This window comes from Salmo trutta, chromosome 10 (genome assembly GCF_901001165.1).
Source record: "Salmo trutta chromosome 10, fSalTru1.1, whole genome shotgun sequence".
Lineage (NCBI taxonomy): Eukaryota > Metazoa > Chordata > Actinopteri > Salmoniformes > Salmonidae > Salmo > Salmo trutta.
The window spans coordinates 13316933-13377197 of record NC_042966.1 but is presented as its reverse complement, the minus strand read 5'-3'; the positions used below and the strand labels follow the sequence as shown (position 1 = coordinate 13377197).

The 60265-nt window shown below is 41.3% G+C and overlaps 3 protein-coding genes across 4 annotated transcripts; 2 read left to right on the top strand and 1 right to left on the bottom strand.

The window, feature by feature from the left end:
* The first annotated feature begins 6134 nt into the window (after nucleotides 1-6134).
* On the top strand, nucleotides 6135-21135 carry fra10ac1 (FRA10A associated CGG repeat 1). The gene is made up of 14 exons (XM_029764473.1): nucleotides 6135-6245; nucleotides 7144-7223; nucleotides 7324-7416; nucleotides 7511-7556; nucleotides 7825-7901; nucleotides 8020-8103; nucleotides 8183-8267; nucleotides 9274-9319; nucleotides 17312-17425; nucleotides 17704-17746; nucleotides 17862-17989; nucleotides 19550-19600; nucleotides 20101-20188; nucleotides 20296-21135. The coding sequence occupies exons 1-14, from the start codon at nucleotides 6216-6218 to the stop codon at nucleotides 20336-20338; spliced, it is 1008 nt and encodes a 335-aa protein (XP_029620333.1). The 5' UTR covers nucleotides 6135-6215; the 3' UTR covers nucleotides 20339-21135.
* Nucleotides 21136-21439: 304 nt separating this feature from the next.
* pde6c (phosphodiesterase 6C, cGMP-specific, cone, alpha prime) lies at nucleotides 21440-40773 on the bottom strand. Of its 2 annotated transcripts, none has more exons than XM_029764471.1 (22): nucleotides 40043-40773; nucleotides 38565-38717; nucleotides 33140-33229; nucleotides 32764-32904; nucleotides 32547-32621; nucleotides 32367-32434; nucleotides 32184-32250; nucleotides 32011-32058; nucleotides 31659-31808; nucleotides 31411-31554; nucleotides 31088-31153; nucleotides 30406-30552; nucleotides 29856-29963; nucleotides 28325-28434; nucleotides 28105-28192; nucleotides 27461-27561; nucleotides 27241-27348; nucleotides 27025-27088; nucleotides 26798-26872; nucleotides 26595-26678; nucleotides 26193-26337; nucleotides 21440-23258 (listed from the first exon to the last, which is right to left on the bottom strand). In XM_029764471.1, the coding sequence occupies exons 1-22, from the start codon at nucleotides 40508-40510 to the stop codon at nucleotides 23209-23211; spliced, it is 2550 nt and encodes an 849-aa protein (XP_029620331.1). In that variant the 5' UTR covers nucleotides 40511-40773; the 3' UTR covers nucleotides 21440-23208. The 2 variants fall into 2 exon arrangements, with proteins under 2 accessions (XP_029620331.1, XP_029620332.1); XM_029764472.1 differs by having other exon boundaries at nucleotides 21440-23255.
* Nucleotides 40774-49813: 9040 nt separating this feature from the next.
* rbp4 (retinol binding protein 4, plasma) lies at nucleotides 49814-51689 on the top strand. The gene is made up of 6 exons (XM_029764470.1): nucleotides 49814-49917; nucleotides 50150-50269; nucleotides 50433-50569; nucleotides 50677-50783; nucleotides 50990-51202; nucleotides 51399-51689. Exons 2-6 carry the CDS (start codon nucleotides 50168-50170, stop codon nucleotides 51416-51418), a joined length of 579 nt encoding a protein of 192 aa, XP_029620330.1. The 5' UTR covers nucleotides 49814-49917; nucleotides 50150-50167; the 3' UTR covers nucleotides 51419-51689.
* Nucleotides 51690-60265: the final 8576 nt, after the last annotated feature.

Below are 60265 nucleotides of genomic sequence, written 5' to 3'. Positions count from 1 at the left end.
ATGTACCTACAGTATGGGCCCTCTGTTGTTACTTGCCTTTCTTTGTTTGCTGAAATCCAACCTTTTTAAAGGGATAATCCACCCCAAACCACAAATTCCTATGTTTAACAGTGTTGAACAGTGTTAAATAACACTATTATGTGAAAACAATATTTTTTGTGTAGGGAGATGGGGTGGAGAAGTAACCATTAATCATATCTGCTACCTGACTGTACTTCTGTGTGCTCATAGATTCCAGTAAAGATTCCGTTATAGATCAGTTATGCCAAATGGTAACAATAGATCTCTTATTCTTCTGAATGCTGTAATTGAAGTCCTCGGAAAATGGTGGGATAGTAGGAGTGAACTTTTCCAGTCTTGAACAGAACTCCACTGTTATTGGGGTTGATCCCCTATTAAAGTCAACAAAAAGACACAGCATGTGATTCAGTATGTTCGCTGAGAGAGCTACAAAGAAAAAAACATTTGGTTGAGCACAGAAATGTAACTGGTAAGTAAGCCCCCTGGGAACAAAACTGATTAAAATAAGATCTGTGGGGAGGATAATATATTTAACTGCATCATATTACATAGGCTATTACAATTGTATTATTATTATGATTTTGAGTTGGTTTTTGATTATATTGTTATTGACCTACTGTAAAACTTCAATTAAATCGCTGAGTCTCAAATAACCTCATGTCCCTTTTTATAGCTGCGCAATGGCACACATTTCAGCAAATAAACGCATGTATCAAATAAATGTTGGGTCTAAATTAATTGTTTACCAGGTTACCATAAATGATCATTAGTTATTTACAAGGATTAATGTTTGATTTAGTAATTAATTCAGTAATGACTCGAAAAAGGATGGCAATCATCAGTTTTTAATGCCAGTCAGAAACTGCTAGCCATTGGCTGCAAACAGCGGAGAACTGCTAGCTAACTGGCAAGCACAAAAACAGTCAACCACTTCAGGAGTACAGAACCCATTGAAATCGGTCAATAACCCTCTAGTGGCGAAAGTATAAACACAGAAAATGCACAGTCAAAGAGGAGAATAATTATTCTGTCAAGGAAAAGTTTTTGCTGTTGTTGAAATAGAGGGATACTAAGACAAAATAAATGTGACAGTGTGTAAATGATAACACAGTGCAGAAAATGAAGAAACGGAATAAAATGCTGGAAGTGAATGCTGGATTTAAACAATGAACTATGCAAATGAGCAAAAGAGGTGACATCCTTAGGATGTCCCTACCCCATTCAAGTTTAAATTTGAAATGGTTAAGATTAAGTAAGGATTATGGTTAGGGTAAGGGTAGGGGTTAAAGTTAATGTTCAGGTAAGGCATGACCCCCATGAAATGGACAAAAATGAATGGCATCTTATTGGCATTGGGCAAACCATATACACGATCGCAATACCACGGCAGATCATCAAAAACATATTGCAATCGGAACATTGCAAATGCCAAGCGTCATAAACCAAAAATCCCATTGAGGGGCGAGCGCGCACCACCGTAGGATTTCATATGGGAAATGGTCACAAAGTCAGGTCTCAAGGGTGAAATGTTGTCAATTATACATATGTAGTAACCGTATGGACATACATTTGTCTTATTTTATTGAGTTTGTCCATAAGGCCTATGTTTTGTCCATTTGCCATATATGATCATAGGAAGTCGGCTCCCGAACCCAAAAGTCAGTGAACCATGTCCAAATGGCATAAGAAATGTCCAAACGGCATATATAAGTATTGAAAGTACCAAATCAGGATTTTATGTCCATTTGCCGTATATGATCATAGGAAGTCAGCTTCCGACACCCAAAAGTCAATGAACCATGTCCTAATGGCATAAGAAATGTCAAAATGGCATATATACTGACCAAATTATATACAGTTGAAGTCGGAAGTTTACATACACTTAGGTTGGAGTCATTAAAACTCGTTTTTCAACCACTCCACAAATTTCTTGTAAACAAACTATAGTTTTTGCAAGTCGGTTAGGTCATTTTTTAAAATGTATTTTATTTCACATTTATTTAACCAGGTAGGCTAGTTGAGAACAAGTTCTCATTTGCAACTGCGACCTGGCCAAGATAAAGCAAAGCAGTTCGACACATACAACAACACAGAGTTACACATGGAATAAACAAACATACAATCAATAATACAGTAGAAAAATCTATATACAGCATGTGCAAATGAGGTAGGATAAGAGAGGTAAGGCAATAAAATATTGTTGACCACCACAAGTCTGGTTCATCCTTGGGAGCAATTTCCAAATGCCTGAAGGTACCACATTCATCTGTACAAACAATAGTACGTAAGTATTTTACTAGGTAAGGTGACTGAGAACACATTCTCATTTACAGCAACAACCTGGGGAATAGTTTCAGGGGAGAGGAGGGTGATGAATGAGCCAATTGTAAACTGGGGATGATTAGGTAGATTGGGAATTTAGCCAGGACAACAGGGTTAACACCCCTACTCCTACAATAAGTGCAATGGGATCTTTAATGACCTCAGAGAGTCAGGACACCCGTTTAACATCCCATCTGAAAGACTGCACCCAACACAGGGCAGTGTCCTGACTCACTGCCCTGGGGAATTGGGATATTTTTTAGACCAGAGGAAAGAGTGCCTCCTACTGGCCCTCCAACACCACTTCCAGCAGCATCTGGTCTCCCATCCAGGGACTGACCAGTACCCACCCTGCTTAGCTCCAGAAGCAAACCAGCAGTGGGATGCAGGGTGGTATGCTGCTGGCACAGTTCTATTTTTGTTTAATCAGACCAGAGGACATTTCTTCAAAAAGTACGATCTTTGTCCCTATGTGCAGTTGGAAACCGTAGTCTGGCTTTTTTTATGGCGGTTTTGGAGCAGTGACTTCTTCCTTGCTGAGCGGCCTTTCAGGTTATGTCGATATATAAACACCATGGGGCCACGCGGCCGTCATACCGCTCAGGAAGGAGATGCGTTCTGTCTCCTAGAGATGGTGCGAAAAGTGCAAATCAATCCCAGAACAACAGCAAAGGACCTTGTGAATATGCTGGAGGAAACAGGTACAAAATTATCTATATCCACAGTAAAATGAGTCCTATATCGACATAACCTGAAAGGCCGCTCAGCAAGGAAGAAGCCACTGCTCCAAAACCGGCATTAAAAAAAGCCAGACTACGGTTTGCAACTGCACATGGGGACAAAGATCGTACTTTTTGGAGAAATGTCCTCTGGTCTGATGAAACAAAAATAAAACTGTTTGGCCATAATGACCATCGTTATGTTTGGAATAAAAAGGGGGAGGCTTGCAAGCCGAAGAACACCATCCCAACCGTGAAGCACGGGGGTGGCAGCATCATGTTGTGGGGGTGCTTTGTTGCAGGAGGGACTGGTGCACTTCACAAAATAGATGGCACATGAGGAAGGAAAATTATGTGGATATATTGAAGCAACATCTCAAGACATCAATCAGGAAGTTAAAGCTTGGTCACAAATGGGTCTTCCAAATGGACAATCACCCCTAGCATTTCAACTGTATATACAGTTTGATACCATTCAAATCAATTCAAATGTTATTTGTCACATGCGCCGAATACAACAGGTGAAATGCTTACTTACAAGCCCTTAACCAACAATGCAGTTTTAAGGTGGGGGGCAATGCAGTCCGGGTTGCCATTTGATTAGTCATTCAGGAGTCGTATGGCTTGGGGGTAGAAGCTGTTTAGAAGCCTCTTGGACCTAGACTTGGCGCTCCGGTACCGCTTGCCGTGCGGTAGCAGAGAGAACAGTCTATGACTAGGGTGGCTGGAGTCTTTGACAATTTTTAGGGCCTTCCTCTGACACCGCCTGCTATAGAGGTCCTGGATGGCAGGAAGCTTGGCCCCGGTGATGTACTGGGCCGTACGCACTACCCTCTGTAGTGCCTTGCAGTCGGAGGCCGAGAAGTTGCCATACCAGGCAGTGATGCAACCCGTCAGGATGCTCTCGATGGTACAGCTGTAAAAGATTTGAAGATCTGAGGACCCATGCCAAATCTTTTCAGTCACCTGAGGGGGAATAGGTTTGTTGTGTCCTCTTCACGACTATCTTGGTGTGCTTGGACCATGCCAGTTTGTTGGTGATGTGGACGCCAAGGAACTTGAAGCTTTCAACCTGCTCCACCACGGCCCCGTCGATGAGAATGGGGGCGTGCTCGGTCCTCCTTTTCCTGTAGTCCACGATCACCTTCTTTGTCTTTGAGGGCACTATGGTGTTGAACGCTGAGCTGTAGTCAATGATTAGCATTCTCACATTCCATTTCATTCCAGCCATTACAATGAGCTCGTCCTTCTATAGTTTCTCCCACCAGCCTACTCTGGTACACGACAAGGGTTTAAGAATTTTAATTTATTAAGTATCGACTGCATATCGAATCAAACGAGTCAGAAGTTCATAAAAAAAGCTACTCTGTCCTCAACTCTGTGGATTTCTCTGTGTGTGCATGTTCAAAATAGACTAGGGGCCTACTGTATTTAGATTTGTCTTCATATTTGCTGATCCTTTTTTTCTTCTCAAAAACAACTGTTTTTTATTATTAAAATCAGCACCTGAATATCTGATGTATCTTATGTATTCGGTATTAGGCTATGGTTTGATTCCAGCATCACATTTGTTGGAAACACTTTGGTTGTGGCCAATGGGGTTTATATATATCATTGGTTGTGACAGTTCACTGTTAGAAATACATTTAATCCACCTTTCTTTTTGTGTGACACACGTTCTCCAGGCCATGTAATTAGGAATTAGAGCTAGAATTGAATAAGATCTCTATGCTCCAGCCCCTCCAATCATAAACGTTCTCTTATACATAATCAATACGCGACTTTGCCAATACGACACCTGTTGAGGCATTGCAGCTGGATAGTGGGGAACTGCCACTAAGGATAAGGCGGGACAAACTTGCATTATCGTACTAGGCGAGGTTGAAAGAGTTCAAAAGGACATCCTGCGGCCACGGAAACTGGGGACTGCTGGGAGCGAGGAGTGGGTAAGCAGAGGGTGTACGGGTGGACAATTGGGCAGAAAGTGGTAGAATATGGACTGGGGGAGAGAGAGATAGGGCCGGCAATTGCATTGGGGAATGTTCCTCTGTGGCTGTTTACAAAACCAAGTGTAGATGTGGATATGATTGAGGGTAGGAGAGAATGGGATGAGGACGTGAGAAGGTGTGTGGAGAGATATATATACTGTAGAGAATCGTTTTTATTTGTTTTTAAGGATATATACAGATGGTTCAAATGATCCAGTTAGTGGTAGGGTAGGAGCAGGGGTGTATATCCCAGATTTCAACGATAGAGTATGTAAGTGGTTAACTGATTATGTGTCGGTATATGCAGCCGAGTTGATGGACATGATTATAGGTTTGAGATGGGTGGAGGAGGTGAAACCACTGAGTGGTGATTTGCTGTGATTCGGCTGCAGTATTGAGTAGTGTGAAGGCGGGCAGGTCGGATAGGGGAGACTTGTATGTGGAGATGATAGTGCTGTTAATGGGATTGGATGGGATGGGAGTGGCGGTAAGCTTTTGCTGGGTTCCCGCCCATTTGGTTGTGGAGGGTAATGAGAAGGCTTGATGTTGTGGCTAAGAGTGTGGTGAGGAGAGAGGGGGTAGATATTCAGGTCCCGCTGGGCCGCAGGGAAGTTAAGTCCTTGGTCGGGGCAAAAGGGCTTGATCTTTGGCAAAGGGAGTGGGATGCTAATAGTAAGGGGAGGCTATTTTATCACGTGCACTGGTCAGTAAAGGAAGAGGTGGGGAGCATGGGACGAAGAAGAGAGGAAGTTGTGTGGAGTAGACTACAGTTTGGGCACACAGGTTTGAATGCCACGTTGTGGATGATAGGGAGACATGAAACCAGGCTGTGTGATGAGGGTTTAGTGGAGGGTACGGTGAGCATGTGTTGATATTTTGTGAACTGTATGACATAGAGAGGGAGATATTGTGTAAAAAGTTAGAGAGGTTGGACAGGGTTGGAGTTTGGGTGGTGTAGTGGGGGGAGGGAAGTGGTGTCTAGGGCTCTATTTCAGTTTCTTAGAGGAACAGGACTAATGAAGATCATTTCATGTAGGTAGGCTGTGCCTGGCCTCCCACTCCAGTACAGTAGGTGGCGGCGTATGCACCTTAAACGGCGAATGCGATCTGTCAACCCAAAGAAGAAGACTTTCCAATGTAAACAAACCGTAGGCTAATCGTGAGCATGGCGAGAAATATGGACAGTCTCGTAAAGGTAGTTGTATCTCGACTTTATATTAGGTCACACAAAATGGACTACTTTATAGTGTATTTATACTTGATCCATTTGTTTCATCCGTATCACATTTCTAGCTGTATCTGGACCTAGTCAACACGCTAGCTTCAATGCTAGCTAGCTTCAATACTTTATGGCTATCTGCACATGTTACACATTGTGTGCAACTTAGGAGACAACGCTAGCTACTTATATACTGTACCTTGCCCTAACAAAATGCGTATTGTCGACAGCAATGGCTATGGTCAACAGCAGCAAGTAGCTAAAGCTAGCAAGCAAGTTCCCTGGCTATTACATTTGGGCGAACGTTCACTCTCTAGCCAGAGTCAAAGTAAAGTGAGTGCCAATTTCTCTCCAAATGATCAATTCCTTGCTATATGTCAAATGTAGTTACCTAACCAATTCAGCCCCACATCCTGACCTTCACGTTGCAGATGTCACTGCAATACACCCCTGGTGTGATGTTTCATCCAGTCTGCTGAGATGGCCATTTGATAAAAATGGACCTTATAATTGTTTATCTAGGCAAGTCAGTGAAGAACCAATTCTTATTTTCGATGATGGCCTAGGAACCACTGTTAACTGCCTTGTTCAGGGGCAGAACAACAGATTTTTACCTCGTCAGCGCAGGGATTCGATCCTGCAACCTTTCGGTTACTAGTCCAACGCTCTAACCACTAGGCTACCTGCCGCCCACATTGAGTCACAAGTGCTTCCAAAACAATCAATATTTCATAAGCTACCTTTCCTATTTCTGTAGATTTATCCTACCTGAGCTTGATGGCTAAACAATAGATTATAGGCCTACTATCGTGAGGGCCTAACAAGCTCTCACAAGCTATATGGCATGATGACAGAAAGATTACTTTTCTTGCAGGTCCATGGAGGCGGAGGGTATGACTCTGACTTCAGTGATGACGAGGGCCAGGGGGAGACGTCTCAACGTGGAGTGAAAAGGTAAGGGCCATATAGCAATCTAAACTCAAATCCAAACAATTAGCCTACTTCAAGATACTACGTGCCATTTTTTTTTTCATTCATTAATGTTGACCTGCAGGAAACGTGAGGATGATCTACTGCGGAAGCCCTTTCAGAAAGGAAGACACACAAAGGTGGCACATAGGGATGTTGCCACCCATGAATACGACAGGTACAGTATCGGTCTCTTTCATAATGAAGCATCGTTGCCTGACGTCAATTATGTTTTCTGTTAGTGACTGCAAGTGTTTTGTGTTGCCACACAGGGAGGAAGCTAGAAACCGACGTCATCACCTGATATCAATGAATGCTGTATCCTTCTAAATTGACGATGAAGAGTTTTCACAAGTAAGAAAACGATAAAAGGTCCCCCGTCGCAAGTTGGAGTGCATTGTGATTGAAGATTCATGTTTGGGAGTGTGTAGCTGCCAGAATAGCAGCAAAGTTCCCCCTGAATGTGCTTCACCCAGCAACAATGTTCAATATCTGTTATTTTTTTCCCCAGGATGCAATATTAATTCAGTTCCTTATTTTTATGCATGATTTTATTATCATTGATTCCCTAACCATTTACCTTCAGTTTGAGAGACATAAAAAGTTTGTCAGTGACTACATATTGTATTATGGTGGGAAAATGGAGGATCTCCGACGCTCCACGTAAGTTTTGCTTTTGTTTTTAATGTTGCCTAATATATGGAGTAGAGATCTTCGTAATGATACATCTCTGTGTGATATGAAGAAATGCTGACACGTCATGTGTCATTGTAAACCTAAGGGCCAATGATAAATCGGACCTGGATGTGGTGCGTGAAAACCATCGCTTCCTGTGGCGGGATGAGGATGAAGAAGAAATGACATGGTAAGTACTGTTAAACAAAATACTTTTCTTTGCCACTCTTGGAAATATTGGTCACCAATAGCTGCTCTTTTATTATCAGGGAGAAAGAACTAGCAAAGAAGTACTATGACAAGCTCTTCAAAGAATACTGTATCGCTGACCTAAGCAGATATAAAGAAAACAAGGTATGTGGTATTTTTATATATACAGTACCATTCAAAAGTTTGGGATCACTTAGAATTGTCCTTGTTTTTGAAAGAATAGCACATTGTTTTGTCCATTAAAATAACATCAAATTGATCAGAAATACAGTGTAGACATTGTTAATGTGGTAAATGACTATTGTAGCTGGAAACGGCTGATTTTAAATGGAATATCTACTCAGTCATACAGAGGCCCATTATCAGCAACCATCACTCCTGTGTTCCAATGGCACGTTGTGTTAGCTAATCCAAGTTTATAATTTTAAAAGGCTAATTGATCATTAGAAAACCCTTTTGCAATTATGTTAGCACAGCTGAAAACTGTTGTACTGATTAAAGAAGCAGTAAACCTGGCCTTCTTTAGACTAGTTGAGTATCTGGAGCATCAGCAATTGTGGGTTTGATTACAGGCTCAAAATGGATAGAAACAAAGCACTTTCTTCTGAAACTTGTGAGTCTATTCTTGTTCTGAGAAATGAAGGCTATTCCATGTGAGAAATTGCCAAGAAACTGAAGATCTCGTACAACGCTGTGCACTACTCCCTTCACAGAACAGCGCAAACTGGCTCTAACCAGAATAGAAAGAAGAGTTGGAGGCCCCGGTGCACAACTGAGCAAGAGGACATTAGTATATTAGAGTGTCTAGTTTGAGAAACAGACGCCTCACAAGTCCTCAACTGGCAGCTTCATTAAATAGTACCCGCAAAACATCAGTCTCAACGTCAACAGTGAAGAGGCGACTCTGGGATGCTGGCCATTAAAAATCAGCGGTTTCCAGCTACAATAGTCATTTACAACATTAATGTCTACACTGTATTTCTGGTCAATTTGATGTTATTTTAATGGACAAAGAAATTGCTTTTCTTTCAAAACAAGGACATTTCTAAGTGACCCCAAACTTTTGAACGGTAGTGTTTATGTAAGTGTGCATACATAGTATTCTATTGGTATTATGTGATTAATGAGGATGACTGCACTTTTCCTCCAGTTTGGGTTCCGATGGCGCGTAGAAAAGGAAGTCGTCTCTGGCAAAGGTAGTCTTTATTACATTTTAAATTCAGAGACATTTATACATTATAAATGTATACATTTGTTGTTTATTCAGTTAATTGCTTATACAGTTCACCATTAAAATGCCAACACCTGGAGTCGAGGACATACGTTTGTACCTATCAACCAACAGCTTTAGTCAGAAATAATTCGGAACTCTACCACTAGATGCCGATAAAGGTCAAGACGTGCTTACTTTGACTCAGCTTTCAGGGGTTGACAAACCTGTTCTTGTAATACCACATGGCAGGCACGTAAGGTTTTTAGTTTACCTCTTTGGATTTCGACTGCGGGAGAGGAGGGGGGAAATGTATCCAACCACTAAGAATAGTCAGTAAGCTTAGTTGGTGAGCTGATTTCTAGAAGTAGGTGTGGTATCTGGTTGGAACAAAACTCTATGGTACCTGCGGCGCTCCAGGATCAGAGTTGACCACTTTTGGTTAACATTAATCTCGGAAACCCAGAAATAAAATCTACCGTAAATGTGTCAGACGCTCGACTAGCTTCTGGGGGAGATGTATGAGAAAAGATACTAGATACTAACTAAACTAGCGAAGTCTCAACTCCCCTAAATGGAAACTCTCAGCCAAAGCATGGATTGGTCATTGCATCCCATTATGTTGAAAATAATCCCCAGATAAATGTATTTCCCAAAAACAAATAGATGTGTGATGTCTGCCATTGATGCTTCCAAATAAATCTCCTTCTTCCCTGGTACTCAGGAAGTAACTACACAAATAGAGTAGCCATTCAATTATCCACTTGTAAATGATTTTAAAAAGCTTTGTGGGTGATAGCAAGTATAAATAGAATAGGTTATTGGGAAATGCTACAGGGTGAGTGCACTGAGACACTTTAAGTAATGCATTGAACAGAATGATCTATTCTTGCCACTCCGAGAAAGCTGAATAAGCCAATATGCTGTACCAGATTAAGTCACTCTAGCTAATCCCGCCCTTGCATTTTCGTTTACTGCTATTCTGTAGGCAGTGCCACGGGATTAAAAGGCTGACTCAGATCATCAAAGTTCACAGCCGATGCTCTGTACTATCATTACCTCTTCAATGGGATGCAATGACCAATCCATGACCTGGGATCCGATCAGAGGCCAGTCATGTTCTCTCTCTGGCCAATGCTAGTCATACTTTAGTTTCATGATATCTCTGTGTCACAGGTCATGTTGCTTTGGGTTAGGTCAAGTATTGATCTAATGATGTGTAATGAACATTAGTTACCCGTTTTGGCCACACCGGGAAAGATTCATCAACAGCACTTTCTTACTATATACAAGGTTTTATAGCAAGCTTTTTACAGCTGTTGTTTTGCCAAAGGGGTCATAACACCTTTTTTCACCCTTTATACAGCACGGCATTCATTTGATAAGAAAAGAACCAGATGCTTTTGTTAGAAGGACCGTCTCTCCTCAGCCTTATGTTTCTGTCTTCTCCTCTCTGGTGGCTGTGTCAGAGGAAGGCCCCAAAAATTGTCAAAGACTCCAGTCACCCAAGACCTAGACTGCTCTCTCTGCTACCGCACAGCAAGCGGTACCGGAGCACCAAGTCTAGGTCCAAAGGCTCCTTAACAGCTTCTACCCCCAAGCTATAAGACTTCTGAACAATTAATCAAATGGCCACCTGGATTATTTACATTATTCCCCTCCCCCCCGCCTTGTTTTTACACTGCTGCTACTCGCTGTTTATTATCTATGCAGTCACTTTACCCCTACCTACATGTACAAATTACCCCAACTAACCTGTACCCCCGCACATTGATTCGGTACTGGTACCCCCTGCATATATCCTCGTTATTGTTATTTTGTGTACTTTTTATTATTTTCTTAACAAAATTTTTTGAACTGCATTGTTGGTTAAAGGCTTGTAAGTAAGCATTTCACAGTAAGGTCTACACCTGTTGTATTGGGCGCATGTGACAAATAACATTTGATTTGTTCTCGTGTCTGCCGCTGGAGCGCTAGGGCCCCTAACCCTCTTACCGTCTGAGCCTTAGCATACTGTCTACATGCCATCTGTCTTAGCTAAGACCATGTCTGTCCATCCCCATATGGCAATGGTGTTTCCGCCTACTTTAGCATGTGACAATGTGTGCTCCTTGAAACCTTGTTGACACGATTCAACAAAGTGTGTCCTAAATCAACGCTGTTGCCAACCAAGCTGGTGTTTGGAGAATCCCCCAGTCTGAAGTACGTAGGGCCTACGTCATGATGAGACTGGAGTGTAAACCGTAGAATCTGTCGAGACTGAATGGGATGCGTGGGATAACAAGTAGTTCCGGTGTTTGGGTTTTGGTCACTGGTTATTTGGATGTGTCAGGATTGGGTTTGAGTTTCCTTTTGCAAGGGCGGAGACTTCGCAAACCATAACTCTCCATTTGTAACATGTATAGACCCAGTTACGCAAGATTTTAGTTCTGGGTTAACCGAGATTAGTACACATGTGAAGATGTATTGATCAAGCAAGGTCAGTAGTTCATCTTTCGACATGTCTGTCTGCAATCAGTTTGTATTTCCATGAGTTGGATACTTTCTGTTCAAAGGTCCCAGACATAAAAACATGTATGTTTATATAATATTCTAATTAGTTTATTTTGCTCACTTTGAAACGGCAGATATCTTTCAATATTGTAACGTAGACGCATGGAGTCAGGAAACCGGTGCAAATGGTGAGTTTAATAATAGCAAACATGGAGAGTACAAAACAAGAGAAGCATCCGTACATAAAAAACTGAACCAATACTGCCTGAAGAGAGATGCTAGGGAGTGCTAGATAAAGGGGAAGTAATCAGGGTAGTGATGAAGTCCAGGTGTGGCTCATGATGAGGCGCAGGTGTGTGTAATGAGGGTTGCCAGGTGTGCATCATGATGGGTTGCCAGGACAAGTGGTTAGTAAACTGGCGACGGGGAGTGGGAGTAGACATGACAAATATGCTTCTTTTTTTTTTGTCGGGCAGACCCCCAATTCTGAGTGTTGGGCCACTTAATCACTGTTGACTCAAGTAGCATCAGCATTGGTTTTTATAAACAATATTTGTGAATTACTTATGACATAATCATCATTTATCTCTATTATGGCGAGAATGTTTAGACCATTGCGCTACTCGGGAGGCTGTAACCATCCACATCTGATGCCGCTGGCCAAAGGCGAGCGATTAACTCTTTATGTTAATCGCTCATGTGAACTACAATCCAGAAGCTGTGTTTTGAACGTTTAGAAACGTCAATAATAATTTTTTGCAATGCAGCTTTCAAAACATATGGTCCTTGTCTTTTGTCTGCGAGAAAGAATCCTTCAAATAAAAAAGCTACACTTACTGTAGCAGTTTTCCACAGATCCATACAGCTGTGAGTGCCTCTGTAACTGATGTGAAATGGCTAGCTAGTTAGCGGTGGTGCGCGCTAATAGCGTTTCAATCGGTGACGTCACTCACTCTGAGACCTGAAGTAGTTGTTCCCCTTGCTCTGCAAGGGCCGTGGCTTCTGTGGCGCGATGGGTATCGATGCTTCGTGGGTGTCAGTTGTTGATGTGTGCAGAGGGTCCTTGGTTCAAGCCCAGGTTGGGGTGAGGAGAGTGACGGAAGCTATACTGTTACACCTCCATCCGATGAAACTACACTTCCTCTACACAGAGTTACGCTTATTTATACACAGGTGTTTGGCACATGCTAGATGGCTAATTAGCACAGGTGGTCGCCTCTGTCTTCTGTCTGTCTTCCGTTAACAAGCGCTGTAACATGGAGATGTCGTGTGGCAACCCTAACTCTGTAAAGGTGTGTTTCAATTTAACTTTTTAGTTTTTTGTAAATGATTTCTTGCTGATATGAAAGAGAAGGTCCTTATGCTTCCAAAACCGTACCGCAAGTGATGCGGCGTGTTAATGTTGAGACCAAGCATCGAGGCTCTTAACAAAACTCCCCCGTACAGAAGACGCCTTCGTCCAATGATTCTTATTGGTAATGTAATGGAACTGAGAGTCGTGATCAAGGGCTAGTTTTGGGAACTGTTGTTGGTGAAACTTTACAGCATGTTTTGGAAAGTCAAACAGCAAAGAAGCCAGCTACAGTGTGTCCAAACTAAAAGGACACAGAGACCCAAGTCATGGATCCATTCCAGTGAAGCCAGCTACACTGCATCTCTAAGAAGAGAGAGTAACTCCCTTTTCATTGCTTATCATGCTTTATAATCACAGCTACCAGAGTCATTCCACGAAAAGAGTGCCTTTTGGGTAGTGTAATTCTTTTAAAAAAAAAGTTTATTTCACCTAATTATAATATTCTTACATAAAGAGCACATGTTCCACTTCATAAAAAAACGTGTTCCTATCTCAAAAGGTCAAAATAAGAAAAATTACACTCAAAGTAACAGGAAAAGGGCCAATTAAAGATTCAGTTGACCGTAACAGGGTTGATGATTTTATCTTAAATCAGACATAACTCCAGGGGGAATGGAAGCATGTTGTCTACAACAGGGAGGGGCAATTGAAAGCAAGCGTAACAAAAATGTACTTGTTAAAAAAAAAGTTTCTTGCCCATCTATTTATGGGTAACAGAGTTGATGTGTTATGCTCGACTCTCAGTTTTCTACCACAAAACAACAAGAAAATGACAAACATTTTTGGAATCAGCTCACCTTCTTTTACACTATGATTTGACTATTAGATGTTCAATGTTTTTGCTATTAAAACGAGAGTTCAATTTACATGACAGGGTTGACCTTAAAATGAAGGACAAACGTAAATGAATCCCTTATCGTATGAAATAAACATTAATCTTCACAAATTACTTAGTCACATCAACAACAGGGCAAAACTAGGGTTTTACAATGATGGTGAAAACGTGGAGAAATTTTGGGGTTAAGTGGGTTAAAATCTTCCACGAAGTCAGAAAAAACATGACGTGGAACATGCCAGAATGCAGATAGTTTTTTGCATAATTAATTTTTTGTTCATATAAAAAATGTGATGTATTAAATGTTCCATGTGATTTTATATGAAAGGTCACTTCATTTAATATAACAGGCTTTTAAAAGTCAATATTAGTGCACAATTCCAATTTCTACTATTGTTAAAACAACTCGCCAACATCCGGGAGAATGGAGCCTTATCTGGCAGATAAGGTGCTAATTAACCTGCACGTGCAGCTCATGGCATGTAGCCATCTCCAGCGGCCTAAAGTCATGTTGACACTGTCTCTCTAGAAGTGACCTCTATCTCTTGTTGCTTATGCTTTTCCATTGGTAAGTATAATCACAGCTGTCAGCATCGGAGAGAATGGTCTCTATTCTGGCATATAAAGCGTGAATTAGCCTGCATGTGAAGAAGGCAGCTCATGGCATGTTGCCAGCTCCAGCAGCCTGGGGTCAGGTGAGGTCTAAGGACTCCTAAACAGCAGGATGACAAGAAAGAAGGGGAGAACAGTTTCGACCGCTCATGACACTTTTCCTCCTGGGCAATCTGGAGGATCCATCATTAAGCCTGCTAAAGATAAACCCTGGCTGTTGATGGTCAATCAGGGTTAAGGCATGGCCACTGGCCAGCTCCTGCTTCATGTCTCCTGCAGGAGGAGAGGACTAAAAGGAGCCCTGGTGGTGCAAAATAAGATTAGACCGCAGCAGTAGGAACCTCGGCAGGTCAACCACGGCTCTTGACTGTTGATAGGAATGGAGGTTTCTTCTGACTAGTCACATCCTATATACAGTGCCTTCAGAAGTAGTAAATACCCTTGACTTATTACACATTTTGTTGTGTTACAGCCTGAATTCAACAATGATTAAATATATTTTTTCTCACACACTACCCCCATAATGACAAAGTGAAAACATGTTTTTCGAGATTTTTGCATATTGATTGAAAAGGAAATACAGAAATATCTCATTTACAGAAGTATTCACATCCCTGAGTCAATACTTTGTAGAAGCACCTTTGGCAGCGATTACAGCTTTGAGTCTTTCCACATCTGGATTGTACAATATTTGCAAATTATTATTTTAAAAATTCTTACAGCTCTGTCAAGTTGGTTGTTGATCATTGCTATCCAACCATTTTCAGGTCTTGCCATAGATTTTCAAGCCGTTTTAAGTCACAACTGTAACTAGGCCACTCAGGAACATTCACTGTCTTCATGGTAAGCAACTCCAGTGTAGATTTGGCTTTGTGCTTTAGGTTATTGTCCTGCTGAAAGGTGAGTTAATCTCATAGTGTCTGATGAAAAGCAGACCAAACCATTGCTAGGATTTTGCATGTGCTTAGCTCTGTTTTATTTTTTATCCTGAAAAACGTAATGATTAGAAGCATACCCATAACATGATGCAGCCACCACTATGCTTGAACATATGGAGAGTGGTACTCAGTATGTGTTGTATTGGATTTTCCCCAAACAACACTTTGTATTCAGGACAAAAAGTTAATTGCTTTGCCATATTTTTTGCAGTATTACTTTAGTGGCTTGTAGCAAACAGGATGCATGTTTTGGCATATTTTTATTCTGTACAGGCTTCCTTCTTTTCACTCTGTCAATTTATGTAACTACAATGTCCTATCACAGCCATTAAACTCTGTAACTGTTTTAAAGTCACCATTGGCCTCATGGTGAAATCCCTGAGCGATTTCCTTCCTCTCCGTTAACTGAGTTAGGAAGGAAGCCTGTATCTTTGTAGTGAATGGGTGTATTGATACACCATCCAAAATATAATTAATAACTTCACCATGCTCAAAGGGATATTCAATGTCTGCTTCTTTTTTTTTTACCCATCGACCAATAGGTGCCTTTCTTTGTGAGGCATTGGAAAACCACCTGGTCTTTGTGGTTGAATCTGTGTTTGAAATTCCCTGCTCCGACAGGAATTTTACAGATAATTGTATGTTGGGGTATAGAGATGAGGTAGTCATTCAAAAGTAATTTTAAACTCTATTATTGCACACAGTCCTTGCAATTTATTATGTGACCTTGTTAAGCAAATTGTTACTCCTGAACTTATTTAGGCTTGCAATAACAAAGGGGTTGAATACTTACTGACTCAATATAGTTCAGCTTTTCATTTTTTATTAATTTGTAAAAATGTCAACAAACAGAATTCCACTTTGCCTCCTGAGTGGTGCAGTGGTCTAAGGCTGTGCCACTAGAGATTCTGGGTTCGAGTCCAGGCTCTGTCGCAGCCGGCCGCAACGGGGAGACCCATTTGGCCCAGCGTCGTTCGGGTTAGGGGAGGGTTTGGCCGGCAGGGATGTCCATGTCCCATCGCGCACTAGCGACTCCTGTGGCGGGCCGGGCGCAGTGCACGCTGACATGGTCGCCAGGTGTATGGTGTTTCCTCCGACACATTGGTGCGGCTGGCTTCCGGGTTAAGTGGGCATTGTGTCAAGAAGCAGTGCGGCTGGGTTGTGTTTTGGAGGACGCACGGCTCTCGACCTTCGCCTCTCCCAAGTCCGTACGGGAGTTGCAGCAATGAGACAAGACTGTAACTACCAATTGGATACCACGAAATTGGGGAGAAGGGGTAAAAGAAAATCAAACATAATTCCACTTTGACATTATGGGGTGTTGTGTGTAGGCCAGTGACAGCCATGTTTATGCACCTTTCCTCCAAATGAGAGCTAATTTGACTTGATTAGTAGTGACATATGTGATAAGGAAGTGCACAGGGGAACACACCCTTGTTGAGCTTTACATTGGCATTTCTCGCATTGTATTCAGACTATCCTATGTGTATAATTTGCCTTAAAATAGGTATAATACTGGGTGACTTCATATACTTGAAAATATTTCCCCCCCCAGTCTGTTCTCTTTAATGAAACCTGCCCAGATGCAGGTTTCCGAGGGTTTGCGAAAACCTGCAAAATGCAGGTCGTCATGAGAGTACATTGAGTAATACTCTGTTTTTACACTATACAATCACTTTCTATTGCTCTACTCTGTGTGGTATGGAAATGCAGTTGAATCCTTTTTCTGTTGTATTGACACTGTAGGCCAGTTTCTGTGTGGGAACAAGCGCTGTGAGAAGGAGGATGGCCTGAAGAGCTGGGAGGTGAACTTTGCCTATGTGGAGCAGGGAGAGAAGAGAAACGCACTGGTCAAACTCAGTAAGAGCTCTGTTGTTTACTGGCCGTCTAAGCTAGGGCTGGGACTTTAATCCTTGCTCCAGTATCATGTTGAATCAAATCACATTCGTAAAGCCAGAAGAATAACTCCCTTCTCTCATTGTGATCCCTGAGGAAACTCCGACATGCGAAGTAAACTTAGTTTACTTAAAAGCAAAAGTAAATGTAGCGATATCAAGCAGTCTGTCACAATAATAATTTCCTAGGTCATATCCTCGATTCCAATTGTTTGCCATACTGACAGAGATGGTATTTTCTAGGACTCTGCCCAGAGTGCTCCTTCAAACTCAACTATCATCACAAGTAAGTTGAATATCTGATAAACCTTGTCAGTTTATCATCATCTATTGAACACGTGGGGTGTCTGGCCCCTTTTTGTGCTGTCAAGATGTCACAGTTAATGTTTGACTTTTTTCAGGAGAAAGGAGGTGATCGCCAAGAGAAAAAGACCTAAGTCGTCTGAGGAAAATGAAGTTGAGCCACAGTCAAAGAGATCCAAGAAAGGCTCCAAGAAACACAAAACCAAACATAAAAGGAGGCACAAAGGCAAGACTCCACCGTTTCATATCTTTGTACAACTATGGTTATAGGTAAACAAAAATAACAGGCCATGGTGATAAAATTAAAAGTGCAGAAGGTGTTTGTACTAATGTCTTGATGGTGTAAAAGTAATTAGGATTTGCCGACTCACACCCATGAATAACTTGCAGTGAGTATACCAAACATTAGGAACACCTTATTAATATTGAGTTGCACCACTTTTGCCCTCAGAACAGCCTCAATTTGTCAGGGCATAGACTCTACAGTGTTGAAAGCATTCCACAGGAATGCTGGCCAATGTTGACTCCAATGCTTGCCACAGTTGTCAAGTTGTCTGGATTTAATTTGGGTGATGGACTATTCTTGATACACATGGGAAACTGTTGAGCGTGAAAAACCCAGCAACGTGGCAGTTCTTGGCACAAACCGGTGTGCCTGGCACCTACTACCATAACCCGTTCAAAGGCACTTATGTATTTTGTCTTGCCCGTTCACCCTCAGAATGGCATACATACACAATCCATGTCTGAATCTTCTCGAGGCTTAAAAATTATTCTTTAACCTGTCTCCTCCCCTTCATCGACACTGATTTGAAGTGGATTTAACAAGTCACATCAATATGGGATCATAGCTTTCACCTGTATTCACCTGGTCAGTTTATGTCATGGAAAGAGCAGGTGTCTTTAATGTTTTGTACATTCAGTTTTGTACACTCGGGGCTCCCGAGTGGCGCAGCGGTCTACGGCACTGCATCTGTGCTAGCGGCGTCACTACAGACCCTGGTTCAATTCCAGGCTGTATCACAACCGGACGTGATTGGGAGTCCCATAGGCCGGCGCACAATTGGCCCAGCGTCGTCCGGGTTTGGACGGGTGTAGGCCGTCATTGTAAATAAGAATTTGTTCTTAACTGACTTGCCTGGTTAAATAAAGGTTCAATACAAATAAATAAAAAATAGGCCTACTACAGTGTTGAGATATTAGGGCAATTCCATGTTAACAGTGACATTGAGACTCAGATTTTTCACTTTTAAAATGTGTGTCAAACAAAAACCAATGAAGGTAAACAAACCATACAACTTTATGCACAAGGGCTACTTTTTAAAAATGTCCACTGAAAACTTTACAAAACACATTTACTGGAAGAATTGTGCAGATGCAAAAACAGAATGATGGTACAAACAGCACAAACCATCATTCTGTTACCAAACTTTTCATCTGCGCTGTTCTTAAAGTACATTTGTTTTTGTGAAGTTTTCTGTGGAAATTGTGAAAAGTAGTCCTCATACACAGAGTTGTATGGTTTGTTTAACTTTGCAATCATTGGTTTTTCGTTTGACATTTTAAAGTGAAAAATCTGACTCTGTTACTCTTACTGTGGAATTGTCCATTACATAATAGCTGAGATATTACATAATAGCTGGCTGAACACCTTTTGCTTATTAATGACCCTTCAATGGTCATGTTGCTTTTCTTTTTGTTACTCAATGTCAACTGCGCATAGTTGGCTGTCCAAGTTAAACTGACTGATCCCTTCCTGTGTTTCCCCCTCTCTCTCCCCTTGCAGACCACTCCTCCCCCAGTAACTCTGAGGACGACTCCCAAGAGTCAGACAAAGGTACCGTTCGTTCTCACTCTCCACCTCCCTACCAAGTCAAGCAGTTTATTATCTCACACCTTCAGAGCCAGCAGAACAGACTGGCCCTAGTGTCGACATCCATTACAGGTGCCTTTAAATACCTTTTAAAACATGTGTGCAAGCTTGGCCCTTAAGCCTCAGGGGAGTCCTCCCTGCAGCTCCGCAGAAAGTCCGACAACGGTCATGCTATTATTGCGGCTTCGATCCGTTCACATGGTCAGCTGCACTTGAAAAACTCTAAAGCCAAGGTGCAGACCAAGGGCCATATACTCTTATAAGTTTAAGTCGGGACTTGACTCTTCAGACCCTCTTCAAACCTTAAGCGCTGTACCTATTTTTTTTATATGCTGCAGCAATCCCTCAGTTGAAGCTTGTTATACGTGTTTGTTTATGAAAGCATTATGATTGAATGTAGTACATGAAAATCTCTCGATGAATAACATTTTTCTGATTTGTATGGTCTCCTTCCTGCCCTGTAGCAGAGGGAGAACACAGTGAGGAGCCAGATAGCCTGTCGGAGGCAGACCACTGGAAAGGCCCAGCCCCCACTATGGAGGAGAAGTCCAGGTGAGCTTAGCACTCTCACATTAGCTCACCTTTACAATATCCTGTTTGGCCTTTGGCCACTATTGCCAGCCATTTAAAGTCTGACGTGACTATTTTCTGTCTTCCAGGGAGGAGAAGTTTGACGAGTACTTTGAGGACATGTTTCTTTGACCACTCTGGCCTTGGATTTCTGCCAGCAAGAGTCTACGTGTCCGGACATTGATGTAATTCATTTGGTGTTAGAAGTTTCCCTTGTTGAATATTTGAGTTTACCTGAAGCTAAATAAAATCTCAGTTTTTTATGTCATTATAACTGAAATAAAGTCTACAATATGCATAGAGTGCCATGTAAAACCATGAAGAACTCCCAAGAAAAATCAATATCAGAAAACTAGAGGAAGCAAAACATTCAACCATGGTAGTAGAGACCAAATAAAAGCCAATGCATTGGAAAGTGCATGTATTAACACATCGTTAATGTTCTTCCTGTAGGGTAATAGATGTCCAAACCATATGAACCAATGTTAGTTGCTGTAGCGCTACGATTAGGAAGCTGTGAATTATGCCTGAAGTGGCTCGTGTGCTCTTTTCGTCAGGAAGTTCAGTTGCATGTCTGTTGCCCAGGGATTAGACACAATGGCTTTAATCGTCAGTAATTACTCTCTCTTCTTTCTAAAGGAGTCCACATATACACTGAGTTAATGCATGATAACCGTTCATGCCGGTTAAAGAGGAAGTCAACCATAGTACCTATTCTACTATATTCTACTTTGTTCAGTGTTTCTCTGTGCTAATAAATATGCCCTATTACCCAATTAAAGAGTTTGGATCTCATATTACAATACTCTAGGCCTATGTTGCCACAGGTCACAGAAATAAGATTGCATTGATTGAATAACCTTTTGCTCTGAATTGTCCTTGATTGAAAAATGTATACTGTAAAAAAATAAAGTGCTCTATAACAGCTGTATAGGATGATAAGGATCAGGAAATACCTCATGCAGACATCGCTCAAGGTGCTTACTCAAAGTGTGTCAAAGTGCATTGGTCTTGACAGCAACGCAATTGGCTGATCTTCTTTTCCCAGGGCTTATCCAGCTTTATAGGGTAATCTCCATGCACGATACAGGAGTCATGAGGACTGTCTATCCCAAAGTGTTTCAAGTTAGTCCTGTGTCTACTGTATATCAATGTGCTATTCCATTTCAAGGGTAGTTGGTGAAATTGTTCAATATAGTGGGCAAGTTTAAAAAATGTGACAAGAGTCCCACAGACTTTGATGAATGCCTTTATTTTGTTAACATGTTACATCTTATGACACGTACATACAGTAGAATTCGTTTCATCAGACATCAAATTCTAATCTCTCTCATTGATAACGCAATAGAATTAGTAGATATACATTTTGTGTCCTTAAAACGTACGCGCAGAATAGATTGTCACTTTCCCACACTGCTTCTCATACTGTTCACCTTATCCCATTGTGGAGCCCAAATCCAAGCAGCCTGCCCTGCCTAGCAGCTCTAGGAACAGAAATTCAGAGAATCCATTTGAGATGTAGAGTGGCTGTCAAAGCCACCCTCATTGGATTACTGATCTTGATTGATTTTTCCATTGATTTAGCGAGGGCACGTTGCATAAGCAAGGAAGTCAAACTTTGCCCTGTGTTTCCTGCTTAGGGCTACTATCGGATGTCTCCGCAGATGTCTTGGTCACCTGTTACAGTAGGTCAAACGGAGCTTGCTTGGCAGGATTTCTAAGGAGTTTTTCTTTATGGAAATCCCGTTGCAATTCAGTTGGCTTCATCAATTCACTTTCTCACTGTTGCTTTAAGCTAATTTTACACCGGTCCTCAAATAAGCCCCAAATGGTCATACAAAGAGAAGAGGAACTTTGGCCTGACTGAGGCCACATTGCAGGCTTGTCCCCATCAAACAAACATGATGCCTTTCACACACACAGACATAAGACTTCGGGTAGCCTGCTTTATCTACAGTAAGTAGGGTATTTAAAGTTTCAAGCTGTGCAGATCTCAAAAGCCGACTGACAAGTAAACTCAATCCCATCAAATCATCTTATGGTCAGGTACCTGAAGATATTTACGACGCTGATGGGGCGTTTCCAAGGATTGCGTTTCCAAGGATTGCATTTTCAAGTTATTGGGGAAATGTGCAGTTTACAATTGTACACAAAGTTTGCAACGGCTACCTGATGCTCAAATGTGACTTCGAACCATATCAGTCCATACAATCTAAAGACTTAGGCTTTGAACTGACTCAGCTCCACTCTTAAAATACATGAAGTAGAAAATCTCTGACAATCAAAAAATATATACTTTGCATATTAACATAAATGTAACCTCACAAGGCTCAGGAGTGTGTACACATTTTGAGCATCGCTATTATTATTAGCCCTCGGTAAAGTCAATTGTCATTTGCTAAAACAAGTTTAAAGTTTGAGTTATGGGAAGAGGCTTGTGCTCTTACAGTAAATAATTCTAAATGAACAGTGACTGCCTTTCAACAGAATTTGTTGGTGTTATTTCCCACTCATATTTGTTCTTGAAATGAGTTTTCCTGTTCTAATAAAACAGCTCAGTTATAAAAGTCTGTCCACTGAACTGTCCCCCTAATATCTTTATGGATCATCAGAGTATGGATAAGCATGTACAGGTAGATATTTCCCAAAGCAGAATACATGTCTAAATAAATTAAAATACAGTATATGACAGATGTTAAGATGTAATGTTTGTTTCATTACTTGGATTATGTTAGTTGTCGATAAAGTCGTACCTATAGTTATCTGTGAAAGATAAGCTCTACTTTAAGTGCGCTGTCAAGATATGGTAATGCATCAGCTGCTGGTACATCTGCCATGAGTGTGTTGATCCATCAGGATTGGCTTATCAAGTCCTGAGAATGAGGGGAAGTGATTAAGTCAGTCCACACAGGGACACATCTTCACACGGTCTCCCCACTGACTGCTTGCTGCGCCCAGGGATCCTCTGACACACGGCCAGGACTGGGGCACAATCCAGGAGGTTAGGCGATGGTGCAGGTCTTGGACTTTCCAACCTCTGCTACCTCCTCTACTGTTCAAACAGAAAGCAAGACAGCAAGACAGCAACAACATACATAGCAAGACAAATCAATTTTTTAGATTGATTTGAGTTCATAGCAAGACAGCAAGCAGCAAGATAAAGAGTAAGAAGGTGGTCTTAGTTTGTTGATAACTTAACTAAGGTAACCTCAGGGGCGGACTGGCCATTTGGCAATTTGGGCAAATGCCAGATGGGCTGGTCCATTTTCAGCCCTGTCTGACATGTTTAGCCCAGGCCTGTCAAAAAAATGGTCCGGTGGCCTGCTGTGCCACTGGTGGCTTGGCATCTGTGTGCATGGACAAGCCTCAGGCACTGTGTCTAAAAGAATGGTAGGCTATTTACCAGTGTTGACATTTCTTGGGAGATTGAACAATAGTGTATCTTGCAGGGTTGGGTCCATTCTCCAAATAGCCCTTTAATTGTAATTCAATTGTTGAATTAGAATTGGCCACAATAGAATGTAATTTATATTAAAGTGGCAATCAGCACTTGAAACAATGGCAAAAGCGTACACCCCGCCCCTGTTACGGTAAAAAGCTGAGGGACGGGGCTGGAGAAATGTTACCACTCTGAAATTCATTAACAGAGCTATGAATGCAAGGACTGACCATCTATGATATCACAATTATACTTTTAACCATGTTTTGAGGCTATGCAGTGTTTGTTACATTTACTTTGTTTACAAACATTGGAGCAAAGCAAGCTTATATGTTGGTTTCTGATGGGGTACAACAGTTGAACTAAGCTCATAAGGCATTTATAAGTTATATTCTTCAAGAATCAATGGGTTTATATCATTCATTTATAAGTCCACAAATGGTTGTAGCAACTGCAAATTTAACTCAATAAATATCACTTTATTAAGCACCTTTTGGGGGATTCAAAAAGTACTATACCACATGATCAAAAGTATGTGGACACCTGCTCTTCGAACATCTCATTCCAAAATCATGGTCATTAATATGGAGATGGTCCCCCGTTGCTGCTATAACAGCCTCCACTCTTCTGGGAAGGCTTTCCACTAGATGTTGGAACATTGCTGAGACTTGTTTCTATTCAGCCACAAGCGCATTAGTGAGGTTGTCACTGATGTTGGGCGATTAGGCCTGCCTCGCAGTCGGCATACCAATTCATCCCAAAGGTGTTCGATGGGGTTGAGGTCAGGGCTCTGTGCAGGCCAGTCAAGTTCTTCCACACCGATCTCGACAAACCATTTCTGTATGGACTTTGCTTTGTGCACGGGGGCATTGTCATGCTGAAACAGGAAAGGGCCTTCCCCAAACTGTTGCCACAAAGTTGGAAGCACAGAATCGTCTAGAATGTCATTGTATGTTGTCGCGTTAAGATCTCTCTTCACTAGAACTAAGGGGCCCAAACCCTTAAAAACAGCCCCAGACCATTATTCCTCCTCCATCAAACTTTACAGTTGGCAGTATGCATTTGGGCAGGTAGCATTCTCCTGGCATCCGCCAAAGCCAGATTCGTCCGTCGGACTGCCAGATGGTGAAGCTTGATTCATCACCCCAGAGAACGCATTTCCACTGCTCCAGTCCAATGGCGGCGAGCATTACACCCCTCCAGCCGACAGCTTGGCATTGTGCATGGTGATCTTAGGCATGTGTGCGGCTGCTCAGCCATGGAAACGCATTTCATAAAGCTCCCGACGAACAGTTCTTGTTCTGAAGTTGCTTCCAGAGGCAGTTTGGAACTGAGGACAGACGATTTTTACACGCTCCACGCTTCAGCACTCGGCAATCCCGTTCTGTGAGCTTGTGTGGCCTACCACTTTGCGCCTGAGCCATTGTTGCACCTAGACGTTTCCACGTCACAATAACAGCCCTTACAGTTGACCTGGGCAGCTCTAGCAGGCCAGAAATTTGACGAACTGACTTGTAGGAAAGGTGGCATCCTATGATGGTGCCACATTGAAAGTCACTGAGCTCTTCAATAAGTCCATTCTACTGCCAATGTTTGTCTATGGAGATTGCATGGCTGTGTGCTCGATTTTATACACCTGTCAGCAACGGGTGTGGTTGAAATAGCCGAATACACTAATTTGAAGGGGTGTCCACATACTTTTGTAGATATAGTGTATCTTATACTAATGTTTATTTTTTTGAGTGCACATACACTGAGTGGACAAAACATTAGGAACATGTGCTCTTTCCATGACATAGACTAACCAAGTGAATCCAGGTGAAATCTATGATCCCATATTGATGTCACTTGTTAAATCCACTTCAATCAATGTAAATGAAGGGGAGGAGACAGGTTAAAGAAGGTTTTTTAAGCCTTGAGACAATTGAGACATGGATTGTGCATGTGTGCCATTCAGAGGGTGAGCGTTGGGCCAGTAACCGAAAGGTTGCTGGATTGAATCGCTGAGCAGAGCTGACAATGTAAATATATGTTGTTCTGCCCCTGAACAAGGCAGTTAACCCACTGTTTCCTGGTAGGCCGTCATTGTAAATAGGAATTTGTTCTTATTAACTGACTTGCCTACTAAAATAAAACAATTGGCAAGATAAAGATTTAAGGGGTAGTAGTTGTCAGGTGCACTGTTTTGAGTGTGTCAAGAACTGCAATTCTGCTGGGTTTTTCACGCTCAACACTTTCCCGTGTGTATCAAGAATGGTCCACTACCCAATAGACATCCAGCCAACTTGACACAACTGTGGGAAGCATTGGAGTCAACATGGGCCAGCATCCCTGTGGAACATCCCTTTCGACACCTTGTAGAGTCCATGCCCCGATGAATTGAGGCTGTTCTTAGGGCAAAAGGGAAGGTGTTCCTAATGTTTTGTGTACACTCTTGTAAATTCAATTCAAAATACAATTTCAATTCATGGGTTGAATTGAATTTCATTCAAAATTGACTCCAACCCTGATTTCTTGGCTGAGACCTGACTGTATTTCAAATGTTACCTGCTGGCGCTTCAAGCTTTTTTTTCTCTTCTTCAATGGCCGCCATCTTGGCGGCGTGGATGTCGGCCAGCTCTTTCCAGTTCTTTAGGTTGTTGTTCAGCCCATCAAACATTGGGGTGATCTCTACGTGGAACCTCGAGAATTCCTGCACACAAGTAGGCCGGCCTACTGGTCACTCATGGTGGTCTAAACTGGATGACTTCCTCACTGAAGATGACAGTGATGGTTCACAGAGAAACTGATCATCTATTTTACGAAGGACGATTCCGTTTCCAAAAACAATTGATAGAACATTATACCTAATGACAAATAACACAAGCTGAGTTCTTTCTAATCAACAGATCCCAATGAATTAAGACACAAAACATGGCTTGGTTGAGCTTCAACCAGCCAGGCAGTTACCTTGTATACGAACGAACACACAAACTGAATGAAACCGCACTGCATCTTGGGTAACTCCGCTGCACAGTTTCTGTCCATCATGGGCTGAGGATCAATGAAATGAATGGGGAAGATCAACTCAAACAGAGAACTAACAAAAATGTATGATTACTCTATAAACACACAGTATGTTGTAAAGAAACAGCGGTTTTCTTCAAACTCACAATGGGTTGCTGATCGAGAACGGTCCTTTCCAAGTCACCTTGCTCCCAGAACTCAGCTGCGACCATTAGAGCCACCTAGGAGGTAGAGAATTCATAGAAAAGATTGTATCAGTACTTATTTAAACATCAGAGCATCCTGTGGTCTATATTGTCTTGAGGGAACTGGGATATATTTTTTTTGTTGCTGTGTTTTGTTTCAAGACATGGTGGACAGATATAGTATCCACCTTGCTCTGGACCTCCCATGGTTTGGTGATGGCAGACAAGTCACAACCTGTCATCATCATGGCCCTGATACACAAGAAGGGACAGTATTGTTATATTCATTCATACTATGTAAGAAATCCCGAGAACTGCGACAATGTGCACTTTAAGAAAAGTGGACAACTGCCTCAAGTGTAGCAAATCCCTGAGATGGAGGAAAGAAGAACATTCCTACTCACATGATAATTTCCTTCCTGATGGCGTTGTTGGAAATATGCTCGATTTTGTCCTTCTCGGTTTCCATTGGCTCAGTGGCGTTCACAATATTCTGGAACATTGTTCTTTTTCTGGGGCCCAGACCAACAGTCAAGTTAGAACATTGCACACATGAAAAGTGATACTGATTCAGTATACTTAAAAGCAGCTATATCAGAGACCATAACAATTGTAAAAACCCACTTGAAGTACAAGGCCAGATCAGTGGCAATGATGCAGACGTCAAACAAGTGCTGTACAGTCTCAAACTGACGCTTCTGGAGATTCACAAAGATGTTCAGGCTCTGAAGGGGGAGTAGAGAAAAAGGTAAGAATTCAACTCCCACAATTACCTTGTATGCAAACGCTGGCCAAAAGTAGTGCACTATGTAGGGGTAGCGGGTAGCATAGCTTTGCCATGCTTGCTTTGCTCTGACTTCCCTTATTTTGCTCTGCTCTGCCTTGCATGCTACCTCAGGGAGTGACTCCCCTGCCCCACGCGAATCTCGGGCTCAGCTGGCTCCGGCTGACAGCACCCGGTTAGGGCCCCCACCCAGGAAAATATAGGGTAGACTGGGCTTTCAAACCCTGGTGTGCAGCCAGTCTAGGAGATGGACAACTCCAATTACAAAGCCACAAGTCCTCAATGGTTGGCAAGGCAGATACAGGAGTCCTATCTCCCAAACGTCTGGAAAGGTGGATGAGGGCGGCAACTGATAACTGGCAAAATTGTATGCACTCACTACTGTAAGTCGCTCTGGATAAGAGCGTCTGCTAAATTACTCAAATGTAATAGGGAACAGGGTGCCATTTTGGCTACAGCCGTAACAGGAGTCGGGGTCTCGAACCTCCTCAGCCATGAGCGTCTTGCTATATTCCAGATGGTGCCTTTCCATGATGGAGGATCCGTGCAGTTTGGCTAAAGGCGATCCACTCCTGCAGGTCAGAGAGAGGGGTAACACAATCGTTAGACCCCAAACAACACCTTCCAAACCAAGAGCAGACAACTAAACAGTGATTATTTAGGGAGTGGTTTGAGTGCTCATAGGTAAGCGGAGGGGGTCTTACTTTGTCTGGTATAAGTTGTTGGTCCCCCTGTGGTCAATATCGTGGCAGAATGCAGCAGCCACCATGGCAAAGGCATCCAGGTCAGAGTAATATTTCCTCAGCCTGCCAGTCTGTGAAGCAAAAGGGTGGGCTGATTCATTATCAAACAAAATGGGAGGGGTGGGGTAATCCACTATCGAACAAAATGGGAGGGGTGGGGTAATCCACTATCGAACAAAATGGGTGTGTGAGGTGATAGGTCCATTATCATTAGTGGGCAGCCTGTGGTTGGCAGCATCAATGTTTCTCTAAACAATTAGGAACTTTGAACAACTCTTCTTTTGGGGATTTAATGCCCAGTTATTCTGCACAATCTACACTTAGCCATGCACAATGCTGTGAAAAATTATTTTCCCCATTTCAAATTTTCTCCACTTTTGCATATTTTTTTTATACATAATGTTATTAGATCTTCAACCAAAACCGACTATTAGGTAAAGGGAACCTGAGTGAACAAATAACACAACAATTACATATTTATTTCATAAACAAAGTTATGCAACACCCAATGCCCCTGTGGGAAAAAGTAATTGCCCCCTTAGACTGGTTGTGACACCTTTAGCTGCAATGACTCCAACCAAAGGCATAGTGGTGCTCATGTCGTCCAAAAAGTTATACTTTTGACTCATCTGTACATAGAACATTCTTTCAAGAGTCTTGATGATCATCCAGGTGCTTTTTGACAAACTTGAGTAAACTTTTTGGACGAGATGGGTCCCATTATGTCTGGCGAAAACTAAACACTGCATTCCACAGTAAGAACCTTATACCAGCGGTCAAGCAGGGTGGTGGTAGTGTGATGGTTTGGGGATGCTTTGCTGCCTCAGGACCTGGATTACTTTTCTTTTAAATAGAAGGAACCATTAATTCTGCTCTGTATCAAAGAATTCTACAGGAGAATGTCAGGCCATCCAATTGTGAGCTGAAGCTGAACGCAGCTGGGTCATACAGCAAGACAATGATCCAAAATGCACAATCAAGTCTACATGAAAATGGTTACAAAGTAACAAATGTGAAGTTTTGCACTGGCCTAGTGAAATCCAGACCTAATCCCAATTGAGATGTTGTGGTAAGACTAGAAACGACTAGTTCATGCTGGAAAACCCACAAATGTCGCTGAGTTAAAGCAGTTCTGCACGGAAGAGTGGGCCAAAATTCCTCCACAGCAATGTGAGAGACTGATCAACAACTACATGAAGCATTTGGTTGCAGTCATTGCAGCTAAAGGTAGGCACAACCAGTTATTGAGTGTAATGGGGCAATTACTTTTTCACACAGGGAAATTGGGTGTTGCATAACTTAGTTAATACATTTCAAAAAAAATAAATTTGTAAACTCAGGTTCCCTTTATTTAATATTACATTTTGGTTGAAGATCTGATAACAGTATCAAAAATGTGAAAAAATAGAGAAAATCAGAAAGGGGGAAAATACTTTATGGCACTGTAGGTATCAGGTGATATTATTGGTACTGTAGGAGTAAAGGGACTCACCTGTAGAAGACAGAACATGGTCTGGCCCACATTGAAGCCGTGTCTCCAGTTGTGGTAGGTGATGTCACGGTAACCTTTTCGGACAGTGTACATCCATCGGGTCAGGGTCTGGTTGTACATGTGGAGAGGAAACAATTAGACATGAGGGACACTTTACTAATGATCTATATCAGTGGTTCCCAACCTTTTTCGGTTACTGTACCACCAACAGAATTTGGCTCTGCCCGGAGTACCCCTGAAGTACCCCCTCATGTGCATTTTACCAGTAGGCCTATGGTCTCATGAGTCTTCTCAAGTATCCCATGTGGATGGTCCTAGTGCCCCTGGTTGGGAACCACTGCTCTATATGACCAAACCAGTAGGACATGGCCTTGTATTTAGAAAACATTAGGCTCAACAAAATAAATTAGATACCGAAAAGGCAAAAGCTTTGTTAATATATTGAGTCATGCATTCTGGGGACATGTAATGTATAATGCTGAGGTTACAACAAAATAAATACATCTAAATGAACATGATTGTTTTACTAGCCAGGGGCTTCATGACTGACCTCCGCGGGCACTTTGAACTTCTCCACCACGTTCAGCTCAAAGAAGCAGCGAATTCCACACATGATGAGGCCGTGCTCTGTCACAGGGAAGTCACTGAAGGAGAACAGCAGCAGGTCTACATCTACGGCCACAGGGCAGTTTGATCTCTGCAGAAGGGCAAAATAATAACCATATATTTATTGATTGATCCTTCAAACACCACTCCTTGCTGTCCCCAGTCCACCTGGCCATGCTGCTGCTCCAGTTTCAACTGTTCTGCCTGCGGCTACGGAACCCTGACCTGTTCACCGGACGTGCTTGTTGCACCCTCGACAACTACTATGATTATTATTATTTGACCATGCTGGTCATTTATGAACATTTTAACATCTTGACCATGCTCTGTTATAATATCCACCCGGCACAGCCAGAAGAGGACTGGCCACCCCTCATAGCCTGGTTCCTCTCTAGGTTTCTTCCTAGGTTTTTGGCCTTTCTAGGGAGTTTTTCCTAGGGAGTTTTTCCTAGCCACCGTGCTTCTTTCACATGCATTGCTTGCTGTTTGGGGTTTTAGGCTGGGTTTCTGTACAGCACTTTGAGATTTCAGCTGATGTACAAAGGGCTATATAAATAAATTTGATTTGATTTGATTATCGTTGTGTCTCCACCCACTTTCACTGACATTCTTATACATGGTCTTACCAAGAGTTTGTACATCTCTTTCTGGTCACAGTCCTCTGGTTCGGCATCAAACTTCTCCTTTGTGTTCTGTGGAAAGAGAAAAGAGTCAAATAAAAAACACGAGCTGGCGCACACCCAGAGAAAATGATTCTATATAGAGGTACTGACTAACAGCGGATAAACTATAAGCTATGAAAATAAAGAGTTGCACACTAATTGTATTTATATTTATTTTTATAAGCTGAAAGAGAAAAGAGTGTCAAAGGTTTGTCCCATGACGCTAGTTTCCTCTGTGAATCTCCGCTGTCTTTAAGGTCTACGGTCTAACATGTCTCAGGTCTCACCAGGATACTCTGCATTTCAGTGTTAGTGCATCTGGTCTGACACATGAGCATCTCCTGGGCGATGTCCTTTCTCCACTCCATCCTGTTTAGTCTGTCGTACGTGTCGCAGTTGAGCACCGACCATCCCAGGAACTGAGTGAGGGCCTGGAACAATGCAGACAGATATTTACCACCTCTTGCATTCACATGTAACCCATGACAGAATTTATTAGTGAAGTGGTTGATATGACTGATGTCTATGCACTCACCTCAGTGATCTGTTCGTCGTGCTCATCGAATGGTTTACCATCTTTCCTGTTGAAGAAAGTGGCAATACCCACGATTTCTTCCTTTTTGTTAACGATGGGAAGGGACAAGACGTTCTTGATGACGAATCCTGACTCATCCACAGCCTCTTTCTGAAAGACAAAACAGCATGAAGTCGATTAGTAAACACTTTGAGAATTATCCCTAGAATATTGCATTTTAGGAATACAACACCAATCTGAGGGCTGGTGGTCCTCTTCAAATAGCACGTGTTGCTGAGGACTCGATATATTGTAACACCAAGGTCATCCTAAACTTAATACCATCCATCCAATTGGGGCCCATACTCCTCACCTGGAAGGTGAAGTACTCATCAGCGGCAACATTCATCATGTTACAAATCTGCAGGGGAAGAAGAGTACATATTTCAGTAAAATCCCTGTCTACAGTAGGCCCTACATGCGTGTGGATAGTATATCGTCTGTGGTTAATGTATGGACTACATGCACTCTTTCACATCAACTTACAAAGCCATTCTCAGAAACATAGGTGGGGAGCCCACTGACCAGGGCCCAGTGGTCAATAGGAGGTCCCCTGCATGGAACAGAGGGAGGGAGTAAGAGAGTGAGTGATAGGTTTTTGTTCATTCAGAGAGTATAATAATAATAATAATAATTCATGATTTCTAACTAGAAGCTACTGGTATTTACGGTATGACTTTGATTTCCTCTTTGGGTCCTTCTAAGAGATAGTCAATAATCTTGTAGAAGATGACTTCCTGCAGACGCACAGAACAACATTCACCGGCTGTGACTGTGCCATAGACAAGGCAGTAGAGGAAAGAGCAGAATGCTTGGTGAAAATCATATCAAAGGAAAATTGATGTTTACCCTTCCGTCGGGGGTCTTCGGTCCGCTGTATGGCGGTACGTCTCCCAGCTTCACTGGCCACTCATCGTAGAACTCCTGCATGAAGAGAGGGAAGACAGCAATAAGGACTTCAGTTTATCCATTTAGCAACCACAGAGGGAGAAGATCCAAAATGGCACCCACATCAGGAGTGACAAAACAGCAATATGCCTCAGAATATTATACACTAGTAACAAACCTTCTCTTTGGTCATGTCCAAGAGGCCTACGGAGTATCTTTCACAATTGAGGTAGATTCTCACAGTGTACAGAGCTTTGTGGAACTGTCTCTCAATGTCTGTCAACTCTTCAAACACTTTGCTGGCAGACCACAGAAGTACCTAGTGAAACAAATGGAGAAAAATGGATATTCCATTTTTTTTTAGGGAAACTGTTATAATGGAATAACATGGCTTTACAGGAAACTTTAACTGATTTATCTTATCATCTTATTCTTGTGTCAGACACTAATATAAAATTACCTTGGTGAACTGTGTCTCTGTATTCAAGGGCCAGCATGATTGACACAGTTGACGGACAGCTCATGTTGAATGATGGGGTTCACTGGGTTCTTACCTGACTCCTTCTGGATTCCACGTTGAACATGTATGCAGTGTGATGCTGCAGGGCAATGACGTGTGCAAAGACCATGTACTTGTTCCAGAGCTGAAAACCAAATCCAATGAAATCAATCATCAGTACAGCAGACAAGCATTCATATCTGATGTGACATCCAGACTACTGATGTCACACGTCCCTCACACCGTGCTAACATTGACTATGCAGTATCGCCACCTCTCATGATCTAGAGAGCCCCTAATAGTTTTGTGGCAGTATCCGTGTGGCTTTTAAACAGTTGAATTATATGGCAAAACAATGATTTCCGCCTAAATAGACATACCAAAACGTAATTATTTTTCATGAGTTGGTCATAAACAACAACTGGTAATGTTGCATAGTTTTATAAAGGTCTGGAACTCACCTTTCTAGTAAAAATAGTTATTAATTGCTGTGGTGTACTCACTTTTTAGGACACAAGCTCAAGTACATAGTACAAACATTATGAAAATATGAAAAATCATACAGTATATGATTTTCTTCCTATTTAGAAAAAGTCAGGCATTAGGGCTTGAAATGACTGAAATGCTTTCTAAATATAGCAACAATCACATTATAAATGACTTAATATAAGATTTCACGTTTCTTATAACTGTAAAATAAATATGATCATAATTAGTGACAGTTAAGGGATTACTATTTTCCAGAAAATTGATCAAGTTTCTACACCAGGAATAATTCAATAATAATTTGATAATGGCGCCGATGGAGATGGCTGCCATTTTACGATCCCGTAACTCTAAGATTGAATCGTACTACACCGGCTCTGACGCTCGTCGGATGTGGCAGGGCTTGCAAACTATTACAGACTGCGAGCTGCCCAGCGACACAAACCTACCAGACGAGCTAAATTACTTATACGCTCGCTTCGAGGCAAGTAACACTGAAACATGCCTGAGAGCACCAGCTGTTCCGGATGACTGTGTGATCACACTCTCCATAGCTGATGTGAGTAAGACCTTTAAACAGGTCAACATTCACAAGGCCGCAGGGCCAGATGGATTACCAGGACGTGTACTCCGAGCATGCGCTGACCAACTGGCAAGTGTCTTCACTGACAATTTCAACCTGTCCCTGACTGAGTCTGTAATACCAACATGTTTCAAGTAGACCACCATAGTCCCTGTGCCCAAGAACACTAAGGTAACCTGCCTAAATGATTACCGACCCGTAGTACTCACGTCTGTAGCCATGAAATGCTTTGAAAGGCTGGTAAAGGCTCATATCAACACCATTCTCCCAGAAAACCTAGACCCACCCCAATTTGCATACCGCCCCAACAGATCCACAGATGATACAATCTCTATTGCACTCAACACTGCCCATTCTCACCTGGACAAAAGGAACACCTATGTGAGAATGCTATTCATTGACTACAGCTCAGCATTCAACACCATAGTGCTCTCACATAGCTCATCACTAAGCTAAGGACCCTGGGACTAAAAACCTCCCTCTGCAACTGGATCCTGGACTTCCTGATGGGCCGCCCCCAGATGGTAAGGGTAGGGAACAACACATTAGCCACGCTGATCCTCAACACGGGGGCCCCTCAAGGGTGCATGCTCAGTCCCCTCCTGTACTCCCTGTTCACTCATGACTGCTTGGCCAGGCACGACTCCAACACAATCATCAAGTTTGCCGATGACACAGCAGTGTTAGGCCTGATTACCGACAACAATGAGACAGTGTATAGGGAGGAGGTCAGAGACCTGGCCGTGTGGTGCCAGGACAACAACCTCTCCCTCAACGTGATCAAGACAAAGAAAAAGGAGGACCGAGCACGCCCCCATTCTGATTGACGGGGCTTTAGTGGAGCAGGTTGAGAGCTTCAAGTTCCTTGGCGTCCACATCACCAACAAACTAACATGGTCCAAGCACACCCAGACAGTCGTGAAGAGGGCACAACAAAACCTATTCCCCCTCAGGAGACTGAAAAGATTTGGCATGGGTCCTCAGATCCTCAAAAGGTTCTACAGCTGCACCATCGAGAGCATCCTGACTTATTTATATAAATAATGGAATTATTGATATCAAAAATGTGTTTCTCCATTGAATCCTGTGGGGAATTATCGATACCAAACATTCTTATAGGATTGTAGGATCTTGTCACCCCAATCAGAATCCTACTAGAACATATTTTCTTAATTGAACCCATTAAATGATAGTTTGTTGTCATTTGTTACAGTATAAAACATCAACTGTTTTATATTAATTTAAGTTTTATTTACCACCACAATATGGGAGGTATTCAAGGCTGCAAGTTCATTTACAGTCTGACCACCAATACAGTACACCTTTTTCAACAAACTCTCCAACACTCACTTGAGTTATTTGATATGATGCTTATTCATGCAACTTCTTGTCTTTGAATTAGACATTACAATATGACATACAATACTATAGACAACGTTACAATAACACAAGATGTTTTGGGGGGGGGGGGTTCCCCTTAGAATATACAGAATCTTTACATTCCTTATATGCAAAAAAATAAGGAAAATAAATGTTTAGGTACAGTAGCACAAAGATAAGCATTTATTTCATTTTATATACAGTTGAAGTTGGAAGTTTACATACACCTTAGCCAAATACATTTAAACTCAGTTTTTCACAATTCCTGACATTTAATTCTAGTAAAAATTCTGTGTCTTAGGTCAGTTAGGATCACCACTTTATTTTAAGAATGTGAAATGTCAGAATAATAGTAGAGAGAATGATTTATTTTAGCTTTTATGTCTTTCATCACATTCCCAGTGGGTCAGAAGTTTACATACACTCAATTAGTATTTGGTAGAATTGCCTTTAAATTGTTTAACCTAGGTCAAACGTTTCAGGTAGCCTTCCACAAGCTTCCCACAATAAGTTGGGTGAAATTTGGCATATTCCTCCTGACAGAGCTGGTGTAACTGAGTCAGGTTTGTAGGACTCCTTGCTCGCTCACACTTTTTCCATTTCTGCCCACAAAATTTCTATATGATTGAGGTCAGGGCTTTGTGATGGCTACTCCAATACCTTGACTTTGTTGTCCTTAAGCCATTTTGCCACAACTTTGGAAGTATGCTTGGGGTCATTGTCCATTTGGAAGACCCATTTGCAACCAAGCTTTCACTTCCTGACTGATGTCTTGAGATGTTGCTTCAATATATCCACATAATTTTCGTTCCTCATGATGCCATCTATTTTGTGAAGTGCACCAGTCCCTCCTGCAGCAAAGCACCCCCACAACATGATGCTGCCAACCCCGTGCTTCATGGTTGGGATGGTGTTCTTCGGCCCGCAAGCTTCCGCCTTTTTCCTCCAAACATAATGATGGTCATGGCCGAACAGTTCTATTTTTGTTTCATCAAACCAGAGGACATTTCTCCAAAAAGTACAATCTTTGTCCCCATGTGCAGTTGCAAACCGTAGTCTGGCTTTTTTATGGCGATGTTAGAGCAGTGGCTTCTTCCTTGCTGAGCGACCTTTCAGGTTATGTCGATATAGGACTCGTTTTACTGTGGATATTGATACTTTTGTACCCGTTTCCTCCAGCATCTTCACAAGGTACTTTGCTGTTGTTCTGGGATTGATTTGCACTTTTCGCACCAAAGTACGTTCATCTCTAGGAGACAGAACGCGTCTCCTTCCTGAGCGGTATGACGGCTGCGTGGTCCCATGGTGTTTATACTTGCGTACTATTGTTTGTGCAGATGAACGTGGTACCTTCAGGCGTTTGGAAATTGCTCCCAAGGATGAACCAGACTTGTGGAGGTCTTGACTGATTTCTTTAGATTTTCCCATGATGTCAAGCAGAGAGGCACTGAGTTTGAAGGTAGACCTTGAAATACATCCACAGGTACACCTCCAATTGACTCAAATGATGTCAATTAGCCTATCAGAAGCTTCTAATGCCATGACATCATTTTCTGAAATTTTCCAAGCTGCACAGTCAACTTAGTGTATGTAAACTTCTGACCCACTGGAATTGTGATACAGTCAATTATAAGTGAAATAATCTGTCTGTAAAGAATTGTTGGAAAAATTACTTGTGTCATGCACACAGTAGATGTCCTAACCGACTTACCAAAATTATAGTTTGTTAATAAGACATTTGTGGAGTGGTTGAAAAACGAGTTTTAATGACTCCAACCTAAATCTATGTAATCTTCCAACTTCAACTGTATGTAACTGCTATGCATACAAAAAATGGAACTCTCCCTTTGTCCTCTTTATGTTGGGATAGGGAGAGGGAAATAAAAAACCTGAAGATAATTGAACCTCCAACTCCTTCCCTCCCAGGGTTGTACCACCCCCCCTCTCCCTCCATCCCTCCCTTTCTTCCTCCCCTGCGTCCCTTTCTCCCTCCCACACTCCCCGTGGGAAGATATTTGGGGATGGGGGTGCAGAGATCTGTCCTTGCGGACAATCTCAGTGAGTTTGACAATGTGTGATGCAGATGCACCAGATGCAAATGTTTCCTCCCGTTGTGTCCCTTGGACCTTGGGTGGCTGAGGCTGCACGAGATACAGTAGCTACTGGGTAGAGGCGACACTACCGGCGGTTCCCCACTATAGGGTCAACATCTCGAGTGGCAAGGGTGGCAGTTCAATATTGGTTGCATGATGTTATTATAGTTCACGTGTTCATTGTCCGCCTTCATAGGTAATTGTCTAAGAGGTTTGGAGGGTGCTGCCAAGTTAACTATAGTGTATTAACAAGTTGAGGATAAATCCTTTAGAATGTAATGTAATTATCTATACAATTCCCGTCGACAAAAGCAATAGAATTCGTATAGGAGAAAAAAACATTGAAATTCTACAGGATTCCAATACAAGGATCCAATTAGAATATAATTAGAATCCTGTGTGGCTCACTTGATAGAGCATGGCACTTCCAATGCCAGGGTTCTGGGTTTGATTCCCACGGAAAATGTATGCACTCACTACTGTAAGTCTCTCTGGATAAGATTATCTGCTAAATGACTAAAATGTAAATAGAAAAATCCTATCTGATTTGGGAACTAGTCCTATTAGATAAAATCCTGTAGGATTTTATTTCGATTTCTAATTCAATTTCTTTTATTGGAATCCTACAGGATTGTTTGACTAAGGAGATATGGGGCTTTCTGACACTATAAGACATGGGACCCTACGACGTTCACAGAGCGATTTGTCCACCAAAATGTCAGTCGGAACCGGTCCAGAACCACCCAAATAGGGCCTTAACATCATGAATATTGATTACTGGGGTAATGTAGGCTATACAGTATCTGTATATGTCATGTGCTGTGTGAATTGTGCTATTATGTATTCATTGTGAAAAAAAATTAAGTTATTCCCATAATTACTAACACTGAGAAACCTTTCTAAGACTGGTATTTTTCTTTTGAGAGCTCAGGACTTACTTCCTCGTCGGCTTTTGAGAATTCTTCGGCCCCAATTTTGTTTAATGCCATTACAACACCAAGGCATTCTTTTTCCGCCATGATGGGGTATGTGATCATGTTTTTGGTTTTGTATCCTGTCTGCTTGTCCACAAAGTCACTGAAGCGGTTATTCTGGAAGTGAAAAAGAAAAGAGTATATTGGATCAAGACATTAGCTGCGTTCACACTGCAATAAGCCCAGGGCTAACAGCCTCCTTAGCCCTGGGCTAAGATAATGCCATGTGAAAAGGCCTATTGAGTACAATTAACAGTCGCTAGACAAGAAACACACATAATGGATGTCATGTGAATGGCCCAATTCTATAACCATTGTCTCAAAAGTAATAAAGATGATTTTCAATCAATGAAAGTATCATGGGCTAATCAAACAAGAAAAACTATGGACATACGCTGGCTAAAAAAAACTATAGATTGAACCCCTACTTGAATTCTGTAGTTAACTTATACATGTAATAGGGTGTTTATCCAGTAATCTACAGTATGTTGACCAGTTGCAATTACAGATTTGTTTTAGCAGGTTGGCATTTCTTGTCATGAATCTTGTCCTGTAGGCATGTAAACCAAACCCCAACCTTAACCACACGGCTTACACCAATGCCTAACCCTAACAAATTACTGTAAATTAAGTCCAAAAAGCTCATTTTTGTTTCATGAATTTGTACGATATAGCCAATTTTGACTTTGCAGCTGGTCCATCTAGCAGAACTCGCTCAGTTCTGCCTCCGGGGCAAGATTCATGACAATAAATGTCAACCTGCTTTCTCTTCAGTCGTCCATACTTTAATTTAACATCAACAGCTTTGCAATCATACAACTGGACATTTTTGTTTTGAATATGATACAATATATTATCATGATGACTTGAATTAAATAATACAAATATATTTAATAAATTAAAGTGTTCAATTAGCAAATCAAGCAGATAATGACAGTTGTATGGCAAAAAAAAAATTCTGCACTACACAGGGGAATAACAGTCACTAAAATCATAATTTTATTGTAGAAACTAAGTTGTTAACATTAACATTTAGAATTAATTACTCATTCCATCATACTTGTAATTTCACTTATACTTGTTGAAGCTGACTTTGCTGTAGACCTAACCAGACTATATCGTTTGCCTTGGTCAGACTTCTGGATAATCAAAACTATTAGGCAACACCTTCAAGAAATGCATCAATTGAATTTAACAAAAATAGCAGACAGACAACAATCATTAAACTTCATGGACTTATATTTCTTTAATTATCTTCTCAAATCTGCATCAATTAAAATGTCTAACTTATGTGAGAAACAAATGACATTTTTAAGAATCTGACACGAACAAGTGTGTGTAAATTGCGACTGCTTTTGGACATGTTATGTGTGCTTTGGTGATGCATGTACAAATTTTACGCGCACTTTGGCGGTTGGGCACCTGCTGACAAAGGCACTCACCTTGGTAACATCCGGAATGTTTTGCATCTTTTTGGAGTGCGCTGTGTATCCAACTACACCCATATCGATTGGAAACACAATCTCACCAGTGGGGTTGACGAGGTTCTCCTCAAATTTGGTGCTAGGAGTGACATTGAAGAGCATCGTTGTAAGCTCAGGTATTCCGTTTCTAGATCGAAGATCAAAGTAACTGCACCGGTCGGCGTTCAAAATCATGCAAACTCTCTGCAGGACCTTGTGCAATGCTTTTTCCATAACGATTTGCGATTGCATTTCTTTGACAAGGTCAAAGATGATGTTGGCCTCCTGAATTTGGGAGACATCTTTGAACGAAGTCGGATCTTTGATCTCAAGATTTTCTGTGAACGCTGTCGTGATTAATTCAGGGCGCAACTTTTTATCAAAGTATTCTTTAGCGAACTGGGGATTGTTCTCCAGGTACTTTTCCACACTATCCTTGTCTCCCATTTTGAATTGTTTGCTTTTCCCAACCTTCTCTTACAGACGCATCACCCGGGAAAGTCGAAAGGGAAGTGAAAAAGGTGCTTAGTTAGAGGCCTCCGTTTGCGCCGACGTGCATTCTCTGCAGTGGTCCCTTACAAATCACCAAAACGTCCTGTACTACGCTACAAGCTGACAGAATGTAGTGGCTTACAGGCTGAAAGGATCAAAGTGTCCTCTAATTAATGTGACGTCATGAAATTAAAGCCCTAAGCTTTCTTAACCTACAAATCCCAACACAGATCGTTTTATATCGGACAATCCAATCTGAGGCAAGGGAGGCAGGTTGTTGGAGCTCTGTCTCCTACTGCAGCTGTGGTACAGAACGTTCATTTTGTGACAAAATGGTTGACTCATCAATAGACTATTTACCCAATAGGCCCACTGAGTAGGAAATAGTTGGGCAGTTCATCTTGAAGAACAATGCTGCAGTTCCCCACTATAGTTCCAAGCAAATATTCCAGCCGCAGAACTCTCTCTTACAGTGATGTGTGTTTATAAGAATTCCCTACGGTATATTTACAGTCAAAGTGAAGCCAAGTGAGTAATAGCATCAGTGAAGCAATTCAAAAAAGAGCTCAATTAAATCAGTTCCCTCTATAATGTATTTAACCAGCTCATTTTAGTCTTGGTACGGTTCAAGTGTGATAAACACACTGCAGAACAAAAGACACCTAGACATTATGTCCACAATGTTGGTAGAAGTATTTTATCTTAATTATCTTAATCTCACTGTCCTCATAGGGCAATCTGAAAGCCTTGCTAAGTGAGGACAATTAGAGATCTGTGAAAGATGGTGCAAACAAAGGTGTGCTTTTATTACCCTATTACACTGTCTGGCAAGACAGGACGGACAAAGTTCCCCTGTCTAATTTCACATGTGGGATTAAGACTGGCTCATGATGCATTTACGGCAGGGGCGGCAACAGGCGGCCCTCAAATCCGGCCTGTGAGTGTGTTTTTTTGCCCCCCCCCCCCTGCCCCAAAGATTTTAGTAAATGGATTTTAGTTTATAGTCAAAAAAGACTAAAATCACCAGCAATTCAGCTAAAAATTATTTTACTTCAGGAAATCTGTCCCCAAGTATTCCTACAAATAAAAAGACAGACATATGTAGCTCTGTGGGTGTAAAATGTATTGACAATTTTGATACCTTCTGGAAACAAAGCTTGTTTTATGAGGATGGGATCCATGTAAATCATTTGGGTTCCTGGATCCTTTCACAGCATTATAAGGCTGAGTTGAGACAATGACTTATCAATGACCAAAGCCCAGCTCAGTTAATCCCTACCATTCTGTCTCTGAGTTGTCATAATACATCAGGGGTGTTGGAAGACACAATGTAAGTAACCTAATTCATGTCCCTCTAACTGCCCTGAATGCCTCTACTGATCCGACAGCTATTGTATGTGGTAATCATGTGCCAATGAACCAGCGTTATACTGTTAGCACTAAGGCAGTGTGCCCTACAGTGCCTTGCGAAAGTATTCACCCCCTTGCCGTTTTTCCTATTTTGTTGCATTACAACCTGTAATTTAAATTGATTTTTATTTGGATTTCATGTAATGGACATTCACAAAATAGTCCAAATTGGTGAAGTGAAATGAAAAACACTTGTTTAGAAGAGAAAAAAAAGAGTACGTGCATATGTATTCACCCCCTTTGCTATGAAGCCCCTGAATAAGATCTGGTGCCACCAATTACCTTCAGAAGTCATAACTAAATAAAGTCCACCTGTGTGCAATCTAAGTGTCACATGATCTGTCACATGATGTCAGTATATATACACCTGTTCTGAAAGGCCCCAGAGTCTGCAACCACTAAGCGGCACTATGAAGACCAAGGAGCTCTCCAAACAGGTCAGGGACAAAGTTGTGGAGAAGTACAGATCAGGGTTGGGTTATAAAAAAATATCCACAACTTTGAACATCCCACTGAGCACCATTAAATCCATTGTTAAAAAATGTAAAGAATATGACACAACAAACCTGCCAAGAGAGGGCTGCCCACCAAATCTCACAGACCAGGCAAGGAGGGCATTAATCAGAGAGACAACAAAGAGACAAAGATAACCCTGAAGGAGCTGCAAAGCTCCACAGCGGAGATTGGAGTATCTGTCCATAGGACCACTTTAAGCCGTACACTCCACAGAGCTGGGCTTTACAGAAGTGGCCAGAAACCCAACACCTCTCATCACCCCGAGAACACTTTTTCCCCCCCAATCGGCAGGGACTGTAAAACTGGTCAGAATTGAAGGAATGATGGATGGTGCTAAATACAGGGAAATTCTTGAGGGAAACCTGTTTCAGCCTTCCAGAGATTTGAGACTGGGACGGATGTTCACCTTCCAGCAGGACAATGACCCTGTTAGGTGGAGCGGCACAGGGGAACCCAAGCACAGACTCAGACGAGTAAGCTGGGATGAATTAACCAAGGTATTTATTGCAAAACAAGGATAGAAGGAGTGCAGGCCAGGGGAAGCTCAGGTGGGTTGTAGGAAACCAGATGCGGAGGCTGGAGTGAACGGGATTGAGACAGGGTAAGGAGGTGAATCCAAGGGAGTAGTAGTGTCCCGAATCCAGAACAGTGTAGCGAGACATGGACAAAGAGACAGGGACCAGAGTCAGAGCGGCGAAACTGCAGTGGAAAGGATAAACAGCGTCAGGCAGGGAAACAGGGCTAGAAGCATAAACTGACTGAGCATAGATTACAATCTGGCAGAGTGGAAGTGGCCGGACTGAGTATTTGTAGAGGTCTTGATTATGGAACGGGTTGCAGCTGGTGGGGATCTGCTCTGACTCCAGCACACCTGTCTCCACCCACACAATCACACACACAGCGAGAGAGGGAGAGAGTTTGGGGTGAGTGGCTGCAGGTCAAGGAGACACCAGATGAACACTAGAGGGCATGGCAGGAGCAGATATGACAGACCCTAAGCATACTGCCAAAGCAACACTCGAGTGGTTTAAGGGGAAACATTTAAATGTCTTGGAATGGCCTAGTCAAAGCCTAGACCTCAATCCAATTGAGAATCTGTGGTATCTGTAGTGTGACTTAAAGATTGCTGTACACCAGCAGGAACCCAGGAACCCACCCCCCAAAAATCTATTTTAATTCCATGTTGTAAGGCAACAAAATAGGAAAAATGCCAAGGGGGTGAATACTTTCACAAGGCACTGTAGTAGGAAGTCCACTGTGTGCAGCGTACCCTGCACTAACATAAATAACATGAGCATGTCTACTTCTGCTAAGCTTCCCAGTAAAGCAATGAAAACAATCAAGCAACCCAGAAACGTGCTAAAAATAGCCTAAGTTAACAGATTTAGCTTAAGATGCAAGGTTCATGAAATCAATAATTTGCTAGTAACAGATGATATTCATATTCTGACAATCTCTGAAACTCATTTAGATAATACCTTTGATGATACAGTGGTAGCAATACATGATTATAATATCTACAGAAAAGACAGAAATGCCAAAGGAGGAGGTGTGGCTGTTTATATTCAGAACCACATTCCTTGTTAAGCTTAGAGAGGATCTCATGTTAAATACTGTTGAAGTAATATGGCTACAGGTTAATTAATCTGCCTCACCTAAAGCCCATTCTGGTCGGAAGCTGCTATAGACCACCAAGTGCTAACAGTCAGTATCTGGATAACATGTGTGAAATGCTTGATAATGTATGTGATATCAGCAGAGAGATATATTTTCTGGGTGATTTAAATATTGACTGGCTGCCCACTCAAGAGAAATCTTCAAACTGTAACTAGTGCCTACAACCTGGTTCAGGTTACCTGCCAGAGTAGTTACAAACAGCATGTATTGATCACATCTTTACTAATGCTGCAGAAATTTGCTTTAAAGCAGTATCCAAATCCATCGGATGTAGTGATCACAATATAGTAGCCATATCTAGGAAAACCAAAGTTCCAAAGGCTGGGCCTAATATAGTGTATAAGAGGTCATACAATAAGTTTTGTAGTGAGTACTATGTTGTTGATGTAAATCATATTTGTCGGTCTGTGGTGTGTAATGAGGAGAAACCAGATGCAAATCAGTCTGCACAACTGATTTGCTAATGTACTGCAAATTGAGGAATCATGTGACTAAACTGAATAAAAAGAACAAGAAACTACACTATGAAACAAAGATAGATGACAAAGAATGATAGAAAAAACTTTGGAGCACCTTAAAACCTGTTGAGGATCTTATCCCGATCTTATCCCGGTATTGGGATTCATTGTCATGTGACCATGGCGGGGAATTCAAAACTGCAAGAGTAATCATTTCAAATAATCAAATAATCAACTATTTTCCTCCATTTGAAAGATATATCTCCTAAATCTAACCACGCTGTCCGATTTTCAGAGGCTTTACGGAGAATTCATAAAGTTAGGTTATGTTAGGAGAGTACATTGACAATAGCTGTGTGTAATGTTTAGCCATTTCAAAGAAGGGCATCAACAGACAGAAAACTAGCTAGAATTATGCACTTACCTTTGACAATCTGCATCAGATGACACTCATAGGACATTATGTTATACAATACATGCATTTTTAGTTCCATCAAGTTCATATTTATATCCAAAAACAGCATTTACAGTCGCGGTGAAATTCAGAATTTTTTTCGGCTCGAATGCTCCCAGTGAATCCAGCATTACAAATCACGGAATTACTATTCGAAAACATTGGTAAATTATAATATTGTCATTCAAAGAATAATATATTATCATCTCGTAATTGCTACCGAATGGCCAGATCTCAAAATAACTTTACTGGGAAATCACATTTTGCAATAAACTGGGTACTATGCTAACAACAGCAAGCTAAGCTATAAGCTAAGCTAAGCTATACAGTTAGCATTAGCATCATCTAATATCGATAATAACATTCTAAATATCCCCTTACCTTTGATTATCTCCATCAGAAGGCGCTGCCAGCGATCCCAGGTCCAGAACAAATGTGGTTTCTTTTGACAAAGTTCATAATTTATGTCCAAATAGTTAGCGTTCAGTAGGCTCCCACAAAATGAGGTGGGCAGTGTAAAGTCACGCCGAAAAGCTAAAGAAAACCTAGTAAATAATCTATTTACGTTTGTTTAAACATGTCAAACGTTGTTTAGCATTAATCTTTTGGTCCATTTTTAACGTGAAACATCAGTAAACATCAGTAATATTTTCACACAACCTATCAAGTGTCTAGAATAAACGATTATGACAAAGACACTCTTCTCAGATTTATGCGCAGGCGCAAAAAATGAAGTGATGACGTGTCAACTTGTAAGCATTCTAATTCGGTCTGTATTCATCACAGATGCGTCAAACAACTTTATAAAGATCGTTGACATCTAGTGGAAGCCTTAGGAGTTGCGAACTGAATCCTTTCTCACTATGGTATCTATAAAACAATGACACTAAATAGTACAGTCACAAAATTCAATTTTTTTTTAAATCTATTTTTCACAGGTTTTTGCCTGCAATATGAGTTTTGTTATACTTACAGACACCATTCAAACTGTTTTAGAAAATTCAGAGTGTTTTCTATCCAAACCTGAACAATAATATGCATATTCTAGCTTCTGAGTTGGTGTAGGAGGCAGTTAAAAATGGGCACATATTCTTTTCCAAAATTCTCAATACTGCCCCCTAGATTAAACAGGTTATGACATTTTGGGCAAAAAGGCAAACTCAGCTCCATCATTCATTGAATCAGATGGCTCACTCATCACAAAACCCACTAATATTGCCAATTACTTCAATTGTGGCCTGAGGGAACACACTAAATGTATTGGGGAAAGTGTTATGAAATGTAATATCATGTCATATTTTAAACTGTATATAACTGTCTTAATGTTGCTAGACCCCAGGAAGAGTAGCTGCTGCCATGGAAGCAACTTATGGGGATCCTTAATAAATACAAATACAAATATGTGATCGTGTCTCAATGTAATCAAGGTATGAAATGATTGTTATTTTCAAATACAATCTCTTTTTGTGTTTACTTGTGGTCAATTTGCAGTGTACAAATTATAATAATTATGTTCTGGCCCCCCGACAATCCCCTTGGACAAAAATCATCCCACAGCTGAATCTAGTTGCCTACCCCTGGTACGGTGTACAAAAGGTCTTTCTCCCAGCCAACACACCATGGCACTGAATCAAAGTCAGGCAACAGGCCAAAAAAATAGCTGCATCACTTAATCCCAGATTAAGTAAAAGTGATTTGTGGGATGTCCTCCATGAAAGAGAGCGAGAGAGCAAGAGAGAGAGAGAGAGAGAGAGAGAGAGAGAGAGAGAGAGAGAGAGAGAGACGGGGATAGTCTGGCACAATGGAATGGATTAGTTACATGGAAACCCTACCTAGGAATTAATCTCAATGAGAAAGCCATATGGTAATAGTCTCGCTGGCTGCAATGAGACAAATAAGCAAACATTCAATGTTATCACGCTGAGGAAGCTTTCTTCATGTCCATCAAGCTTTCTCTGCCCTTAACCTTGTTCTGAACACCTCCAAAACAATGGTCATGTGGTTCGGTAAGAAGAATGCCCCTCTCTCCACCGGTGTGATTGAGGGTTTAGAGTTTGAGGTAGTCACCCCATACAAGTACTTGAGAGTATGGCTAGATGATACACTGTCCTTATCTCTACCTTCTTGCCCTTTGTGCTGTTGTCTGTGGCCAAGAATGTTTGTACTATGTTTTGTGCTGTTACCATGTTGTGCTGCTGCCATGTTGAGTTTCTACTGTGTTGTTGTCATGTTGTGTTGCTACCATGCTGTGTTGTCATGCGTTGCCACAATGCTGTGTCTTAGGTTTCTCTTAATGTAGTGTTGTGGTGTCTCTCTTGTCGTTATGTTTTGTCCTACATTTGTATTTTTTATCGCAGCCCCCGTCTCCGCAGGAGGCCTTTTGTCTTTTGGTAGGCCGTCATTGTAAATAACAATTTGTTCTTAACTGACTTGCCTAGTTAAATAAAGGTAAGAAGAAAAAAAAGAGACACCGTGGAAAAACGTTAGACAACATTAGACACTCATAGACTTGATAACTAAAGTCTGCAATCAATTTGGATCGGATGCGTTCAGGAAACTCTCCCGTTCCTTCAAAACCTCTCATTGCAATAGTGTGTGATCCAGCTGCCGCTTATCAGTTATTTTAGGGTCACGTGCCTCCACGTGGAAAACAAGTGGCACTGTGTCCAGAAAGGCCATGCTGTATGCCCTGCGCTGTCACACTGGGGTGTCCCACCACACCAGCCAGGTGACTTGTGTTGATATAAAACCACCACCACTATACCTGCAGTATAGTAGACATGTTGGAACTTCATTTAATCCCTCTTTTGTTGCTGATCATTTTCTTGCACAGCAGGAACTGCAAACTTGTAGTGTATTTGAGCTTTAGAAAGGCTTCTAAAGTTTGTCATTTCTATTTTGACATTTCCGACTTGATTTGCCCTAATGAAAAATGCATCAACCCCTACAAAAATGTCCATGGATTATAATCCATCTAATAAATCACATTTCCTGTTGCTGCAGAACTGTTTTCCTGCTGTAGCAAACTTGCTCAAATTAAGATTCGCCATCTATACGTGTCGGAACTGAAAACCTGCATTGAAGGGGTGGAGTTATGTCAGATTAATCCGCCCTCTCCGATCATCACATTCCCACACTGTAGATATCTGATCTGATGCTGCTTGGCAGTGATCGTTTTGGTTGGTTGCAAAAAAGCTTCACAGGTGACTGTAACCAACCTGATGAATTGTAAAGTTGGGGGTGTACTTCATAAAGTTACAAAACACCTCATAAAGTTACTACACATTCCCAATATACTTTGTCTTGCCCCCTACACATACTGTATATATCTAGTTTGGAATACTATATTACATATCCAGCAGATAAAAATGATAACTTTTTAATGACTCTGGCACTGGTTCAGCCATTCTTTGGAGCAACAAATTATGCTTTTGTGGTTAGCCGTGCCAAGTTACATAACTGGGCCCCTGATTAGCGGTTATACGATCCTAGAAAGAAAAACAAATGTCCACTTTGAAAGCTTACTCGTAGCGTTATGCCACAATCAAGGTTTTGAAGCCAAAAAAGTAAGTGCACACACCCCCATTTACTGTATATGCCCACCCAACTACCTCATCCCCATATTGTTTATTTTTATTTATTTTTTTGCTTTTTTGCAGCCCAGTAACTCTACTTGCACATCATCATCTGCACATCTATCACTCCAGTGTTAATGCTAAATTGTAATTATTTCGCCTCTATGGCCTATTTATTGCCTTCGCTCCCTGGTCTTACTACATTTGCACACTCTGTACATAGATTTTTCTATTGTGTTATTGACTGTATGTTTGTTTATCCCATCCCACACTTTACATTTTACTATGTTGTTGTTTTTGTCGCACTGCTTTGCTTTATCTTGGCCAGGTCGCAGTTGTAAATGAGAATTTGTTCTCAACTGGCCGACCTGGTGAAATAAAGGTGAAAGAAATAAAAATACAATTTCATAACACTTTACATAAAGGTTGCAGGTATAATGCTTTATAACTTGTTAGCATGTATGAGCCTTTATAATATCTTATGGAATTTGCTGGCGTGGTATGATCAATGGGATACAACAATTTATTAATTCTGTTTGATCACTCACTGCATTCTCTGTTCCAAGTTCCAAATGATTAGTTGAGATTTCAGGTGAAAACACACAACACAAACAGTCAGGCCCTTCACCGTAATCAGATCAGCATTGATTGAGTGGCGTGAATCCAAGAGTATCTGGACTTTGGTTTGAACTACAAGGTATTTCTCTTTGATATTGGTTGCATAGCAAACCAGATGTCAATGGGTTTTTTTCTCCACAGGCAACCATTAGAGATGTCTGGGACATACAGCAATAAACCATGTACATGATTGCTTAACATGGTTTTCCAGTGAAAAGTGAAACATTTCAAGAAAAGTGGAGAAATGACATGACTAACCAGAAAGAACATTGCGTAGCTGTTCCAGGGGGGGAAAAAGTGAGCTGAAACATGCCTTTTAAAAGTCTGGACATTAACGTGGGGCTCGTACTGCTGAAGCAAAACATTTCACGGTTAGTGATTGATAGTGAGTACGTATAGCATTCCAGATGTGCTCTTGGCTTTACCCACAACAGCTCTTTCATAAGGCAGCAAAAACACATGTTTGGGGCTAGGGCCAAATGGGAGTCTTGTTTGGAGTTATGTAATGCTTGCCCAATTTGAGGGGAGGCTCCTGCTTGGGGGCTGTCTCACATCTGCAGTTGTTCTTACGCAACCCTGGCTGTGGCGGGGCCCTACACTATAAAAAACCCTGTCTGGAGAGGCAAAGTACCTCGGCCCTTTTTTTTGGACAAGGTATGTACTACATGGAAAGGGATAGTAGGTTTTAAATGTATTCCGCTTGTGGTTGAACCTTTTTACTAAAAACATACTTTTTAAAATAACTTTTCATCTTTTGGATTAGTTTGCACGCTTTTTAGAGTGAAGCTGTAATGGAGCGGGATATGGCTCTTCTATTGACCTGATGGGATGTACTGGTGGTAATGTTGTGACATTTTCTCATGACTCTGGGCTCTGTCTTCCACAGATCCATCAACAAGGCAACATGCTGAGGATCTGTGTGGCCCTCTGTGTCCTGGCAACATGCTGGGCACAGGACTGTCAAGTTTCAAACATTCAGGTCATGCAGAACTTTGATAGGAGCAGGGTAAGAACACAATTCTAATTTCGGAAATGTAACTTCTCGTAAAGTGTCTCTGCTCTTGTGCAATTTGATCCATCAGTCTTGGAATGTTAAATGTTGTAGAATGGGACTGGAATGTCATTGTTTGGTATGCAGGGATTGATAGAGCTCTCATTTCATCTTGAAGTATACTGGTAGGTGGTATGCTGTGGCCAAGAAAGATCCTGTTGGTCTGTTCCTCTTGGACAATGTCGTTGCTCAGTTCTCAGTAGATGAAAGTGGCAAAATGACTGCAACTGCCCACGGCAGAGTTATCATCCTGAAGTGAGTTCTGTTTACTTACAAATGATTAAAAAAATTGTTCCTGAACTTCATTATGCTTTCACTTCTACCGAACTTCCTCATTTATCCTCCCCTTTTCCTCCCTTTAGCAACTGGGAAATGTGTGCCAACATGTTCGGCACCTTCGAGGACACTCCAGACCCTGCCAAGTTCAAGATGAGATATTGGGGCGCTGCTTCATACCTCCAGACTGGAAGTAAGAAAGACTACAGACTCAAACTCAAGACTAACGTCTCCTATTGTTGTGCAGAATATTCCATTGAGTTACTCCACCACACCTTGATGAAAACTTAACTTCCTCATTAGTATATAATAGCATGCCATTGATGAAGCTGCCTGCTGTCAAAGCCTGCTGTTAAACCAACCATTGCTATGATTCTGTCTCCTCTCTCCTCCACATAGACGATGACCACTGGGTCATTGACACCGACTATGACAACTACGCCATCCACTACTCCTGCAGAGAGGTTGACCTGGACGGCACCTGCCTGGACGGATACTCCTTCATCTTCTCCCGTCACCCCACCGGCCTGAGGCCCGAAGACCAGAAGATTGTCACAAACAAGAAAAAGGATATCTGCTTCCTCGGCAAATACAGACGCGTTGGACACACTGGTAGGAGTTGTAATAACTACATTTAAAAATGAAAAGTAATACTTTCCAAACAAACAATCGTGTAGCAAGCAATTGTGCAACTTTTGGTCTAACTTTTGGAAGCTAGTGTGTATGATGAACTCTTATTGAATCCAAATATCAGTTATAAGTTCATTATATGCAGTATGTGTATACATGTTTCATTCCTCCATTGCAGGTTTCTGTGAAAGCAGTTGATCTTTAACTACTCAGAGGGATATCGCGGGAGTAGAATTCCACAAGACTGTAAATAATAACCATGTTACTCAACAACAACTAAAACAAACCAACCGTCACGGGCCAGCCCCATTTGGCATTTGGGGAACTTTGCCATTACCAAAGATGACACCAATCAACCAAAGTAAAGGATGTGTATCTGAATGTACAAGGGTATGGGAAACTTTACTGATTGTCATTGTATGATGTAGTCTTGAACCACTTTTTGAAATAAAAAAACACATATGTACTAGTTTAGTGTTTATTTTGAATTATAAGTATCAATGGTTTCAGTCATACTTTATGCTCTGATGTCATCAGGTTTGCTTGCCCTCCATACAACCGCATTGTCCCACATGGTTTCCATTCGACTGTGACAAACAGACAACGAATACTCAAAGATTGTGTTGATACAGGAGAATGGCTATAATCTTTATTGCAAATGTTTGTACAGTGCATAACAAATAAAGAGCAAAGACAGCTTTCGTACACAGGCCAAAACAAAAATAGAATCAAAGCTACCCAATTGTCTGAATAAAGGTAAATGATATATGTTTCTCTGACTCTGTTGCAAATTGTCAAAAATTGGCATCAGACTGACAGAATTATTCATAACACAGTGCTTGGAACCAACCATATAAATATTCTGCAGCAGTAACCTTACAGCTAAGACCATGTTGTCACATAACTTGAATAGAGACAGCTCAACCTCTTTTCCACTACCCAGAGAAGCCTCGCTAATCCTTGGCCTTAAATCGTTTCAGTCTGGGTTATAGGATTTGCTCATGCAATCTCATTCAAGCTTTAGTTTGCTGGTTTGCAAAGTAAGAACTGAGGGGCCTTATTCACACATTTACAGTGCCTTCAGAAAGTAAGCACACCCCTTGACTTTTTCCAAATGTAGTTTTGTTACAGCCTGAATTTTAAATTATTTTCTGTCACTGGCCTACACACAATACCCCATAATGTGAAAGTGGGATTATGTTTTTAGACAATTTAAGGCTGAAATGTCTTGAGTCAATAAGCTTTCAACCCTGTTATGGCAAGCCTAAATAAGTTCAGGAGTAAAAATTTGCTTAACAAGTTAAGTAATAAGTTGCACGGACTCTCTATGCAATACTAGCGTTCAGCATGATTTTTGAATGACTACCTCATCTCTGTACTCCACACACAATTATCTGTAAAGTCCCTCAGTCGACCAGTGAATTTCAAACACAGATTCAACCACATAGACCAGGAAGGTTTTCCAATGCCTCGCAAAGAAGGGCACCTATTGGTAAAGGGGTAAAAAAAGCAGAAAAAAATAAATCCCTTTGAGCATGGTGAAATTATGAACTACACTTTGGATGGTGTATCAATACACCCAGTCACTACAAAGCTACAGGCGTCCTTCCTAACTCAGTTGTCGAAGAGGAAGAAAACCACTCAGGGATTTCACCATGAGGCCAATGGTGACTTTAAAACAGTTACAGAGTTTAATGGCTGTGATAGGAGAAAACTGAGGATGTATCTCCACAATACTAACCTAAATGACAGAGTGAAAAGAAGGAAGCCTGTACAGAATGAAAATATTCCAAAACATGCATGTTTGCAATGTGGCAAAGACAATAACTTTATGTCCTTAATACAAAGTCTTATGTTTGGGGCAAATCTAACACAACACATCACGGATTACCACTCTTTATATTTTCAAGCATTGTGGTGGCTGCATCATGTTATGGGTATGCTTGTTAATGGCAAGGACTATGGAGTTTTTTGGGGATAAAAATAAACGAAATAGATCTAAGCACAGGCAAAATCCTAGAGGAAAACCTTGTTCAGTTTGAAACTGGGAGACAAATTCACCTTTCAGCAGGACAATAACTTAAAACACAAGGCCAAATATACATGTTTAGCTTAAAATAGACTTGAGAATCTATGGCAAGACTTGTAAATGGCTGTCTAGCAATGATCAACAACCAACTTGACAGAGCTTGAAGAATTTTTTAAAGAATAATGTGCAAATATTGTACAATCTAGGTGTGCAAAGCTCTTAGAGACTTACCCAGACAGACTCATAGCTGTAATCCCTGCCAAAGGTGAGTCTAACATGTATTGACTCAGGGGTGTGAATACTTATGTAAATGAAATATTTCTGTATTTCATTTTCAATAAATTGGCAAAAAAAAATCAAAAAACATGTTTTTATTTTGTCATTATGGGGTATTGTGTATAGATGGGTGAGAACATTTTGAATAAATCAAGGGGTGTGAATACTTTCTGAAGGCACTGTACCATTGACTATTTACCATTACCCAGTGCAGCTGTTTTTATCTCAATATCAAATCATTTCTGGGTAACAATCTAGTAACTTACTGTGATAGTTTTCCATTAAAATTGTCAAAGAGAGAAAAATAGCTTTTTTTGTATTTTTTTTAAATTCTCAAGCAAAAAAGTTGCTAGGACTAACTGAGAGTGGTCTGAGTGGAGGGCACCAAAGCAGTGCATTAACCACAGTTAGGATTGTGGTGTGGGTATCAATCCAGCGGTCAGATTTATTTCATACTTTTACAGTGTTAGTTTCATCAGTTGTCAACCAGAAGAACTGAATTTTGACTTCCATGGGCCTTTAACACTTTGATGGAATACAACTTATGGATACAAACATTGCTTATACAGGCAAAGTACATCTTAAAAATATTTTGGCCTGGACCTAATTTTAACCTGGACCTCAAAATACGCATCAGCCAATTACAATCATTGACGTAGTTGGACGTGATATAATGCTACATTGTAGCTGGTCCCATCAGCTAACCTGGCACACGTTAGCCCTATGGTAACATCACCAGCTGACAGTGATTACTTCCTGTAACAAATTCCGCATCAAAGACCTTAGACTTTATATCCACCAACCAATAGCATTTCTTAAAGGTCATTCTGAGAAGTAATTTTTCTCTCATGGCTAACTACCAGGAAGTTTGAAAAGACAGGCTGAGTGGGCGGGGAGCTTATATTGATGAGCTCGCCTTGACTGACAGCTCATTGAAACACCTATGTCAAGCAACTTGGATGCAGTGAGCAGTGTTGCAGTAAATTCATCTCAAGCAAATGTTGTGACACAAAGGAACTCACATAATATTGAAATTGCATCAATGATATAATTTATTTTAATACATCTTCCATTTGGCATGTCTCCTGTGATGTGATTCACAGCAGCACTGATGCATGTGTTGACTTGACAGCTGTGTAGGAGTTTTGAACAACCCTTCCTCCTGTTTTGTTACATGCTGGCTGAAGACCTAGCTAGCCAGTAACTAGCTAACGCCAGACGCAGATGAAAGGGGAACCATATAAATACCTTTGCCGTAGATGAATAGGGTACATACAGTCAAAATTTGGCAACAGTAGAGTAGCTATCTGGCTATATAAACCACGGCCCTCAGCAAACACGTCTTCTCCGATGTTCGTTACAAGGTGGTACTTATTTAAATTAGATAAGCGAATATCATGTTACCATTGGTGTATTAAAACGAGAGTTAAGGTGACATGTGGGAAGGGACCAGTAAGTTTATTATCAAACTTTATCGATGTTGAAGCAACAGTCATTTTCCATACTTTGATCTGGTTTCCGTCAAATGTCATCCTATTATCATCTAATTTCCTGTTGGAACACAAATCTTCACCCCAGTCTAAGGTCATTTGCACTCCGAAGCAGGTTCACCTCCCTGACCAAGGTCCTTCTTGCCCGGTTGCTCTGTTTAGTCGGACAGACAACTCTAGGCAGAGTCTGTGTAGTTCCATTTTTTTTTCACTTCCCAATGATGCAGACCACTGTGCTCTTTGAAATTTGAAACACTCTAGAAATTGTTTTATACCCTTCCCCAGATATATGCCTTATCACAATTCTATCTCAGCGATCTACAGACAGTTCCTTGGACTTCATGGTATAGTTTCTGCTCTGACTTGCACTGTCAACTGTGGGACCTTATATAGACAGGTGTGTTTCTTTCTAAATCATGTCCAAACAATTGAATTGGCCACAGGTGGACTCCAATCAAGTTGTAGTGACATCTCAAGGATGATCAAAATAAATTGGATTAACCTGAGCTCAATTTGGAGCGTCATAGCAAAAGGTGTGAATACTTATGTAAATTAGATATTTCTGTATTTCATTTGCAATAAATGTGCAAAAATGTATAAATTATGTTTTCACTATGTCATTATGGGGTTATTGTGTGTAGATGGGTGAAAAAAATATATTTAATACATGTTGAATTCAGTCTGTAACAACAAAATGTGGAATAAGTCAGTTTCACACACATGCATGTGTTTTTACAGCAATAACGATGTAGGAGGATTATACAACATGTAAGTTTATATTCGTATGTTGTATATAGAAAGTTAAAGGCGCTCGTGGTCTCAAATAGCTGTAATTGACCTGTTTACTGTAATCACTAATTGGTGGTGTGATCAACTAAGGCCAGAAGCAGTGAAATACATTGGCTGTAAGTTCGAATCCCCCTTGAAGCAAGGTTTTCATTTGAGGAAAAAACGCTCCACTGTTGGTCCTCGAGTCAAATAGCGCATACAGTGCATTCGGGAGGTATTCAGACCCCTTGAGTTTTTCCACATTTTGTTATGTTACAGCCTTCTAAAATAGTTTTAATTCCTCATCAATCTACACACAATACCCCATAATGACAGCAAAAACAGGTTTAGATTATTTTTCACATTTATAAAAAAAAAAAAACTGAAATACTCTGTACTTTGTTGAAACACCTTTGGCAGTGATTACAGCGTTGAGTTTTCTTGGGTATGACGCTACAAGCTTGGCACCCCTATATTTGGGGAGTTTCTCCCATTCTTCTCTGCAGATCCTCTTAAGCTCTGTCAGGTTGGATGGGGAGCGTCGCTGCACAGCTATTTACAGGTCTCTCCAGAGAGGTTCGATCAGGTTCAAGTCTGGGCTCTGGCTGGGCCACTCAAGGACATTCTGACACTTGTCCCTGCGTTATCTTGGCTGTGTGCTTAGGGTCGTTGTCCTGTTGGAAGGTGCACCTTCGCCCCAGTCTGAGGTCATGAGCGCTTTGGAGAAGGTTTTCATCAAGGATCTCTCTGTACTTTGCTCCGTTTATCTTTCCTTCGATCCTAACTAGTCTTATAGTCCCTGCCGCTGAAAAACATCCCCATAGCATCATGCTGCTACCACCATGCTTCACTGTAGGGATGGTGCCAGGTTTCCTCTACACGTGAGGCTTGGCATTCAAGGCAAAGAGTTCAATCTTGGTTTCATCAGATCAGACATTTTCTTTTCTCATGGTCTGAGAGTCTTTAGGTGCCTTTTGGCAAACTCCAAGCGGGCTGTCATGCCTTTTACTGAGGAGTGGATTCCTCTGGCCACTATACAATAAAGGCCTGATTAGTGGAGTGCTGCAGAGATAGTTGTCCTTCTGGAAGGTTGTCCCATCTCCACAGAGGAACTCTGGAGCTCCATCGGGTTCTTGGTCACCACCCTGACCAAGGCCCTTCTCCCCTGATTGCTCAGTTTTTCCAGGCCGCCAGCTCTAGGAAGTGTCTTGGTGGTTCCAAACGTCTTCCATTTAAGAATGACACAATCCTTTCTCTGAGCTCTACGGACAATTCCTTTGACCTCACGGCTTGGTTTTTGCTTTGACATGCACTGCCAACTGTGGGACCTTATATAGACAGGTATGTGCCTTTACAAATCATGTCCAATCAATTGAATTTACCACAGGTGGACTCCAACCAAGTTGTAGAAACATCTCAAGGATTATCAATGGAAACAGGATGCACCTGAGCTCAATTTCGAGTCTCATAGCAAAGGGTCTGAATACTTATGTAAATAAGGTATTTCTGTTTTTTATTTTTAATACATTTACAAAAAAATCTAAAACCTGTTTTCGCTTTGTCATTATGGGTTATTGTATGTAGATTGGTGAGTACGATTTTCTTTAATCCATTTTAGAATAAAGTTGTAACATAACAAAACGTGAAAAAAGTCAAGGGGTTTGAATACTTTCCGAATGCACCTTATATGACAAAGTAGATGATTATAAAAATGCATATAAAACATTGCGTGTAGACGTCCATGTAAAATAGCCTATGCAATATGACTATTAGGCCATAGCAGTATGTTTATCTGCACGGCTGAAAGACGTAGCTCCTCATTAAATTCATTCTTTATCCTCATTTACAAGCTGCTGGCTGCACTTCCCTTCTCAACACGCTAACATAATATGATTGATTACTTTCCTCTTCAGGGATTCTTTTGAATCTACCCATCTCTCGTGCCAGAGGGAGGGTGCCGGATCTTAGCTGCACACAAACAAACCTTTTGCCTTTTGTTAGATTCAGATTTACATATGGTTCAGGCCCGTAGTTCTCTTTGATAAGAATATATGTTATAAGTTTAGGTTTAAACCAAATATCAGCTGCCCATTTTTCCTTTTTGATCAGAAAAAGCTTGTCCTTGCTTTGGACCACATGGCAATTTGTTCCTGAATATATATATATATATACTGCAAATCAGTTTCACCAAAAAATGTATCATTCTCTAGCCCACGGATAGTTAGAAGTAAGCTTCTAGTCAAATACATTTTGTGATTCCGTGTTCTGGCATATGTATCAGTCTATTCCATAGACGCACCATGTCACCCTTTTGCCTAACTACTGTACACACTGTTCCCAACCCATATCTCAACAGACGGCCAGGTTTGAAGTCAGTCTGTGCACACACCAAGAAAGCAGCGGATTGCTCTGTTTTGAACATTGTTACAATTGGTACGTACTTCGGATCCCCATACCCCAGCAGGATAGTCCATCACAGGACACAGGATTTATACAGCTGAGAATAAGCACAGTAATCAAGGTCCTTACTTAATTTTGTTTAACACTGACCCCAAGGCTCTACCTGCATAATTTGCTAGTGATCTCATGCCGTATTTAAAGGTAATGTGGTCATCCATGTTATTTATAGAGCCCAGTGTAGAATAATGGGGTTGTACCAAAACAAAAGTTGTGTGCATTTCTCTGCATGCCCTACTTTCTGAAATGAGCAACCTGAGTCTTCTCTTGATTTATCGTTAGTCTTCATTTAGTACACCATCAATGAACAATATCCAACATATTCTGGAGGTCATCTTCGGTCTCAGCAAGGAGAACTATGTCAACAAGATGCCCAGGAATATATCTGCAACTTCAACACCAAGTTGAGCATGTTTGATTTGTAGTGCAAAAACGAACATTTAGTGCAAATAAAGTGGGTTTTGAGTACATCTCCCTGCTTCACACTGTAAGGGGTTGGAAACCAGACAGTCCTAAGGTCCCTGACCTGAACACATGCAACTGGAGCCCGATAAAGAGCTTTCATAGCATCAGAAAACCTTACATGAATTGCCATTGTAATTAGTCTAAAAGCAAGGTCTCTATTCACCCAATCAAAGCGTTCTGAAAATCAATAAAACAGGCAAAAGTTGGTTCTCTCTTGAATTCTAGCCTGGACCATTGTAGAGACAGTATAGCTATGGTCTATACAGGCTCAGGCTTTCCTAAAGCCATTCTGTTCATCTGGAAGCTGACCGGACAGTTCTAGATAGTGGGAGAGCCTGTTATTTAGGATGCAGGACTACAGTTTACATGCGGTGCTAATGTTACTAATCCCTCATTAGTTTAAAGGGATTTTAGGCTCGTTTTTGGAAGATTTGGGGATAGGGTTGATTATGGATTGGTACCATACAGATGGAATAATGCCCTTCTCAAAACAAGCCTGGAAGAGTTCAAATAGTGTTTGGGACAACATAGGCGATTACAAAACTTCATTAGACAAATCAATTCATGTAGCTTTCTTTGGTTTAGCAAGCTAAACCACCTTTCTGACTTCTAGATTGACAGGCGTTCAGATACTGGTTAGGGGAGTATGACTCTGTATTTCCTCCTCCAACTTAAAGCTAACATAAAAGTGCAACATCTCTTTCCCATTTCCCAAAAACACTATCAGTTTGACAGTGAAACTCGCCATTTTCCAGTGCAATTTCGATGTGAAATGTATCTCCCTCCAAAACCGTTGTGGGTTGTTGGTCTGTAGCTGTAAATAAATGTAATTCTGCATTTAAAAAGTAGAAAAATACTAATGTGGGATTTAAACCCTTGCCACAATCTGCGACAACTATGCGCTCTGCACTGTGAGCTATATGAGCAGTCATTCAAATGCATTTGATCCATACTGAACAAAAATATAAAAGCAACATGCAATGCATTGGACCCATATTTCATGAGCTGAAATAAAAGATCCCAGAAATGTTCCAGAAAACTCTTTCTGATTGGCTGTGGGCGGGCCTATGCCCTCCCAGGCCCACCCATGGCTGCGCCCCTGCCCAGTCGTGAAATCCATAGATTAGGGCCTAATGAATTTATTTCAATTGACCGATTTCCTTATACGAACTGTTACTCAGTAAAATATGACATTTTTGCATGTTGCATTTATATTTTTGTTCAGTATAGTTGTTTATCAGAACGTGCCTTTGAACTTCTGCAAAGTATGCTTTCATGAATAAGTGTTGGATCACGTTGCCGATATTAATTGACTGATACGGAATTTGAACCGGATATAATCACGGCCAGCTGTGCAGGTTATCACAGGGCAAAGTCTGCCAGGATATCTGATGGGAACAGCTAATGTAACGTTTGATCACCTGTACGTTGACGATTGTAATTCGCTGAGGCAGATTGAGACTGAGCAAGTGTTTAAACTTAGACTTTTCTAATGTTCGCAAGTATGGCCTGTAATGGGACATTTTAATTATGTGTCTAACCTTGTGAAACTGTCCTATT

What these genes read in the sequence shown, in the direction of transcription:
- fra10ac1 (XM_029764473.1), top strand. Translation starts at nt 6,216, where the DNA reads ATGGCGAGAAATATGGACAGTCTCGTAAAG. An exon ending in ACCTGATATCAATGAATGCT is followed by an intron (nt 7,557 to 7,824) that starts GTATCCTTCTAA and finishes ATTTACCTTCAG; the next exon opens with TTTGAGAGACATAAAAAGTT. An exon ending in AAACGCACTGGTCAAACTCA is followed by an intron (nt 17,426 to 17,703) that starts GTAAGAGCTCTG and finishes GGTATTTTCTAG; the next exon opens with GACTCTGCCCAGAGTGCTCC.
- pde6c (XM_029764471.1), bottom strand. Translation starts at nt 40,510, where the DNA reads ATGGGAGACAAGGATAGTGTGGAAAAGTACCTGGAGAACAATCCCCAG. An exon ending in ACATTCCGGATGTTACCAAG is followed by an intron (nt 38,718 to 40,042) that starts GTGAGTGCCTTT and finishes TTTCACTTCCAG; the next exon opens with AATAACCGCTTCAGTGACTT. An exon ending in ATGTTTCTGAGAATGGCTTT is followed by an intron (nt 32,059 to 32,183) that starts GTAAGTTGATGT and finishes CTTCCCCTGCAG; the next exon opens with ATTTGTAACATGATGAATGT.
- rbp4 (XM_029764470.1), top strand. Translation starts at nt 50,168, where the DNA reads ATGCTGAGGATCTGTGTGGCCCTCTGTGTCCTGGCAACATGCTGGGCA. An exon ending in AGAACTTTGATAGGAGCAGG is followed by an intron (nt 50,270 to 50,432) that starts GTAAGAACACAA and finishes TTCATCTTGAAG; the next exon opens with TATACTGGTAGGTGGTATGC. An exon ending in GGCAGAGTTATCATCCTGAA is followed by an intron (nt 50,570 to 50,676) that starts GTGAGTTCTGTT and finishes TCCTCCCTTTAG; the next exon opens with CAACTGGGAAATGTGTGCCA.